Source organism: Choristoneura fumiferana, chromosome 6, assembly GCF_025370935.1.
Source record: "Choristoneura fumiferana chromosome 6, NRCan_CFum_1, whole genome shotgun sequence".
Taxonomy (NCBI): Eukaryota; Metazoa; Arthropoda; class Insecta; order Lepidoptera; family Tortricidae; genus Choristoneura; species Choristoneura fumiferana.
Window position 1 is genome coordinate 7,601,586 of NC_133477.1, and position 72,089 is coordinate 7,673,674.

The 72,089-nt window shown below is 35.2% G+C and overlaps 2 protein-coding genes and 1 non-coding gene across 3 annotated transcripts; all 3 read right to left on the bottom strand.

Annotated features, from left to right (window-relative positions):
- Positions 1–16,357: 16,357 nt before the first annotated feature.
- On the bottom strand, positions 16,358–16,460 carry LOC141429320 (U6 spliceosomal RNA). The gene has a single exon (XR_012451517.1). It is a non-coding gene; the product is annotated as a U6 spliceosomal RNA (small nuclear RNA).
- A 3,689-nt stretch (positions 16,461–20,149) lies between these two features.
- Positions 20,150–23,642, bottom strand: LOC141428631 (uncharacterized). The gene is made up of 2 exons (XM_074088635.1): positions 20,458–23,642; positions 20,150–20,195 (listed from the first exon to the last, which is right to left on the bottom strand). The coding sequence occupies exons 1-2, from the start codon at positions 23,640–23,642 to the stop codon at positions 20,150–20,152; spliced, it is 3,231 nt and encodes a 1,076-aa protein (XP_073944736.1).
- Positions 23,643–29,095: 5,453 nt separating this feature from the next.
- LOC141428941 (uncharacterized) lies at positions 29,096–33,007 on the bottom strand. Its single transcript, XM_074089018.1, has one exon. The coding sequence runs from the start codon at positions 32,994–32,996 to the stop codon at positions 31,536–31,538; it is 1,461 nt and encodes a 486-aa protein (XP_073945119.1). The 5' UTR covers positions 32,997–33,007; the 3' UTR covers positions 29,096–31,535.
- Between the last annotated feature and the right edge of the window lie 39,082 nt (positions 33,008–72,089).

Genomic DNA, 72,089 nt, shown 5'->3' on the forward strand with positions numbered 1-72,089 from the left:
CAGTCGGTGACGTCGCTTGCCCGTAGACTTATTCAGCCACCAAAGGAAGTTCCACTGATACAATGCTAGAATCATATGAAATACTTAAATGAATAAGCTCTTGCTGATTTAAATTGAAATGGTAATGGATGGGCAAAATGTGTTATGAGTCATTTTGTTACATAGTGCTTTGCAATTTGAAACTGACCATTATGTTATTATTCTAATCACTCTGTATCTGTACCATTTTAATTTGAATACATAGAAGACTATCATTACTATTAATTTCAGTTGCATCATGTTTGCCTGCGTCTTTTGGGTTATTTTCGTTGTGGTAATTGTGCTCGTGATTTTCTTAATCCAGTGGTTTTATGGTGTATTCTAAGGTGAGTTTAACGTGATTTTGTATCAGAATCTATGCTTATTTCGAAACGTTTCCGTTTGTCTGTTTGTTTCTCTGTTTGTTTGCTTGGAACTTGAAAGTAATTCAACTGACATTGACAACTTTTGCCAGACTGCATATATTTTTCTCAATGTCAAATTCCTCCTATATGACCCTTATCATAGCTCTAGCTGTTATCTATAACTTCGTTTGCATTATTCGGGATGAATTTTCTTATCCTTAAGAGATAATGTAGATAATTTTACTATTTTTTTTTTCTTAAGCCGATATTTTAATTCCCATGTTTACCCCTACAAACACACAAACAAGCAAACAAATTATTGCTATATATTACATTTATTAGTATTACATGTATTCACAAGTTATTAACGGCATTTCTTAAAATATTTTTTGCCGCATTTGAAAGTCCTATTCCATAATTCATCAACTGCTCTCAAAAAATACTATTAAAATTGGCATAAACATGCGAGTAAAAAGGTTTGTGTCATACAGGCTGACGGGCGAATAGACCAATGTAGAATTGAAAGACAAGACGAGAGTATTAGGGTTCACGTTCACAAACGAACCCTAAAAACGACTTGTGATTTACTAGACTGAAAAAGATTTTTCATTTAGAAAAGTAATGGTTTAGACTATTTATATTATAATATATATTTATCATCTTTCATATCAGCTTTCGTATTTTTTTATCGAGTATTCTACACAAAAGACAAGAGTAATGAATGACATTAGCATCTAGTGGACAAAAATATTGTTTACTAGCTGTTGCCCGCGGCTTCGCCTGCGTTGTATTTTCTCTGTATTTTCTTCCATAAAAACCTTCTCCTGACAATAACGAACGCAACAAAAAAAGAATTAGCGAAATCGAACCAGTCGTTCCCGAGTTTTGTGCTTAGCAACATATTGTATGATTCATTTTTAGATATATAGATAATCATAGTAATCTTAAAAGACATACTGTTTGTAAATGTTTACGGTACAAAAAAAGGTATGCTTATAAAAAAAATCGCTCATTGCTTATTAAAAGAATACTCGTCATGTTTTTGATAGACAAATTATAAACTTTTTGACGCACTTCAAAAAACGTGGTTATTTTAATTTATTTTTACCACCTGACCTTGAAGCAGACATTATCCTTAAGTATTAATAATCAAATTAAATAAAAGTTTTAACAAAACTGAAAGATTTAACTTCTCTACGAAACAATTCATCTGCGAGCTAATCACGCTGTGAAACATTGTATGGACAATATTATGGCCTTATTAGGCTTATTTGCAATCACCATTACTGTGTCAGATGGCGATAGAAAGAGATGGTTGAGATTATTGTGATTGTAAGTGTATTAGAAAATTACGGCCGCCACATATATAAGATGATTATCGTAACCCAATAACAATACAAGTTTGTTTTAGTGGCATCGGAAAGATATCGCAAAGGGCAAATTTAATCATGTCTACAATAGGTTGCATTCACAACCAAAAAAACTGTTTAGTAAAAATTGAAATAAAGGATCTTTATTATATATTAATTAAAGTAATTATTATTTATTTCAGTTGCCTCATACCTTTTATTATATTTGTTATGGTAATAGTTTTCATTGTTTGGCTGGTTTCATACTTTGCTGGACCTAATATTAAAACAGAACCCGATATTTGAGGTGAGTCAAATGAATTATGTAGAGTTCTCGTTTGTCTTTCTGTTTGTTGGTATGTTTCAAAGACACAACGTTTCTATGAATTTCTAACTTAAAAATTGTATTAATATGTATTATGCTATGCACGGAATAAATTTGCAACTCTTTCAACAACATTGTCTAGAACATAAAGAGCTTTCCTTACTTTAGGACCAAGTCAATTTTTGTCAATTGCCCCGTGATATTTATTTACACAGATGCAACTTTGAAAAAAAAACCGGCCAAGAGCGTGTCGGATACGCCCGAAATAGGGTTCCGTAGCCATTACGAAAAAAGTAAGTAATATTTTTCTAAGGATTTCGTATTTTGTATGGAATATTCCAAGTTTAGGTATAATACCTTAGGCTGCTATTTACTCTTAAACTACTAATAATTCTCAAGAAAACTTAACCGTTATAGTTTTTCTTGTAAGTTTGATATACTTACTGCCATCCTGATTTTTTTCAAATTTTTCAGGGGGGGGGGACGCTCGATTTTAATGATAATTTGCAATTTAAGTTGAATATTTTGCAAACAGACCACTGAATCGACAAATCGTTTGAACAACCCCCTAATAGTTTTAAAAGACCTATCCAACGATACCCCTCTCTACAAGGTTGCATGAGAAAAAAAAATCACCCCCACTTTACGTCTATGAAAGGTACACAAAAAAAAATATTTTTGATTTTTTTACTGTACCATTTTGTCGGCATAGTTTACATATATTCGTGCAAAATTACAGCTTTCTAGCATTGACAGTCCCTGAGCAAAACCGCGGACGGACAGACCGACAGACAGACATGGCGAAACTATAAGGGTTCCGTTTTTGCCATTTTGGCTACGGAAGCCTAAAAAGGTGTATAATCATAGAATCATAGGCATTTTACAATTTTCAGCACCGTTTCCTTTTTAAACTGGGATGCAAAGTTAGATATATATATCAATATCATAATTATACCAACCTTTCGTGAACAATTATGTAACTGATAATGAAAACTACATTAAAATCCGCCGCGAATTTTAAAAGATCTAAGCGTACATACATACAGACAGACGGTGGAAAATGTTTTTTTATTATGTAAAGATTTCACCGTACTAATTTCATTCAAATCCATTAATTTGTGTTATTCTCGATGCTGCGGCAATAAAAAAAACCTTCATAATCAACGTATATGACTTCTAAGAAATATGAATTTCATATTTCAAGGCTCTGGCTTTAGTAGTTTCAGCTGGGCGATGATGAATCAGTCAGGACCTGGTACCAGGTTAGCACATCTTGAGAAGCTGCAAACATATTTAAAAATCAGAACTAGCCGATAGTTTGTGATTTTAATATGACCAGCTTAGATACTTTCTCATTTAAATGGGCCATCCAGTATACGAGTATTGAAAGACTCGTGTCGATCCCCTCTTCCCGTATCGCAATCCACACCAAAGGCCATGTACTCGTACTGTACAAAAGAAGTACTTGGGAAATATTATTAATTCAGTATCATTTATTTCAGTTGCATTGTAAATTTCGCCATTGCATTCATAATAATAGTACTCTTTATAGTAGTGCTTGACTGCATCTATAGTTGGCACCTAAAATAAAAAAGAAAAGAATAAAAGTTACAGTGAGTCAATTTTTCGTTTATATCTGTTTGTTAGTCGGTTTATTTTAAAAGTGAAGTCTTTTGTTCACTTTGGTGTATAAATCTTAAGTTTAATTTTAATAATAGTGCACTAAAATTTTTGGTGTAAAAAAAAACTTTTTTTTGCAGAAATAATCCAACACACAGGACAGTTGCGAAATAGAACGTATAAAAATGATGGGAAAAGAAGATATTATGAAGGCCAGTAGTATTATTATCAATATTTATAAGTTTATTTGTTTTGGAATTGTAGCATTTGATGTATGTAACACCAAACTAAAATTTATTACAAAATATGTTAAAAATAATAAATATGCTCAGTACCGTTTTTTGTCCTTTCCATTGAAATACACAAATAAGTCCGTGATAGTTCTCTATTTTTTTTTTCTTTGTGTTTAGCGAGCTTTACAGGTAACTACGTTATAAATAGTTATTCAAAAGCACAAAGACTCAATAATCTAGCTGACAAAAGGAAATAACAAACGTGGACAGGTTTATTAACCCTTTGAATGCCAAGAACACCTAAAACCGGCCAAGTGCGAGTCAAACTCGCGCACGAAGGGTTCCGTACCAACATTAGACAGCAAAAAATCACGTTTGCTGTATGTGAGCCCCGCTTTAATATTTATTTTATTTTAGTTATTTATTTTTAAAGTGAATATACAACTAAATATTCTGTGAATATTTCAAGCGTCTACCTGTTGCCGTTTTAATATCGAGGAAAAAAACAGCAAAAAAAATCACTGTTGCTGTATAGGAGCCCCCTTAAATATTTAATTTATGCTGTTTTTAGTATTTATTGTTATAGGGGCAACAGAAATACATCATCTGTGAAAATTTTAATTGTCTAGCTATCACGGTTCACGAGATACAGCCTGGTGAAAGACAGACAGAGAGACAGACAGTGAAGTCTTAGTAATAGGGTCCCGTTTTACCCTTTGGATACGGAACCCTAAAAAGGTGTCGCAAGCGATCGTGCCTACCACGCGAGCAAGTGTTAGCGTTAAGTCGTATTAGGATCATGAATAAAACCTATTTCAAATCGTTTTTTTTTTTAATTTTATTAGCTTATTTGTTATTAATATAATTTTATTAATATTGCTATCGGTTTTTAATTAAAAAGTAAAAGTTGTACGAAACTTCGTCTGCGCAGGATTCGGTAATTGTAAGGACTATGTCATTGTACGTACATTCGCGGGTTAGAATATCTATACAGCTATCGAGTGGAAATTTATCTAAACACGAACTTGATGTATAGTGGCATAAAGGTGTACTTATAAATATTTTCACGCCTTGGTAACATACTTAAATATATTTACGACCTTTACCCTCCTTTACCACTACCATGAGTTTACAGTGACGGCGTACTCGATAGCGACGGCGTAAAATATTTGTAGACGCGCTGTACCATTCTCCATACAAATAAATTACGCCGTCGCTATCGAGTACGGTCACTTTAAACTCATGGTAGTGGTACTTGACTATACTCTTACACAGTATATTTGTACGTGGGCGAATACTCAGCGTTTTCGCAACGTTTTTTTGTCATTAGTGTCTTCGCAGGTGTTATTAAAAGAGGTAATGCCTAGGGTTGTTTTTTTATGAAAAATTAAGACAATACCGCTGCTGAATTTAGAGTGATTAAAATTCTTGTGACTTGTCTTTCCGTTGTGCTATATAAACGTGGGACCGCGCGGTCAAAACGCTCGAATATTCGCCCACGTGCAGGTGATGCGCGCTAGAGCCTTTACACACCGCATTTCTTAAAACGCGCGTTGACAGCGCGGTTTTCTGATCATAGAGCAGCCATACTACTAGCGCGGGTAGGTATAGCATGTTTCGATACAAACGCTCGTCGAGGGTGCGTTGTAATGTTAACATGTAGATTTTGTGTCGCAGTGACGTAGATACGCTAAGTTGCGAAGGAGCAAATAAAATAGTGAACTTAATGTGGATCTCCGTAAAGTAATATATCATGCATGCATGTACGGTTGTGTTGCTCTGAAGATGAGCTCTGGTTGAGTTCGAAACGCTTCAGTGTAGTGCGGTGGTGGTGATAGATGAGTTTTTGTGATTTGTGTGTGTACCTACTTACAGTGTGGAGGTGGAGGAACTGCACGAATTTATTTGATTTACGTAGGCACATTTTTCTTGACATGGTAGAAGATTCTGTTACGGCTTTCAGGTTATATAGTAGAAGTACAGGACGCCGAAAAGATAATCGAAAATTTCATTAAATTTTACACCTCAATCATAAAAAAATGTGACCACGAAAATTGAGACGGTAATGTCATAGATTGATCAAGTAATATTATCTATGACACCGCAAACATGTTTCGCGAAACGCTTCGTCTCTTACGAGACACAAAATATTCAAACACCTTAATCGATATTTGTAGGGTAGATATCTAAAATGTACGTAATTATAATTTATTTCAGTATCTTTTACGTCATCGCCGCGCCAATTATTTGTTTATATGTAGCTGTAACAGTGCTAATAGTGTTGGGGATCTTGTGGCTTTTTAATGTTTTTTAAGGTACGTATAAATAACTATACATAAATAGCAAATTTGTTGTCATATCTCTAAAGGTATTCCGATTTAGGCTTCTGTGTCCTACAACCCATTCCTTACTATGAATTAAGAGGCACTGTCGAATACAAGCCATCGCATCTATGTACAGTTGAGGTCATAAATATATATACGGGTCTATTACACCTTCCTTACATACGAGTACTTACACCTGTATACCTGAATGGTTAGTGGCATAAAGGTGTATGTCGCAATTGTCGCAGGGAAATGACCTAATCAGATTTTTGAACAAATCAATGTTCAATCTTAAATTATCTAAGATGTTCAACGTAGATTTTTTTTAATCAGTTGAAAATTTACTTAACAGGGTTTTTGGAAATCATATTATATGTCGCTTTCTAAAAGGCTTTTCTCTATGCAGTAGGTAAGTATGGCGCTACTTGCGTGTGACGTCACGCAATTTTTTTCTCTGGCTAATGTTCAATATTGAATTTCTTTCTTATATCAATTTCTTTGTTACATCTATGTATAAAAGAAGCTTGAATTTTTTTCCAATAATCAAATACCGTTTTAAGAGAAACACTGTGGGTCATTTTAAGGGCGACACCCCTTGACTGTTGAACTATCATTGCAATAAAATAAGATAAACAAACCTTAACATCTACGTTTACTTTTACTTTTACCGCACAATTGTTGACTTGAAATGTTAAAAAAATATTGAGTCTGTCTGCACAGGATTCGGTATTTGCTCTTCTTTGTTTCTTTTCCATTTAGAAAACTACAGCCCGCGGCACGTTAGTGTAGCGCTGATCGTTAATGTGGTAAAAATAAGTTATTGTAGGAAACTGAGTGATGCACGTGGCAAAACGCGCATAAATTAACGGTCAGCGCTAAACTTTCTTGCGGCAGGTTCTAACGAGTATAGTATCGCTTGTTTCTAAGTAATGTAATGGCAAAGTCACGCATATTACCTACTGTCACACACGAGTAGGTAGGTATAGGTTTAACACATTAATGCGAGCAGGCAGCAGACTTTAAGCTGAAATAAAATCTCCACTGAGTGACAGTACGAGTCTACAGTACTGGTGTGATATAGCGGACTGACGTAACTAGTACTTTATTTTACGAGGCACAGACATCCAGTTACGTTGTGCCAAATAGATAAAAAAATCAGGGCGTGATTGCACGCTGTGTCATGTCATAACATGATTCCCGTCAATTGACGTAGATATTAATATCACTATATCTTCAACGTGTAAGTGTGAAAGATACCACAATTAGAGTCTGGCTAATGAAAAATTAACCTGAAAAAACGCGGCAAATTCAAAAAAAATGCAGATGGTATCACCACAGAATTAGTCATATTACAAGTACGTACAGAAGCTTCTCTGCCGGCTGCCGTACAAAAGTGACGTTTAGGCATAAGAATCGTGCTTACTTTATGCTGCTCTGTCTATCGCATGCCTATTGGAAAATAAGTAATTATTTAAAACGATATGTTCAATAAAAAAAGGTTAATACGAATATTTTTGAGAAAAAGTGAATCTTAAGAACCACAACTGTATTGACCAGTTCTGAAAGGGATATATTATTATCAACTTATTTTGCCATGCCTACTAACCTTCAAATTCATTCACCGCATCTAAACACACTCACTGCTTGTTTTTGTTTGAATTTGCATGTCATGGTAAAAATAATCTGTCGCACACCATTTTTGATTGCTTCACCCACGTTTTAGCAGTAAAGTTCCAAAAAACTCTATTTTAACACACGAAGGTACTAAACTAAACAAGTCACAGAATAGATTATAGTACCTACAATCTCAAGTGTCTGTTTTCTTATACTCTTTGGTCGGTTTGCCCTTGACGTTTGAATAATGTTGCCACTCAAATAATAGCTGGGTTCATCTTTTATTAGCCAAAATCTGTCAAAAATCTTTTCGTTTTTAAAGGTAAACCAAAAATATATGACTATTGTCAAGAGGGCGCTATTGTTTTTATTTATATGGTAATAGTTCAGTATAGTCGGAACAATGACATCTTGACTTGTCTACAACGTTTACCTGATAGCTCGAATGTTAATTTGGAAAGGTTTTGTAGTGAAATAGGTTCATTCCCCAAGGGTTATTTTTTCAGTAGTTTATTATAAACATTATTTACAATGATCCATTGTTGACTACTAATCGTTTGGGAACTTTTTGTTGTTGTTCAAAGAAACCGCCACAGGTGACACTGACAAATCTGACAATCATTAAAATTATTGCCAGTGTAACTAATTTCTTAATTAGTTCCAATGAAATTCCGCTAAATGGCGAATAGTCATAATATTTCTGGTCAGGCTTCAAAACATCTGCTAAGAAAAAAACTATTTAATGATTCACTGTTATTTCCACTTTATATATTTGGTAAACATCTTCCGTGATCATGATGATGCATGCAACCGAGTCGAATTATCAGGAGGGTCATTGTAGTCTACATCCCGTAACAAAAATACTACTGGGTGATTCGGGAGACGTGAACAGAACCAACCCTACAGCCTCAGCAATTGATAATGGATCATTCACAATCATATTTAATTAAAACCCCCATAGTTTTATTTCAAAGTGACCATGCACTTAGTAGTTAATTATTAGTTATTATACTTTTTGTTTGCAACATGTACAAAAAAAATAAGCGCACTAACACTGGTAGGGTGTTATTAGCCTTAGCTAACGAAATCCGGTAGGGTTGGGCCACGTCTTCAGAATAACCCTCATGTAGTATAAAAGGAAGTATGTTAGGTATAATACGAAAAATGCGTTTTCGCACATTTATTCATACCTTCCTGTTTTCCTACCGTTAAGTGAAATAATAAACGTGTTGAGTTAAAAAATCTTCACATTTACTAGTATACTTACCTAATATTATTGACGTTCAATCCTTTATTGGTATCTTTTTCAGTCTTCTGAATAAGATCAACACGCAATGTATCTGTGCTTGTATTTGCTGTGTAATCATCGTAGTAGCAGTAATAATATTGTTGCTGACCCTATGGCTTCATAATATTATTTAAGGTAACATGTAGTCTATATCGTTGTATAGTTGTAAGTATTTTTTGTTAATATAGTTTCGTTACTGAACAAAATACCTATGGTTCCGTCTTGTCTACCCATCTGTCTGTATGTCATAGCCTTAATTTTTACTAACTTTTCCTTTTAAAGAGATACCAATATGGCAATATTAATTCTGATGTATAAAAACGAAAAAGATACTTTTCTGCAAGTTGACGCTTAAAATTAGAAAAATACCTTTTTTCCACTCCAATACTATTTTGTAACTAATAAATAAATAAATAATAAAAAATAATAGTCTGTGATTTACTTAATCACGAACACTGATATAAGGACATAATATGTAACAAGATTTTGAAAAAGCCTATACTCTATACCCCATAACAGAAATGAAATGAAATAATTTAATTTGCTTTATACCGGGTGTGGCCTGTAATATGAACAAATAATTTAAACATAGATCATACTCGTCAAATTGAACAACATTAGTTCAGCGATTTTTAAAAATAATTAGTTTCTTAAATTTTATTACACTTTCAAGTTTATTCGAAGAAGCAATGTAAAGCAAAATGCTTGGTGTTTGTAGCGTGACAGGCGAAGTCAGTTGTGTTCTAGGATGGCGTACATTAATAGCAGTAGTTATTTAATTTGAATGAAAAAAAGAAAATTCAAAGACTCCATTATTTTTAAAAGTCGCTGAACTAATGTTGTTCAGATTGACGAGGACAATCTATGTTTTAATTTATTGCTCGTATTACAGGACACACCCGGTATAGAACTATTTGCTTTGTGTTTTTATTACCATCTTTTGTTCGGTAAACTGCGTCGATCTATCAATCCTTACATCATCTCACACAAACCTTATCACTAACTAGTTAGTGCTAATACTGAAAAGACTTCATAAAAAAATACCTTAATCGAAAAAGATGATAAAATTACAAAATATTCTATTTGAATTCTATTATTGTAATCATGTAACACTCATGCGCAGCAAAGCTTCACCGTAAGACTTCCACCAGAAATAAGAAAGAAAAATTAATCATTCTTTTGTTTGGATAATTTTCGTGTCAAATGGAAAAAAATATTTAATAGTAATTATAAATACATGCTAACGCAGCATTAACGGTGTGCAACTTTTTGGTCTTTTCCCATAAAATGTTTACATTTCATATTGCTCTTTGTCCTTTCTTTCTTTCTTTTTTAAATTTTACGTTGGATTTAAATTATGTATTTTTTTTTTCAGTTGTTTGGCACTCTTTTCCTTGCCATGCGTCATATGTGCTTTTATCACATTTGCAGTAGGGTTCGTGGTCCTTTGCTTGTTAAACGTTATATGCAAAGAATAACAAATGTGAGTAAATATTTTATAACACTTTAATTGACATATTTACAAGCCGTTAGGCAATTCTACGTATCTATTTACTTTTATTTACGTGGACATTTTGGTTATTTTAAATCTACTGACAATTCCTGACCTGCGTAAACCGCAGTGGTAGACGTACCTGATAAAACATTGAAGTATATTAAATATACTACATACATGTATCTCACACACACACACACCGCGCGCGCACACGCACGCACGCGCATTTAAATTCTGTGTCAGTATTTAAATTATTAATTATCATAGTTTATAAAACGAACTATTCCTTTCCAGAACAAAGTGAAATCAAAAATCTGCCCTTATGCTCCACTGAAAAAGCTGGTAGTAAAATCCAGTAAAAATACTGTATTACCATGGAGAAACTATTAATATTGCAAAATTATTGCACTTTGTATAGGATTGATTAAGATTAATAAGGTAATTATTGCATGCATATTCATTTTCTACTTATAATACAGTGTAGTTCAAAGTAAGAACCTAGATGAAGGAGTTTAATATTTCGTTCTAAATTATATATATTTTATTGATGATCCACTGTTTAAAATGTTATTTAATTTGGTACCTATACTGAAACTTCCGCTGCGATGGTATTTTTTTTATTTGAATGTTTTTCTTTTGGTGTCAAATAAAACGGATCACTAATGTACATGTCTTTAGAGTTGGAAGGTTGCCCGACATATATTCGACTTGTCTATGATCCCTAATTGAATGAAAAATAAGCCTCGAAGTCGTCTTGTTATTGTAAATATAGTTTTACGTTACATTATTTATAGCTTCAATTGGAGCATAACGGTAAAGGATAGAAATTAAACTAGTATCATCATCATCATCATCCCAGCCTAGGTATATATCGTCCCAATGCTGAGCACCAGGCCTCCTTTCAGAATTGCTTGCTATGGGCTTGGCCCGTAGTTCCCACGCAGGCCCAGTGCGGATTGGGAACTTCACACAGACCACTGAATTGCTTCGCAGATTTGTACAGGTTTCCTCGCGATATTTTCCTTTACCGTAAAGTTTGTGGTAAATTTCAAATGTAATTTCGCACATGAATTTCGAAAAACTCAGGTGCAAAGCTTAAGTATCGTAATGTATAAACAATATTTTCCATCACAATTTCCCAATATTTCTACACTTAGCTAGCTTAAAAGTAGGGCACGTCAACACCTTCGTCAATGAAAGCCCACATCTGCTATGACGCCAAAGAAAAATCGCTCAAATTAAACTTTCCATATAACTTGCTTGTTTTTGAAGGTTGTAAAATAACATTACGAAACCATATTATATTTATTTATGCAACTGTATCGTAATAGGGGCCCTTAAAACACGAGTGTGGTTTTATGAAACGAGGCGTAGCGGAGTTTCATGATAGGGTCACATGAGTGTTTTAAGACCTAATTACGTACAGTTACATACAATATTTTATCTACATCCATATATTAAATCCTCTATCATTGTATTCAAGAACCATTGAGAATGACCTGCATTAACGAGAACTAGGTAGGTACCTATGTCTGCCCCACGAGCTGCGCCCGCTGCGCGCGCGACGACGTGCTGCTGCTCGTGCGCGCGGCGTGCAAGCCCCGGTGCTGTAATGTATGAAATCTCATTACGATACAACCGTATTCCTAATAGAATCCAATGTCGTAATGCTGGTCATTATTTATGGTTGTTGAAAGCATAATGGAGGATTTACTATATGGGTGTAGATAAATATTATTACTTAATCTCTGCAACTACAGGCATACAATTTTTAAAGAATACATACATCAAGTTTATTTATTAGTAATCAGCTAAATACTAGAATATTTACACAAGTATACTAAACTCATATACCTAGTGCTATTTAAATAATATGGAAAATCACTCAATATTATACTTATTTTATATTACTTGGACGATTGATCACTAGTCTATCCTGAATGCCTGGCTGACTAACTCTCAAAACCCGGTCGAACCCATTGGCCCTAGAAAGTGTTGCATAGACGTAATCGTAGTTATTATGGTGTAAATAAAAAGAATAACCTGTTTTACGGATATTCTCACGGGGTTCTGAAATGGGAGAAAAGACCAACGGAAATAGATCAAGATCATTATTTCAGGAGAAGAGTTCATAAGTACAAATAGTTTAGATTTAGATCCTTTACATTCAGTATGAACTGATGACATTTGATCCCTTTTAATAGACATTTTCACGGGCGGTGTTTCGCACTCCGGCCGGGTCAGAAACGTGTCGGGAACGGTGAATACTGGACGCCCCGTGTCACGTTCCTAGACGACTATAAATGGAAACTATTCATATATCCAATACGTGGCCTGTAAGGCAACCCTCTTATCGCACCCGCCACGTCCTTATATAAATCAATCGGGACACTTCATTCCACGATTTGCAGCGGGCAACATTTTTTTCGGAAAACAAAAAACCAACGAGCGCCATTGGTTAATGCGCTGAGAATGAGAAGTAATCTAATAATTTTATTACAACGATAAAATAATAATTCAGGGCATGGCATGACCGGATATAATATCCGGGGGCATAAAACAAAAGGGAATGTAATGACGGCTCGTTCTTTTAGCAATATCGGGGAATTCGCGAGGTGTGGCCCGGGCAATAAGTCTCCACGAATTTTATTAGGGCTTCATTAAATTATCGGGCAGTTTTATTTTTAATCAACTGGAGTAGCTAACCGCGGACGTATCTGATCATGGCGGAAAAATTGCAGGTTCGGGTTTCCTTCTGCTTTTATGAAAATAAGGTTAGTTTTTTTTTTTCATTTTCCTCGTAGTTATTATCGAGTGCGCTTAGGAGGCGTTTTACTTGCTTTTAAAGCTTATATAAAGCTTTAGTTTAATTATTGATTTTGTTTGTATAAGGTTTCGAGATTAATTAATCCTATAATTTCCGATCCAATTTGCGATGATTGGAGGCATGTACGAAAAGGGGTAACCGCACGCTGGTGCCTAACTAATCTCACTCCTGTATACACAGCGTTCATGAGATACAGGCTAATTAATAAACATCACGTGCGGCACCATAAACTAACCAGTTTCTGTATGCGTAAACTAAACAGTATGCTTAATAACTAGTATTCGGAAGATGAATATAATTTTACTTCTGCTTAATTTCTTCGTTGATTTTTTGGTGCATTTTAATTGTGCTTTCCAGAAACCACCTTTCTGAGGATGTTGAAACGGGAAAGTCTACACAATTTTCATTTTATGTGCTGAATTTCTGTATTTAAGCAAACAATTGAATGTGAATACCGTCCGTCAAAGGCAAAATATAGCTGCAAACTATTTCGAAAACATTTGACCATGCTTTTATGACCTTGCAATTGAAACATAATTGTCATATCTTAGTTTCTTATTTTTTACCAATATTATAAATGCGAAAGTGAGTTGGTTTCTGCTTTCATGCACACACGACTGAACCGATTGGCATGAAAATTCATAAGTCGTGTTAGAATACCAGAATAAATAAAAGTATCCCGAAAAAATGCGTTGTTCCTTAGGGCGCGCCATAATTTTTTTTTTGCAGACGAAGTCTTTTGCAACAGCTTTTGTAACATTATAAATGAGAAAGTTTTTTAAAGAAATTTGTAACTTAATCATGCAATAATGAGAAAGCACGTAAGATAGCTTTTGGGCTGAAAAATTGCATAGTTTTCTCAGGATAGCGGTAAACAATTTTTTTGCAGACAAAGTCTCGGGCAACTGCTAGTCTTTAATGTTTGAGCATTGAATGATTTATAGTCACTATTTACCGTCGAATAAACCAATATACGCATTAAAATTAATAATTATGAGTTCTGTGTTTTTTACACTTTCGCTTGAAAGAGACAAGCATCAAACTAAGAACAACGTTGCTAGCTTTGTCGATAAATTGCCTCTCAATCAAATTGATTTAGTTTAGTAATTAAGGAGTTCCTTGTAATTCACGAGTGCCAATAACATTCGTGGAACATCTAACGCCCTGTTATTGGCCGGCCAGGTGTTACTAAGCATCGTTAGAGTGAAATGAGAGTTCCTACCTTTGTTTTATGATGTGATAATGCGACGATTTCAAATTAAAGGTAGTATTATATATTCAAAAGGGAAATTATAATGGGTTGCTTAATTGCCGTCGAAGCTTCATATAGGTATGACACCTGTAACATACCACTTTATTTTGTTTTTTAATTACTTTTAAAAACATTTTGATTCTGAAATATTTGTTTTTAGAAAGTTTAGTTCTTCATAAACACTTGGATAACTCGCAATAATTCTTTCAGTTCATTTCCTTTCAAACTAATTATTCTCAATGAACTAAAAGAATTTCCTTGCTCACCCGCGACCTTACGATAGCTAAGCTTATGCAAAATATGCGTGTTCATGCAGTTCCTCCACCTCCACACTGTAAGAACACACACAAATCACACAAACCCATCTATCACCACCACCACACTACACTGACGCGTTTCGAACTCAACCAGAGCTCATCTTCAGTGACACAACCGTACACCATGCTACCAGTTGTTAGACACAACTTTGACTTTTTTTGTGTTGGGTTTGTGGGATTTGTGTGTGTTCTTACAGTGTGGAGGTGGAGGACTGCATGAACACGCATATTTTGCATAAGCTTAGCTATCGTAAGGTCGCGGGTGAGCAAGGAAAATCTTTTAGTTCATTGATATGGACCTCCGCAAAGTAACGCCTGATTCAATAAATTAATTATTCTCATTTTTGTAGTGCTATAGGAACTATAGACCGGGAGATGGTGACACAAAATATTAGGTCATTTGTACCAGTATGGCGGTTCTTCAGGGATCTAATTACGGAATGACAAAAAAGAAAATGATGGTCATAGCGTTGGTACCGGTGGCCCAATGGCGGGCCAACGGGCGTTAATCGAACGTGTCGGATAAATAACGAGTGTCGAACGATTTGTTTAAAAAAAATGCTTGTATTTTCCGATAGTCGATAAAAAAAGATGTAGGCGGTAGCGTAATGCCATACTTCTCCGGTGTGACCTACAGCCCGCCATACCGACGAGAATACATTAATTAAAAAAAAAAAACAATTCAACCATTGGTCCAGGCTAATATTTGCACAGCTAATCATCGTCGAGTAGCCATTCACGAAATACACCATGCCATACTTTTACGACGGTTCCCAATGGCCGCCATACCGCAAAGGGGTAAATGCCGCTGGTACCAGCGCTATGACCATCATTTTAGTTTTTTTCATTCCGTAATTAGGTCTCTGAAGAACCGCCATACAGTTACAAATGACCTAATATTTTGTGGCACCATCTTCCGGTCTACTAAGTAAGTAGTTACTGCGAATGATACAAACACATTCAGTCAAGCAAATCTGTATTTAAATACATAATTATAATTTTTGCAGCTATCAAAACACATACATAACAGTCGGTTTGACCTACGCTTTACAAAACGTCAGTACAGTTTTACTGGCTAAAAAGGTTTTTTTTTTAGTAACATCTGCAATCGGTACATTAAACCATAAGCAAATCTGTTACGTGTAGTATGGCGTTTGGAATCAGAAGTCCATTGACTGCTCTCTTCCTCATTAACTAAGTTTCACAGTTGACGGGGTTCTGGAGTTCAATCCGTAGCTGCGTCCAATATTTTGCGTCTCTTAAGACGGCATTCGTTAGTGTCACCCAAGGCCAATGCTTGTGCAAGCTCATTTATGTGTGTTGTTAATCTAAAAATGTGAAACGCTTCACGATTTTGCGTGTCATCCTTGCGCAGGGGCCATGCTAATCTTCTCTGTATCGTTCCAATTTTAGTATATGTGCTGCCGAAGCAAGGCTAAAAATGTAAAACTCTTAGATTTGGTGATCGGTAAGATAATCACATCGAACTCCGATAATTATCAACCGAAAATAAATCTTCAAACAGACAACACAATTATCTAAAATTAAATACGAACTTTTAAAAGGCGGCGTTAATTATACACCAGAATGCACGACTAAAAAAGAGCGCGGAGGGTGAACTAAATTTATCACAAAATCTGATGCTTTACGTTTTTTTTTTCAGTGTACAAAATGGAAGAAATAATTAAGAGACGAGCCGAAGCGTCTCTGGCCGTAATAAAACACAGCGTTGACGGACGAGATTTGGTACGACAGCCATATATAATTTGGACAGTTTGGAATTTTTAAGATGTTCTTTAACGATCTAAAGCACCTGTGACGTGGATTTTATACCCGACCTGTCTTCATTTTGACGTAAAACTGCCCTTTTGCGACATGTTGTTTTACGCGTGGCCACATTAAATTAATATAGGAACAAAGTTACTTTATTTCGATGGATGATTAATGTTTATATTATAATGTAACTTATGAATAAGTTTCTTCAATAAAACTATTTTAGTATTTTTTGTGTGTAGATATTAAGAAGATTCTTTATTTTTTCATACATTTTAATACACTTCAAATCCTCACCCAGTTATTTTAATGATAACGGCTGTGTACTCGTATGCTGAGTATAAACGTTTAATTAAATACAATTTATTAAAAAAACACTACGACTCATTAATACAAACACCTAGACGACATTAGAAAAACAGACATTAACAAGCCCACCTACGCTTGCTTTGAAGTAGATTTGCGATTTCTCTTGGTATGATTTATATACAATTATAACCGAAATCTAGCAAGAATTATTTTAATTAATTATAGTGATAAAAGAGCATGCAATAGCGTCGCTAGAGGGCCTTAAGCAGTATAATTGAGTTAGAGAGTTTAAAAAGAGGTTTAGTTGCTTTTATAGTGCTCAAGGTCGTATAGAGGTAATTTGAAATGCCTTAGAGTCTCTTAACGAATTATTTTACGGCGATTGTATTTCTAATCTAGAATAGAGTTGTGTAGCTCTATATTAGCACCTTGAGCGCCATATGTGAGAATTATATGGTTCTTGTACGGTCTAGAGATCTACAACCGCAAACACTAAAGCTTTTGTACGACCCAAGGCAGTAGAATAGCTCTAACCAACTCTAAGAGCTGCTTGATCAAGACGCCATTACGGTTTTTGGTAAAATTATTTTTTAAGGTTATGACAACATTTGAAGATCGTATTTATGCATAAGTCGGGACTTTTGACGTACCTAATTAAAATAACTATTTCTTATCTGTGACCCTACAGCCATATGGCTACAATTTCATGTATCAGTCCAGTGCAGGATGAAGAGACTGTCAAGTTAGTAAAGCAAACACATGTACTTATGAATTTTCAGGGTTGATTTGGGCCAGTGATAATCTTAATTTAATATGCTAATAATTTTACACAGCCACTTTACGAAGGCTTTGACAGGGAACATTGAGTGATAGTTTCCAATACAAAAGTAGAGTTTGCCATGGCCAAGGGAGCCTAACCGCCGAACCTCAATTCCACTTCATACAGAGTTTAACGGGTGAACTTAAATGACTGTTAATGGACGCACTTTGCAACGAAATTTTCGCCTCCAGCACTTAGGCTAAAACACTTAGGTACGGCGAATATTAAGTTTTAACTCAAGCCATATATTACTGTGGCTCGAGCTCAAAAATGGGGGTCGGGAAATTTAAAGGGTTGCCTCACGCCTATTTTGCCCCACCGTTGACGCATACAATCTGCTATTAAAAACTTTCCCTTTTGCTGCTTTGCATTTCACGATGTATATTTCTGCTGCATGACAAAATGTGGATCAAATGTCTCCTGATTAAATATTCTGCCTTTTGCTGCCACCTTGTAATTTCACTTTTACTGCAAGCATGTATTAGCGAGCAAGATGGTGGTAGCAATGACCTTGACCTGACCTGTTTGGATATATATGTATAATATTTTACAAGTTTTTACTTTACTCCATGTCACTGATGATGATGTCGTGATGTGTGTTCTGTGTTCTGTGTCTGTGTCATGTGTTCTGTTGGCGTTGCCACCCAACATTTGAACAAACATTGAAAAAGGGAAACTGGGAAACTGCAACACCTACGACAGCAAATAGCCAATCAGAATTATTATATATTTTGTAACGCAAAACGTTTTATATTTAAATTAAAGTGGCTGGTTCGATTACTCTAATTACCGGCTTTGATGCCAGTTTGATGCAATCAAAAAAGATTTAAAAAAATCATAACTCAATTTTTGGTGCGAGCTTTTTTTACTAACTGTACAATTCTGCATTGTCATCTTATAAAAGTAACATGTATTTGATGCCAATCCGATTACCAAAATACTCGTAGTGAAATTCGACTTAAGATTTATCTCAAATATAAATGTGAATTAAGTGTTTCTAAAAAGAGGTCACAGATACACTTATCTGAAAACCAATATCCAGCTAGCGATAGCCGCATCGTCACGCAAAATTAATCCTAACACTAGAGCATCTTGACCTCAATCAATTGCATGGGGCGATTGATTAATCGCCACTCGAACATTAATCACGCGTTGATGCCCACGAATTGGAGTTGGGAGGTTAACGCCTCTTTTACTGTTGCTAAAAAACGCCGCCAAAAAAGACAACTAAAAAGTAATAGTAGATTATTGTCGTGGCCTGGAAGTAGGCAATTGCTGGCTGAGTATGAGTATTAAACGGACGAGCTTGCGAGTGAGACTAATATAAAGCTTTTCTCAAAAATGGTGAATAATTCTGAAATAGAATAAACGTTTTGTTTAATGTTTAAATAATCTAAATTTTGTTGACCGAGGAAATGACAGTACAAATTGCTTTTTTGATGTGTTTTATTCGTTTTAAATCTTTGACAGTATCGTACATAAGAAAATAACGTAAAAAGGCTAAACATACCGCCCACCAAAGTATATCTACTTTACTACATTAATTTCCCCTTTAAACATAACTCTAATCTTAATCTTTAGTAATCATGACATACATAACATTGTGTATAAATATACTCTTAAAATAAAATCAACCTGTATATTAATTTGCTTCATATTATGAACATGACATGAGTGTTTTTCGATCTAAATGGACTGTATCTTAAAAGTTAATTTTCAATTAAATTAATGTAAGTACGTGTCAAAACATAACAAACATTAAGCAAATTAATTTGTTTCTTTAAACATAAAATAATAAACCTATTTCTTTCATTACATTGTTAATCTTAAATAACATGCAGTATGTATAACTGCATCCTTAAAATCATTTCAGTAAATGCTTATATATTTTGTTAGTTGTTAGTACCCGTAAATTAACTAAAATCTTAAGAACTACAGAATAACGAGTAGTGAACCGCCCACCATAAACTAACCATTGGCTCAGTGATATTTACCTCATGCTCATTAGATAGATCTTTTCTGTACTTAGTAGTTTAAGATATACTGATTTCCATCTTTCCAGAAGTCTTGCATACTATTTGAATTAGGTAAGTAATAAACACTTGGAACATTTCAGGCTGACCTCAACTACAATGACTTTTCCATAATAATATTTAGCTTTGCAGTATAAAATCTGTTACTTATAGGTAAAGCTTTGTGAAAATCTCTTCATTCTGTGTTTTATTCACCCTTGCATGAAAAGTCCCTTTTGATGCCAAATTCCATCCTAATGACAAATTATCTTGTAAATTATATGCAGTTGTTCTTTAACCGTTGTAGTCCGGTACACTAATTATTATCCCTACGTACTTGCTTTGTTTCGCACTTTTATACATTTTGAGGTAAAGTTGGCAGGATTATCTGCTGACTGAACATGCCGTCTTCTATCATTGTCTATTTGAATAATCTCTGACACTCGTTTCCTAACGAAAACTTGCCAGTGACTGGGTTTTGTATGCAACCAATATAAAAATAATATTGAGTCTGACCTAGCGCAGATATTATTCATCGGAATGTTCAGCAGCTCAGATAGAACACGCAGAAGCTTTGCTCCTAGCTCCGCACCGCATAGTTCCATTCTTAGAATAGTCAGTTGTTTCAGCGGTGCAAGCTTTGTTTTAGCTGCTTTCTTTGTAACAGGAACTATGTCATTCTCATCTACAATCCTTAGATAGACTACAGTTGCATACACCACTGAAGAGGTATCTGTAATCCCATGTAGCTGAACATCTTTACACTCAGACCTCATCCTGATCCATCGTGAAATCTGTATGGTTGGAACTTCAAGAAGTTTTCTCCGGTTTGTCATCCATTCTTCTTCTAAGTGCATCGGAAATTCATCATCCCGCCCAAGACTGCAAATCCATAGTCTTTGTATCATCACCTTAGCAGTAATGATGATTGATGCAAACCAATGGAAAGGATCGAACAGACTGGCTACTTCTGGTGTAATCAACCCTTTCGTTACAGATGTCTTTGATCCTGGTAAGTTGCCTGTTATTTTGTACATATCTTCTTTTATATCCCACATGAATTCTAATATCTTCATAACCTTGTCTAATTTCATCTCTGTTTTGTTTTCAGGTTCCTGGAGTACTCTACCGCTTTGAAGAAACTCGACTAACGACTCTGAGTTTTGCATCACAAACCCCCCCGCCTTTAACATACTGTTAATCTCGTGACGGAGTGTTTTTGTTTCAGTTTTGACTTCATATCTTGCCATCAGATCGCCCGTATAGAAACAAGTCTTCACCACCGGCGTTTCGCGAAAATATGTTTTTGCTTTATTATTGTCTAGCTGATTACGTGCGGTTTGGTAAGGTGCTGCTAATCTAGTCCCAAATGTGACGGTAAGTAATTTATAAGTTTCCATTTTTTTCGAAGGTTCTTCTCTCCATACTAAACGCTGTAAATCAGTATGTTTTTCTGCCATCTTGACTTGACAATACACCTTGACTATATTGGGTGTTCTCCACTCTTGCTTTTCGTCTTCAACATTCTTTAAATAGTGCAACTCTAGATTCTCGTGTATAACTTTATTGTATTCATTTTTCAACTTCTCATTTTTGTTGAACTTCCTTTTTAGTTGTTTAAATCTTAATACAGCTTGTTGTTTAGTGTCTCTACATAACTTTACAGTGTCTTCGATATTTTGTTTTAAAGGTAAGTGTACAATATGTCTTCCAGTATCATCTCTTGTTGTTGTTTTCTTGTACACTTCTTCACACTTTTCTTCTTCCAAGGAAGAAGTGAACCAAGTTTTCTTGTTTGTAAATAAATCAGTTTCTATTTCCCAGAACTTCTTTAAAAGATTGTTATCCTGTTGCACATCCCTGGTAATATGAAAACTTGTGATATATTGCTGTGAATTAACAGAATTTGTGTTAGTATTTCCTGACAAAATCCAACCCAAGTGTGTATGCTGAGCGACTACGTCACCCGGCCCTCTCATGAAACCTGAGTCTATGATTTTGCAGAAAACATCAGCTCCGAGAAGGATATCAATCAATCCCGGTTTGTTAAAAGTGGGGTCCGCTAACTTCATATTATCAAGTTGAGGCCAGAGACAGCCTTTTATTTCCCTAGAAGGTAATCTACGTGTTAATGACTTTAATACATAAGCATTTACCTTTACAGAGAAATCAGTCTCATACCTTGACATGATTTGTAAACCCACCATTTGTTTAATGCACACGTTGTTACCATCACCTAATCCGGAAACCGTCCCGCTGATAGCCGTTATGTCCAAGTTCAACAACTCGGCCAACTGCGCCGTGACAAATGAGGCTTCGGATCCTTGGTCAAGTAAGGCACGGCAGACATGAATCTCTCCTGATCTTGACTTAATGCCCACCAGTGCTGTTGCCAACAAAATATTGTGGCTTTCTTCCTCTTCTTCACTTGACCTTACGTGTGCTACTACCTTCATTACTTCTTTGTTTGTTTGTACTGTCTTGTTTTCTTCCTTATCCACGGTTTGTTGTGAATATCTATGCAGAAGCGAATGATGCCGCCTCCCACATACTTGACATGAGGTTTTTTGCTTGCAATGAAATATCTTGTGATTTGGGATGAGGCAATTGAAACATAATCCATTGTTCTTCACGAAATTGTATCTGTCTTCCACTGATTGATTGCTGAATTGCTTACAATTGAAGATGTAGTGACTTTCCTTACAAAATGCACATTTTAATATTCTATTGATGTCATTAGTTGTTACGTGAAATGTTTTCGAGTTAAATTGTTTTTGACATTTGTATACTGGTTCCACCATTTCTAAAGTCTGGAATCTTGTCTCTAGAAATGATTGCAACTGTTTAAAACTCGGCAGTTGTTTCACTTCATCTTCACTGATCTGCTGTTCCCAATGTTTGTGACTATCGGTGTCTAATTTCGATACGATGACATAGTTGACAATTGCATCCCAATGTATTGTAGGCAATCCCAGAAGTTTAAGTGCATTCATGCATTCAACAGATGTATCCAGAAGCTGTTTTAAGCCCGCGGCTGATTCATGCACTAACGTTTTCTGGCCAAAGAATTTCTTAAAAATCGTATTTGCTATGTACCTTTTGTTGTCATACCGCCTCTTAAGTACCGACCAAGCTTCGTCATAGTTGTCCTCTGTGATCGAAAACTGCCGCAACAAAACTTCTGCATCTCCCTTTAAGCTGGCTTTAAGGTAATGCAGCTTTTGCACGTTTTGAAGTGACGTGTTTGTGTCTATGAGCGCCGTAAATAAGTCGTGGAATGCTTGCCATTCGGCGTAGTTACCGCTGAAAGATGGTATTTGAATTTGGGGCAATTTAAGCTCGTTACATGATGACGATGACTTATTCGGTTGTGGTTGTGGCTGATCGGTATGTTTTGTATTTAATATCTGAAGTACATTTTTGAGATCACCTTTGTATATATAGTACCTCTCTTCAAGTGACTCAAAGACATTCTCAGTAAAGTACACCGATGATTTTGTATCTTCCTCAGTGGCATTTAGTATCAACTTCTCGTGTGTACTTTTGAAGTCCGTCCAATACGCTTCCAACGCCTCCAAACGACCTTGGCAATAGCCTACAGTTAGTCTTTCTTTAGGCGACTTTTTAAAGTTGATATGACCCTTTTCTACTTTTTGTAATAAGTCCACTTGAATTTTTATATAATTTTGTATTGATGCCATTTTTAATAGTATACCAGAATAATCTCAGCAATAATCAGTTTGCGTAATTTTGTATCGGAACTTACGTGTTTTTTCAGGAATGCCAATTTCAGAATTTCGAAGAATGTTAGATGTCAAATGTCAACCCGTTTGTCTTGAATTTCAATATTTTGATTATATGTATTTCATTGCAAATATTACTCTCTCTTCTTTTCATAGGCCACTGTTGTTCACAATTCTTAAAATCCTGGTCGATTGACCATGTTTAATGTTTAAATAATCTAAATTTTGTTGACCGAGGAAATGACAGTACAAATTGCTTTTTTGATGTGTTTTATTCGTTTTAAATCTTTGACAGTATCGTACATAAGAAAATAACGTAAAAAGGCTAAACACGTTTTCTCAAATATATATATGAAATTTAATTTTATTCCAATATTTTTCTTATGCTTTCCCGCCTTTTTTTCATTAAAAATAAACTGCAGGTGTATTTTTCCACCGAAAACACCACAAGCTATTTCAGACCAATAGAAAAAGTCCGGAGTTCCAACAAAATATCTGATACCGGCCATTAGACTTGGCTGTATACGACTTGTGCCAACATTTCCATGGCCTTTTTAACTTCATTATTGTCGAGTTAGCGCGCCTGCAATCTTTTTAACTTTTTAATTTTTCGCTGACCATAAACTATGCACTTCACCTTTATAAAAATAATTATGCACTACCTAGCTGTTGCCCGCGACTTCATCTGCGAAGAATTTGTTTATCCCTATCCCGCGGGGACTATGCTGATTTCCCGCAAAATTAGTCTAAGTTAATTTAGTATAAGTACCTAGTAATATTTTTTTTTATCTAAGCGTCATCGGTGTCGGGGGACCGCTAAGGTTAACAGAAAACTAAAGTTACATACGTTGTATTTTTTAAAGTAGGTATTAACCTTAGCGGTCCCCCGACACTTGATGCTGTGTTCAAAATTATATCGACAAACCAGATTATAACCGTTTGCGCTGAGTACCTAGATAACATAGTAGACAACCAACAATTTAGTAAAGTAGATTGTACAACAAGAGCATAAAACGTGCCATTTTACCCATGACGTTCATATACACGACACGTCGAGGGGAAAATGGGTTTAATGCTCGAGTTTTACACTCTGCTTTTCACTTCGATGGCGAGGAGACGAAATAGCAACAGTGTAAACAATTGTTCACTTAAGTACTTACTATGTTCATTTTATTTTTCATGCATTACTATATAATTATAATTTATTAGTTTTATTGATTTATTTTGATTGATTTGATTGTTTTTTATTTTATATAAGTAAATTAAAAATTATGAAATATATATATATAAACTTCTTTGTTTGTGGCTGTTGACACCTGTGCCTCTAGTGTGGCGTTTTCACAAAACATTCGTTTACTATTCGAAGACGTAAATCGAGCGTTCGATCGTCGATACGTAGCCGCCACATGTCCACGGTGCGGCGTCGCCATCCGTTTTCGTTACGATACGCGGACGAAATAGTTCACAAAAGTTGTGCAAACTTTCCGCTAGAGGCGCTGTCGGTGTTTCCATACAAATTGAGATTTTAACGCGAACGCGATCGAGACGTATTTTGTGAACGGGAAAATACACTAAGCACACTGATTACCTTGGTCTTAGACGAAGATTTTATTTTATGCACTAGTGCATAAAAAGTCATTTTATGTCGCCTAGATCCAGCATAAACACGAACTTTACAAGCATGAGAAGTGAAAAAAATATTTATAATTTTAAGCGACCAACAAGGTTGGGTCAAGCATTTCTGTCGAATGCATCCACAAAGATGAACGCTCTCAAATATGTTTATTTGTCAAAAAAACAAACGCTGTAAAATTCAAATTATACACAAAAATATATATAACGCATTTTCACTGCCACCGACGCACATATGCATTTTAGAAACTTCGCCCAGTGCCGCTGTATTAATTATTCATACATTTTGAACGCACATGTGCGTCGGTGGCACCAGTCAGGTGGTAGTGAATGCGTTAAAAGACATTACATAAAATAAAACAAATGAGTGAATTTCGAAAGTCGACTTCGTCGCTTTTACAGCGACGGGACACCACACCCTCCGGCCAGAAGTCGGAGCGCAGGAACATCTGGTGCTCGCATATGGTCGGTATACCGTTCGACGTTCTCCTAAGGCAAGCCGACGCGGAGATGATGAAATGACCTGGAAGCGAAACTGATCGAGTGGCTGCATATCTCCGGATAAAGAGATGTGAAGGTCAAGAGGAGACGCCTTTGATCAACATTGGGATATAAATATAGGCTAAAAGAATTGCAAAAGTCTATTCCTCTACTCTACGCTGTCCCGCCTGGTATCGAATGGTATTGTTTGATGTATATTTATAAAAGTTGTTGTTATGTGGAACGATAGAGGACCTTAATATCAATATCAGATTCCGACATTGATGGGGGAAAAGAAAACAAGCTATATTAGTTACCTGTCAACATACCTGTAGGTACGGGGAACGGACAATAACTTACATATTAACTGAATGTTTCTTTGAGGCTACGTATGAAAACAATATCAACTAGTTGTAAACATAGAACTACCGCGAGACTCATAACATAGTGAAATAAGCGAATCATTCATGTATAGATAAATAATAAGTTTAATTTAAAAAAACTTGCAAAATGTAGGTAAGTCGAAAATATACATGAAGAGTACGAGACTGCTCCAGTATAATTTATTCTATTTTCTACTTTACTTTATTCTCCAGTAACACTCTCATGTCTTTTTAAAATAAGTTTCATTACGTAGTAAGTAGTTTTGAGTGGTGGTGTAGCGGTATAGCACGTGACACGGAATGCCGAGGACCTGGTTCGATTCCCAGCGCTGGTCTATTTTTCTGGTTTTTCTGTGCATCTGTTTCAGTTTGTATTTTCGATATGGGTTTTACGGGATGACCGTAAAAGTAACAAAATTTGGAGTTGAAATAAAAAATACAAAAAGACTCCAAAAACCAATCTTAATAAGTTTCATCATCCATTAAAATTCATCTATGGCGATTTTCAATTAAATAAATACTTAAGTTTTTAGCCTGAAGGCGTAGACCACGTTAATGAAGGGAAGTTGTGGCCTAGGAATCGAAGTATTTGACTGTACAAAAGTGAACCTATCCTCTAAGTTTGTGAATCGTAGTGATCTTTTACCCGACTGCAAGGAGTGGTATTGTTTTTCGCGCGTATCTTGTATGTAAGTATGTAATATGCTTTATTACCGCGTATCTCTCAAACCGCTGGCCAGATTTAGACAATTAAGATAACATTAGAATCGTCCCGATAACCCAAGTGTCCTTGGATAGGTGACGTTAAAAAAAAATTAAACATGGCGGCTGTGAGATGCAAATATTGGGGGTCAACATTTTTTAAATGAGTATCAAAATCAAGAGCTCATCTTAAAGATCTCAAAAAACTATTTCATATCTGTTATATAGTAAATAACATACGTTATAATGTTACTACAAAATATTAAAAACGGAAAAGAAGACTATTAGTGCTAGAAAGCTGTAATTTTGAATGGATATATTTAGCAATTATGCTAACAAAGTGGTAAAATTTTAGGGTCTCCCACAGCCGCAAATTGGGGCTGATACTTTTTTTTCGTCTAACATTATAAGTGTGGGGTATCGTTGGATAGGTTTTTTAAAATTATTACGGAATTGTGAAGGCGATTTTTCGATACAGTGATTAGTTTTCAAAATATAAAATTTTGAAGAACAAATTTTTGTTGAAATCTAGCGTCTGCCCCCCTCTAAAAGCTAATCTGTTTGTTTAAAAAATTTCAGAAAATTCCTATGACAGTGAAATTATTAAACTAACAAAGAAAAGTATTACGGCTAAGTTTGCTTGAAAATTCTTAGTAGTTTAACAGTATATAGCACCCTAACTTGTAAAATATACTTACTTTGAATATGCCGTACAAAATACAAAATGCTTAGAAAATATTACTTGTTTAATATGGATATGTTTGATTATGACGGCTATGGAACCCTATCCTGGGCGTGTCCGATACGCTCTTGGCCGGTTTTTGTATAATGTGTTACCTATTTAGTATAGGTATGCAAAACAGAACAATGTGGTTTACGAAACAATTAGATACTTAAATAAATAAATCAAAGTGGCGATTCAGTGGAAAGATCAGACAGATCAAGCAATTACAGCCCAACAAACCTAAAGACCACTACAACTAACGCTTCCGAGATAATACCGCGGACACGAATGACAAAAGACAACCACTCCCCAACGAACTTAGTTTACTACTAAGTAATAATAGAAAAAACGCTGCGACTAGAGCCTACTCCAAATACCAGACATAACTACGTGACAATACTTAGAACGTCACAAGTCACAAAACAAAACAAAGAAGCGCGTGTATGAGTCCAGGAACGAGTCCTACTGGGACAAGACTACGGGAAGATTCCTAAAATTCGACGCTTTCTCCACTAAACGGCAGAATGCTTAGCTAGCCCACTAAAGTCTTAATGTAGCGCAAGGAATCTATTATTTTATGAATAAAACCCACATCAAATACTTGGATGCTGAAGTATATACTAGGCTGCAAAACTTACCCCCCCATGGACCCACGTCTCGCTTTTGTTACCGCGGACGAGATTAGAGACCTGCTCAAAGGCATCCGCCCGAAAAAAAGCTTCTGGCACCGTTGGTGTCTCCGATTGGGTGCTTGAACTACCAGAGACCATCATCCTCCTCCTTGTCACAATTTTTAATGCAGCGTTATAAAACTTCCATTTTCCCTCTGGAAAACAGCGGAAGTGATCGGCAAACTCAAACTCGGTAAGCCTCGTGCCAACCTCTCCAGTTATATGTAGGCCTATCAGCCTCCTAATAAGCTTTCTGGGGTAGCTATATTAACGTGTATTACTCACTTTATTGAGGCTCGAAAAGAGCCAAAAATGAGCACTCGCCGACGAGACCAGACGACCCAGACCCTAAACTACAATAAACTCGAAACGATTGTACCGACTGTCGCCGATCACGCCCTCCACTATCAGGGCGACGCTGTTAAATATACAGTGGAAACAGTAATAGGTGGCCGATATTCAAGCGTTTCAACCGTCGCATTTTCTGGGCGTTTTTCTACGTATATAAAAAAATGGCGGAATATTCTGATATAGTTTTTTAGTTATCTGGTTGAACTGTAACAAGTAATCGAAAACGACATCAAAATCTACAGCCAATTCGTAAAACAGATTACGCACACGTGGACACGTGAGTGATATGTTTATTTGGAGTAAATTGATACCCAAGCTCATAACATAAGCCATAATAAAATCCACTGCCTGAGCACAGGTTTTCTCTCACAGCAAGTTCATTTAGGTTTAGTTAACCCTTTACCAGATTAAGGGATATAATCAGTTCAGTTCACTTCAGTTTCCTTATTTGCTTTCAACAGATACAAGTATCATGCAAAATTGTGTATAATTAAAATAAACTAAGCCTTATGCATACAATTCAAAATAAAATTCAGAATAACATTTCACAAAAGACTGATAAATATTCTAAGTAACTATTCTATGAAGATGCCACATTTTAAGATAAGGTAATACATAATTATTTTTAACAACACTGAGAGCCCGGCTTCTCTTCTCGGCTTCTTTTCTCTTCGCTAAACACTATCTGTATATCTATATTTTCATAATAATATTAAGATATGGCAAAATCAGGAGTTGTCAAATACCGTATTGCAACTATTAACCTAACCAAATAGGTAATACGTTTAAAAGGTTAAAAAAGGACGAGTCCCTCAAGATCTTCTGTAAATAACCCTATTTCGGGTAGTTGGGTAAAAAATGATGACTAATAATCATTAGTCATACATAAATCATTACATGGACATACTTATCAGTTGGATATTGTGACATACATGCTAAGAACCAAAAATACCTTTGTAAAATCTAAAATCTAGTTATAAATCGACAAGAAAGCTCGCTAAAAGAAGAGGAGATAAAACAATAATAATTGCAATTATTGTAACAACAAGAAACTTATGTCGAAAGTTATTTATGGTGCTGACTAATACTATCTAAGAGTCAGTTCGAATTATTTCCTTGATTTAGTTTGGCAAACCCATTTGTCTTCTAAAATTTTGCTCTGGGATTATTTTAGACTTAGCGAGTATTGAAATGTAAACGCAAGGTCATTCAGATCACTGAATAATGTACAATGAATTATTTTTCCTCGTACATTACTGGCCCATGACGTTGGTTTTGTACAAGGAAAAATAATTCATAGTAGGTACAATACCCGGTTCTGGAGTAGGAATTATTTGTCCTCTCAAAGTGCTGGTAATGGAAGTTGGTTATGTACGGGGAACAAGGGTTATTTGGTTAAAATTAAATGCAACGGAAAAAACAAAAACAATAACGAGTTTCCATTTCTCATACAAAACTTAAAATTAATGTAATTTTATTTTGTTACATTGAATATGAACGAAAACTAATTATAAGCATCAAAATAGCTGCTCCCATTGTATAAGTAGTGGCAAAGTTTTATTTTGTTTCAGTGTGTTGTTTGTAAATTAGAACGAAACTACTTTTGTATGAAAATGCGATCAGCGGCGAGAGTACTGGTGACTCTTAACAAAAAATACGTGATCATTAAAAATATCACAATAATTAAGGCGTAAACTAATAATAATATTGTTGGCATTAGGCTAAACGGCGTATAAGTACGAAGAAAATAAATTTAGTTTTTATTTAATATGTTTGAAATTAAAAACGTTGAAAAAAATTAAAAAATTAAACAATTTATAAGGATTACATAAATTATTTTAATAAATCTAAATGATTATCAAACTCAATTAATATTAATGCAGTAAAAATCAGTAACAAGCACGTTATTATTAATGATCTAAGTATACTGTATTTTTTCCACATGGTAAGTACAGAGCGATTAATAAGCAAATAGTTTAAAGGTGATTGTTTATGTGACATGTTAATATTAAATGCTAGGTCAACATCTTGCTATAAATGCGCTGTAAACTTGTGACTATATCAACGACAGATAAATCTTTGGCGGTTTTTGCTCGCTGTTCATATAATTCCTACCACTGTATCACCGATCTTGACTAATAAGTAGGTAAGAAGTACATACCTTCTACGTTGATGATGTTAACACAACGTAAGGTAAACGTACGATTGCTCGACACTGGTCCAATAGTTGGCATCTTCAATCTTATGTTGTGAGCAATAGAGATGACAGCAGGGTGTCGTCTATTGGGCATTAGCGTGTCGACCACTCGGACCTTTACCTTAGTCTCTTTTAGATTCAATTGTAGTGAATTTTGTACATAGGTAAGCTAAAAATATATAATGAACTATTAAAATCGCTCCAAATACAATAAGTGCTTATACAGCGTGTATTTTCGATACTACCTCAAACTTTAAGGGTAGTTAGTGAAGGCCCTAATAATCACGTTTTATTATGTTGTAGTAAAAAAATTAGGCTTATTGTTTTCCTTACAAAATTAATTAGCACGCAATGTTTTTTTATTCAAAACGTCGCACTTGTTAACGTCACAGCTGTCACAGAACGCTTCTCTCTCGTATCAAATTATTGTACGCATTACATTGCTGCTCGAAAATATTTCAAAAATTAATTACGCTCTGATAGTTAAGTCTAAATTAACAATTTGTTTTGGTATCGATTCACAGCACTTAAATCTTCGTCTGGTTACAGTTTGAGGTAGTATCAAAAATACACGCTGTATAACCATCGTTCATTAAGTCCAAGGACATGTGTAACAATTATTTTTGCCAATTAATTTTGCAATGCCATTCAGACAATTATTAATTGGCTGGACACGCTGTATCTATGGGACAAATTTAGTAACACAAATTATTAAACCAAAAGAACGGCGACAGTAGTCAAAATTATAACAAACGTTGACGTTACTGTGGTTGCTGAATTCATTGATTTATCGACAAAAGTTTGAAGCAGTCTGCACTCCACTTTTTCCCTTCTCGGAAACGTGTAACTAACAGTCCATATCATGTAACATTTCATATTAGGTGTGACATGAACATAGTGTCCATTGAACATTGGATCCAACGCATTTTTCACGCTTTTTGGTGCAATTTGTGTGTACGAGAGTACCAACGTGCCATTTGGAAGTACAATTGCATTTTCATTGGCAGTTGCTGGCTGGTTGAGTTTATTCTGAGTCCATATGAAATCAGTCATCAAACGGCAGTCGATTTCCATTTCGTCAAATCTATATTCGTCGTAATAGACACTAAAAAGACACATCTCGTCCGGCCGTGGCTGGTAGGAACTATGAAACGTCTGGATTTCACTTTTTCTAGTCACACGTCCAAGATTGTACAGGGCTAAGCCTGCCAGTAGCTTGCTGTAGCGACTTTTCGATGCTCTGTACTCGAAGACGTAATTAGGTAACCGTCCCGTGTAAGCTGAGTAATACACAACTCTGTTTCCATTATCTGTATAACGAATTCCATGCGGTGGATTGTAGGGGTAATGATAAATGTGAGTAGTTCGAGTATTTGAAATATAATAGGTTGTCGGCTGGTTTCTTACATATATATGGTTATTATAAACGCCGTGATCAGTATGCCCAGTATTCACATTTATCGTTGAAATAACTGTGTTAGTGCCAGAAGGACGGGGATATGATCCAGTCCGTGGGTCTAAATTCGGCTTGAATCCACTGCCTGATCCGCCGGGGGAAAGAGGATATGTATGAGTTCCAGACGTCGGTTTAGTCTGTGGGTAAGGTGTATTCCCCAGTATCGGTGCACTAGTCACTTGCCTGCTGCCACCTGATCCGCCGGGGGAAAGAGGATATGTATGACTTCCAGACGTCGGTTTAGTCTGTGGGTAAGGTGTATACCCCAGTATCGGTGCACTAGTCACTTGCCTGCCGCCACCTGATCCGCCGGGGGAAAGAGGATATGTATGACTTCCAGACGTCGGTTTAGTCTGTGGGTAAGGTGTATACCCCAGTGTCGGTGCACTAGTCACTTGCCTGCCGCCACCTGATCCGTTGAACGAAAGAGGATACGTGTGAGCTCCGGTCGTCGGTCTTGTCGGTGCACTTGTCGGCTTCCACACATCTGGTCTGACGACTCTGGTCGGACGGTCATAAATTCTGGGCGTTGTTGTTTTTATATAACGCGTGTGTTCCCGTTGCGGAGCACTTGTGGCATGCCTTCCACCGCCAGATCCGCCGTACGAATGTGGATAAGTGTGAGGTTTAGATGAGCTGCGTTTTTTTGTTTCCACATTGGCCAATATTATTACACTTATTAATAAAAAACTGAGTAGTCTCGCGGTATGCGCCATGGCGGGCAGCGCTTGCTCGTTTGAGCCAATAAGCTTGTAAAAAGCGAACGCTTCGGATAGATAAAGATGGCCTTCAATTATTTATAAATTCAATTCGGTTTGAGTTTAATTTGCATAGCTGTAGTATGCAGTGGCAAAATTTAAACAGACCTACATCGTTTTGCAATGAATTTTCCATATAAATCATGGCAAATCACAAACCATTTTGAGGTGAAATGTTTTGACTAAACGTTGTACTTATTTAATGTATTTAAATAATGATTTTGTTTCAGATTTCTCAGATCCATAGATTATTAGTTACAAAGCACTTATAAAATTATATTACTACATTAGTATGCAAAAATTAAAACAAAATGAAATAGGTACATTAAATTGCCTATTACAAAATTAAATTAAATTAACCTATAAATGCTGCCCGTAGAGTCCATAATGCACAGAGTTCCAGTTCATTGCACAAGCCGGGTCAACAGGGCTACTACGAAACTCGAAGTTCGTGTCGTGCGGTCTCTCTGACACTTATACTATTTAATACGAGAGCGAGAGGGCGGTACGATACGAACTTCGAGTTTCGAGTTTCGTAGTAGCCCAGCAGTCCAGACGAGCTGTAGAAGACTGTTAATACTATCGCGCACACGATATTATTATAAAATCGAGATAAGAATACCATTCGAAAGTACCGCTAGCGCAGCAGTACATAATGAATAAATATATCATAAAGTTAATCTATGATAAATTTATAATATTATGTTCATAGTTTGTGTGCTTAATCATAATCAGTTCTAGGTGGAAGGTGTGTCACTTCTTTTATAAAAAACATATTAAAGTATTTGACAAATTTGTCATTATTTTTCTAGTAACTTTCATGTTATACGAAGCTTGAGGTCCCGGGTTCGATTCCCGTGTCGGGGCAGATATTTGTATGAAAAATACGAATGTTTGTTCTCGGGTCTTGGGTGTTTACTCGTAATATGTATTTAATATATTTTATGTATCTATCTATATAATTATATTTATCCGTTGCTTAGTACCCATAACACAAGCTTTGCTAAGCTTACTTTGGGACTAGGTCAATTGGTGTGAATTGTCCCGTGTTTTTTTTTTTTTATTGATTCGCTGTAGGTACATACCTATCAAAAATATATTTATAAATAGCTTTTGCCCGCGGCTCCGCCTGCGTGGTATTCGGTTATCGCCCGCTGTTCCCTCAGGAACTGTGCATTTTTCCGGGATAAAAAGTAGCCCATGTCACTCTCGGGCCCATAAACTATCTCTATGCCAAAAATTACGTCAATCCGTCGCTCCGTTACGGCGTGAAAGACTGACAAACACAGAAACACACTTTCGCATTTAAAATATTAGTATGGATATATTCGTTGTAAAGCATTAAACAGTGTTCCTAAAGTCCCATCATTTATATTTTATTTAACTTCATAATATATAATTTAAATATTAGATAGGTAATAACATAATTCATATATACTAATGTAAAATGCATTGTATTCAATTACCCATAAATAAGTAGGTCTATTTGCATGGAGTGAATAATGGCATGCCACAGTATACAGTGTTTTTTCGACGATAATGATTCATTTTTGACTTTGAAGCTTCTATAATTAGCGTGAACAGCAAGCATTATCACTTGTTTCGCTTTCTCGGACTGTTAAAGTGTATAAAATCTACAAGTGCATCGTTCTGAAGTGAACGATAGGTACAATCGTATTTCTTTCCCTCTGGATATAGTTATCTTTGTACCTGTTGTCTGTTTTGCTGCGGTGATCAATAAAAAGTCATTAAAAATATTATATTGTGTTGTATTTTATTGTATTGTATTAAAGAATAATTAAAGACTAGCAGTGGTCGTACGGCCAGCAGTATGATGATTTCGGACCAATGCATGTAAATGCGTAATTTCTTCAATGTTTTCTTTGCAAAATACACTGGGCGTGTTGTACCACGATGGACAACCTTTGCACCAGAAAGGATTCACAGCAGGGTCAAGCCATCTCTCACGAAGACTTAGAAAAAATTGTCTCAGAGCCTTAACAACCGGTCGTCTCCATGGGACAAACAAATACCTAGTCTGCGAGCGCCGGGTACTATTCGCGCTTTTTAAATGGCAGCCATTTCAGCAGCCGCTCCCCCATCCTCTCTCTAAATTAGTATTGTTTGCATCTCATTGAAGTTTGTAGAATCTGTTTGTCTGTTGTGTTTCGGCGTGGATAGTAAGACAGCCGGTGAAATTACTGAGGTATCCCATCTTGGGCCTCTAGGTTGGCAACGCATCTGCAATACCCCTGGCGTTGCAGATTTTTATGAGCGGTGGTGATCTCTTACCATCAGGAGACCCACTTGCTCGTTTTCCATCCAGTCGAATAAAAAAAAAAACGTTTTTCTGTTACGTTGTACTTCTTTCATTCTAAAACCGTGCTGTTACATATCTGTGTTATATGACATTAACAGCTCTGCTGCAATGGACAGTGCAATTACTTCCAGCACACCTATGCCTTGTTAATTAGTTGTAAGTGTTGAAACATTTATGATGATCATCCACGGTAAATCTTACTCTGGATTGAACATTACATACCTAATTAGAAATTAAGTAGATTTATTACATTTCATAGGTTTTCGGGAAGTTGATTGGGCCAGATGTCTAGTTATTTTGTTTTGTCATAACTTGTACTTACTATAAAACTGTTTTTACGAATAGCGAATAACTTATTCGTTCTTATTCTTAAATCTTTCTTGTTTAGATTTCATTGATCCAAACGTACCTACTGTAGGTACTGGTAATACGAGCAAAAACAGAATATGTTAGAAATCCCAACTAATATTATAAATGAAAAACCGGCCAAGAGCATGTCGTACACGCCCAGGATAGGGTTCCGTAGTCTTACTCTCCACGCCGAAACACAACAGTGCGTGCACTGCTGCTTCACGGGAGGATTAGCGAGCAAGATGGTGGTAGCAATCCGGACGGACCTTGCACCAGGACCTACCACCTGCAAAATTACTTCTTTAAATTATAGAATCGAAATTACTAATAAAAAGAATATTCTATCGTGTGTTTAAAAAAAAGGAATATACTATTGTACACACATTTTATTTCAGTGGCAACATTGTCGTAGATTCTTTGGTCTTGAATTCCAGTTTTAAGTATAGTGACATACCTACCTACCGACCTACCTTTTCCTGGGGGCCAATCAATGGCCGCCATGTGGTCGACACGTTTGGATGTGTATTCCCTTGAATTAATTGAGCATAATACTGGCGACAACGGTTCGACAGACCGAACATAGTTGATTGTGTGTGTTTTATTTCTTAACATTTTTAATATAATTAAAAAATATTTTTTTTTATTTTTTACTACAACATGCTTCCTAGTAACACAGTCACAAAAGGTGGTTACAGTGATTGAATGCAAGAGACTAATTTGTCTCGAATGTTCTAAAAAATTATATCGATTGCCGACAAAAATGTTTGTTTTGAGGGTTTGCAATTTTATAAAAATAAAATGTTCAAATGTAAAATTAAACCAGTTTAATAACTTGGTTGATCATTCAATTTGATGAAACTTTAGTAATAATTTATTGTTGTGTTCCTATATTTTGAGATCTGATATCCCCTTAGGGTAAGAAATATTACAGTAAGGATAGGAGAAGTACTGAAATGTGTTAAGTAAGTTTATAAAAAAATCTATTAATTTACTTTGTAATTTTTATTGCAAATAAAAAGCATAGACTGTTAAAATTGTATTTATTACTGTTTTAATAAATTTAAACTAAATTTATATAATTATTGCATATCCTTTAAAACTAGTGGTCTTCTAGACCGCTCATAGGTGGTTGTTTCTGAAGCAGGGCGTAGGTAGTTAAGGGTTTAACCTATCAGTGTTAAGGTGTCGACCTTTTTGAACTCTACATTTCCTCGCTCCACACAAAACAAATTAATGTAATAAATGCAAAAGTAATGTATGTAAGTCTGTCGATTTCGATAAAGTTTGGCATGGAGATTGTATGCCACCCCTGAAAGAACTTAGGTAGGATAGTTTATGCCAGAAAATTATAAATATAAAGCCTGCGGGATAGCGACAAACGAATTCTGTGCAGACGGAGTCACGGCCAACGGCTAGTACTTGTACTATTACTTATTCCGTGCGGCTTGTTAAACAGGGCATGACAAGTGATTTTCAAGTTACGATATTCTAACTATGGCATTAAATTATGTAATATCTTTAAAAGACCAACTCTTGTATAGGTACTTATTTATTTTGGGGGATCTCGGAAACAACTCTAAAAATGTCAGTGAAGTATTCTTAACACGTGTTTTTGAGATATAACAAAAAAATATCCTCGAGCAAAGCTCAGTGGCATAGGTATGGTAGGTTCAGCGTAATTATTTTTTATATTTTATAGGCAGGCACACACTTTCATTAAAAATCATTGATTTTATTTCGAATTTCGTTAGACATTGCATTCATTATCACATTTGCAAAAAAACAAGCCAAATTATTTTCACATTTTCAAATAATGTTAAATATTTAGTATACTGGCCAACATAAAGTATTGATACCTCAGCTATACTACTAATTCATTTGGTTATACTGATAATTTCCTAGTTCGGTATACATTATTATTAGATAAATATACTCTAAACTTTTAATAGGATTGAAACTTAGGCAGCGTTGATAAGTATTGGAGATAATATCTTTCGAAATTCGCCTTCCGTTATCCTTTCTTATTATATAACGGACGTTAAAAGTTTTCTAATACCGCCCCGGTTTAAATTTCAGGTAAAGACGAAAATCTCAATCAAACTTTGAAGCTTTTGAGGCGTAAATTTTTAGCTCGCTGCTCCAAAGTTTGACGAAAACGTGACCACAAGTGGTCGAAATAACGAACGTAGGAAATGTTGGTATTGATTTTGATCACCGGGAGATAGCAAAAGACATTACGTTTTTAATTTTATACGCGGATAAAATATCTGGGCACGGTAACTCCTAAGTCGTGAACAGAAAATATTTTGTAGGTATGCGATGTAACTTATTGTTAGTTAAACTATGTTACAATTAGGTTATTATGTTATAGTAATTTGGATTCAAATTGAATTGCAAGTTATTCATAAATCATGGTTACTCCACATTTCATGTTGAATTGCAATTACAATGTTGTATAGAATAATTAATTAAAACTCTGCAAATGGTTGCCTGGAAACTGTTAAATAATGAGCTGTGAAAAATTAACACAAATTCAGGTCAATACCAATTAAGACTTAGGATAACCGCAGGTCGATTTTAAATAAAAAATACAAGTATTGCTGCAGTAATTTAGTAAAACCCAGTATTTCAATTTTACTGCCGGATCTAATAGTTTACATAGATAAACATAGATGTCGCTAGTCAGTCAAGTTAAATATGTAAACTAAGGGGCTGTTTCATCATCCATTGATTAGTGTTAACTGTCGGTTAAATGTGATACCGTCTCTATTTGTTTTGTTCGAATAGACGGAGACGGCATCACATTTAACCGTCGGTTAACGCTAATCAATGGATGGTGAAACAGCTCCTAAACATTTTATTCAAATCTCATTCTCAATCCGTATAGTGTTCGTCTGCATTTTCTAGTTTAATGCATCCAGATCTTAAATGCATCCAGTCCAAAGTAATCAAATTTTATAATACTACATATAGAATCGGGCTTCCACTGTAGAATATAACCCGGATATAACCTGGACCGTGTGTCAGTCTGTTATGGCTCGGAGAGGTCACGTTTTGCTGACATAATAAGGCCTTGCAGTGCAATGTGCATGTATTTCTTTGTGAAATTTTCATTCAGACATTTTGTAGAACTTCAAAGGTTAGACTTTATCACATTTCGGAAAACGTGAATCTCGACCTGAAAATTAAATCAAAGGTTAGAAAACAAAAAAATATCGCGCGAGCAAGCAAATGGAACTGTTAGATAGCAAGCATGTACAGTCAAACCATTTGATTCCTGACCCACCGTAGAACGTTTTCACAGTAAGTGTCATAATAAATTCCCTTGTCAAGCAATGCGATAATGTCACTATGACTTTTTCTACGAAAAGGTTCCACAGTGCGTCACAATTCAGTTGGTTCGAGTGTACGGAGTGTACACTCGGACTTGAAACAAAAGATCGGTTTTCTTTTTCTTTCCATTTGAATTTTCAGGAAAACGAAGAAAACCGACGACTCCCGAGCAACATTCATATTCCGGTTGAACTGCATAAAAATTCAAAGGAATAATGTATTTTTCATCATCATCATCTCGGTTTTTGTAGGTATGTCCTAATGCTGGGCACAGGCGTCCTCTCAGAATGAAAGGGCTTGGACTGCGCTGTTTCCTCGCGCGCCCAGTGCGAATGGTTTTTTCACCGCAAAGTTCATATGTATTCTGAAAAACTCATAGATGCGAGCCCAGACTCGAACCCACGACTCTCTGCTTTGTTTAACTAGGCACCACAGCTTTTCAAAAAAAGGTTGCTAGAATGCAATCAAGTAGGCCATTTCAACGTCTATAAAAAAATAGAAGATTATAATAATCCTGTTTTTTAATTCAGCCAAAAATAAGTGCATATACCTAATTGTAAAATTTAATTAAGGTCGGTTAGAAAGATACAGTGAAATACGTAATAAACAAATAAACGAACAATCTTAGTTTCACGTTATATAGGTACCGAACTAAAAGCTAGAAATGTGAATAATTCCACTTTAAATGCGAGAAACGGTAAACTACGAAAATATAAAAAATTCATGAGCACTTGCAAATATGAGAATTTTACTTCAACTAAGTATCTGAGAGTTTCAAGCTTGTTATATGTACATAGTGATCATAAAGATACTTGCGCTCGCTTGTGTTTACATACAATTTTTTCAACACCATAGTGCAACATACTCGTATAGTTACTCTTTAAAGCCGTACACTTCGAACGCCGATAAAATTAAAGCAACATTTACAGAAGTGTTCAGTCAATCACTTTCTGAAATATTCGGGATTAATTTTTAAACACTTTGTTAATACCTATCAGCGTACCGCGTCCTGTTTTAGAATATGACGGACCCATTTATCTTCCCGTGGGTGTTGTAAAAGGCGACTAAGTGACCCGCCTTATGTAAGAAGAGAGCAGCGCTCTCAGTGAGGGCTAAAAGACAGGCGTTAGTATCGTGAGGCTTTTTAGGGTTCCATAGCCAAAATAGCAAAAACAGAATCCTTATAGTTCCGCCATGTCTGTCTGTCTGTCTGTCCGTCCGCGGCTTTGCTCAGGGACTATCAATGCTATAAAGCTGTAATTTTGCACGAATATATATTATATTATGTAAGCTATGCCGATAAAAAGGAACAAAAAAATTCAAAAATAAATTTTAGACTACCTTCCATAGACGTAAAGTGGGGGTGGTTTTTGTTTCCTCATCCAACCTTGTAGTGTGGGGTATCGTTGGATAGGTCTTTTAGAACCATTAGTTAGGGGGATGCTTAAACGATTTTTCGATTCAGTGATTTGTTTGCAAAATATTCAACTTGAAAGTGCAAATTTTCATTAAAATCGAGCGTCCACCCCCCTCTCTAAAATCTAAACCGGTGGGTGGAAAAAATTTGAAAAGTATATCAAACTTACAAGAAAAATTATAACCGTTAAGTTTTATTGAGAATTATTAGTAGTTTAAGAGTAAATAGCAGCCTAAGCTATAAAATATACCTAAACTTGGAATATTCCGTACAAAATACGAAATCCTTAGAAAAATATTACTTAATTTTTTCGTAATGGCTACGGGACCATATTTCATTCGTGTCCGGCACGCTCTTGGCCGGTTTTTTGACGTTACAGTCTTGCTTGCAACTGGCCCATTTAGTTATTAGCCAATTGCAAGCAAGACCGTAACCAGAAAAACCTCACGATTCTAACACCATCTAGCGATATTTCGCCTGTATTTTAGCCCTCATTGATTGATCGATTATATTAAATAATAATAAAAAAACACTAATGGACTCGGGACTCCAGCACTGCGGCGTGGAAGGCAAAGGGAATTCACCACACTATTTTCTCAAGAAAGTCGTCAATCGTCAGGAGAGTTCGTTACTGATCCTCAACCAATGACCACGGCTACTTTGTTACGACAAGAGTCTACCGAATTTAAAGAAGTGGTTGTTTCATTCATTATCATCATGTCAGCCGAAAGACGTCCTCTGCCTCCCCAAGACTCTCCACTCAGACCGGTCTTGTGCTTTCCGCATCCAGTTCCCGCGACCTTAACCAGGTCGTCGCTACATCTTGTTGGAGGCCTGCCGAGAGCTCGTCTCCCGGTCCGCGGACGCCATTCGAAAACCTTCTGACCCCATCGGCCATCAGTCCTGCGAGCAATGTGCCCCGCCCACTGCCACTTCAGTTTCGCAGTTCTTTTGGGTTATTTCATTAAGTATGTTCAAATTAGATTCGAAGGATTAACGAAGCTTACGTTCGAAATATTTCGTAACAGGTCGACCTAACTAACAACACGGGCCTGCAATAAAATACATGAATAATTTGCCAAATTTGCGTTCAAAAGGATCCACGGCCACAATTAATTTGGATCCCGCCCTTCCATTTGTAGTGGTCATCTTAACTCGAGAGAAATTGAGCAATACATTACAGGGTTCTTGACAGAAATACTTGGCGTGGATTGATATACCGCATGGCCTCAATTGAAATATCGGTGTACCATTGGATTTATGGATCTAGGATCAAACTGAGGTAATAATGGTGTCCGTAGACGGTTCTAAATTGAAATAGGTGATTTCCACTAAATTGGTAAGATTTGGTATAGTACGTGTAGTGTGAAGAAATACGAGTAAAGGAAAAATAGTACGTACAAACATTTTGCTGTTGCACACGTTTTATTGAAACAAATCCAGGAATAGGCTATATTCCTAACAATACCTATATAATAATTAGACACGTATTTTTGGTTTTGTCAGTTAAAAAAACTACGGACTTTTAAATTACTCAATTAAAGTTCCGTGTACGCGTCACACCTACGTACACTTTTTACTAAGAAGTGACGTCACGGTCAGGGCCCCCAATTGGCATTGTTCACTTTTTTTATAACTCTTTTTTATCTTATTTCCTTAAAATATAGATAATTTCAAGATTCTTATTCGAATATCTTTGCTTAAAAAGGTATAGTTAATTATTTTTTAAATGTCAGATACGACGTCTCGTAAATTACGCATGGCGGATGAAACCAAGTGAAAGGCCAAGTAAAATAATATTAAAAAAAACGAGCTAGTTGTCAATGTCAATAGATGCTAACTGTCCGTGTCACATTTAATCGGATATTGTTTTGAGAAAGAGTAGAGATAAACAGATAGGTTAGTCTGAAAAGAATCATAATTATGCCTATTGATTAACTACCTCTCTGGGTATTGTATGCAAACTATGATACATTTTATTTTAACGCATGTAGGGGGTATTTCAATAATAAAAATAAAATCATTGATTGCCACAGAAAATAAGAGAGGACTAAATTGAAAATACAAACTGAAATATAGATGCAAAGAAAAAATAGAAAAATAAAACCATAACTGGGAATCGAACCCAGGTCCTCGGTATTCCGTACCGCGTGCTATACTCGGTATAGCACGTATATTTCAATTTGTATTTTCAATTTAGGTTTTACGGGATGACCGTAAAAGTAAAAATTTGGAATTGAAATAAAAAAAATACAAAAAGATTCCAAAAAACCAATCTTTATGAGAGGACTACAAAAATAAAAACTAAAAACTTTAGCTTTACTACCAAGCCTCATGACATAATAATAAAAAATAACATTAAAAATTACCTGCAGTCAATTTAGCAGTTAACGCGATTTTCAGAATAAACTATTAATATTTTTTGTATATTTGGAACAGTTAAGCTACAGCCTTTTTCTGTGAACATCCATTTTAATGATCTGAACGATCTTTCTACGTCGGTAGTTGTAACAGGCGCGAGAAGGGACTTAATCTCTTCAGGTTCTGATCAAATAAAATGAAATGAAATGAATTTATTTATTTGCTTTAAACGTAGTACATTAGATGTTCAATGATTTATGAGTCTCATACATTCAAACTTTGTAAGTCATGCAAATATTGAGATTTACTATATTAATCTGTCATCTCCCAGGATAACGGGATCAAAGGAATTTGAGCACAAATTTGTGCATTTGGAGAGGACAGGTTAATAACAAAATACTACTAGTACTCTAATATATATCCATTTGTTTAGTTCCATCTATTATAAGGACATTTTCCAACAAAAATGTCCGTTTGATAAAAAATATTATTTTTAAATGAAGTATATAATATTAAATTTTCAATTATTAAATTACTAATTATTCAATTATCAATTATATAATTATTTATTTTTTACATAATTATCCAAGAATTCCCTCAGAGAGTAATAACACTTCTTGTGAAGCCAACGAAATAGTTGAGTTTTGAAGGAATTCAATGGGAGTAGTTTTATTTTATTTTATACTCCGGTAAATTATTGTAAAGTCTTATGCACTGTATGAAACTATTTCTCTTTTTCATTATTGTATTTATCTTAGGTAAATCTAATTTGTCAGGATATCTTGTGTTGTATAAAACTATTGTTCAATACACGAACATAAAATAAATATTAAAATAAATTAAAATGTACACAAAGAAAAATATTTATCAATGGCAACATTAAATCTAATCTTATCTATGTCTAAAATCTGTTGTCTATGTTTCTCTCTCTTCTATCTAGACTTCTATCAGTCAGTGGCCTTCTAATTTGCTGGCCCAAAAAATACATTTTTAAGTATAAATTACAGTGTTTGTAATAAAAAACTTTAATAAAGTTAATTATAAATATTCTCGCGTGTTTTTATACAACTATGTCGCTTTTCTTTAAACATTTCAGAATGCAATTTAACAAATACGCAAACCTCATAAATGTAAACAGAATAGACTTATCTCTTTCATTTATATAATATTATGTTTTAATGTGTTTTTATTAAATTAATTCCTCATTAGGCAGAAACTTGCTAGAGTACATTCTGTTTTTTATGTCAATACCTACTCTGTGGCTAATGTCAAACATGTATGTGACAATTGACTGATATCAATTGCCTGCGACCTGCACGAAATTCCGTCCCTCTCACTCTCGTATTAAATAATATAAAAGCGTCAGCGGGACGGCAGATACGAAATTCGAATTTTGCACTTCGTAATACGGGCCCTGCGTGACAGATATCATACATAAACCTAGATACTTATAGATTTACTTTTCAGGTAAAGGGATTCATTCCTTAAAGAAAAACATGAAGGTCAAACTAAGGTCAAACATATTTTTGCTAATATTTCGTAACCCTTGAATATTTTGGAATCAGAATAGGAGAAAATTGTTCAAAAACCCTATCGCTTGAAATAGTTTTCGAATCAGGGTACATTGGTAAAATAATAATAATATGAACAATGCCAATTCTTGAACTTTGTTGCGCTTCATCTTTGTGATATTTAGTTCGATTAACAAAAGTAAAACTACGTATCAAATATTTTTTTAATAAACCAACTGACGGACTGCCTTTATTAACCCAAGAATCTACCCAATTCTTAAAGAGCCATAAAAAGTATGATTAAATAAAACACTGTCACTGGCGTTATATTTTAAGTATTGTAAGGAATTACAAATAATTAAATGGATACAAACTGATAATCAAAAGATGCATATATTTAGGCTACTGAACCAAATTGAGATAAACGCGTACGTGATTGTGGGTGACCCCAGCACCCAAGCAATTAAAGCACCCAACGGGCACTCGAAATAAATCGCGGACTTTTAAAAACGGATAGCATCAAACGACCCCTTAAATAACATATTAAAAACATAACGTCGAAAATCGTAAATGATCCAAATGTCCCATTTAAAGATACGTACCTTAATAAAATAAAAAGCTTCGGAATAACATGTTGTCAAAACAGCGATTCTCTTTTATTAAACCCATTATTTCGGTTTCAAGGAAATCGTAAATCCTTAATGGATTTTCCTTGTTTCGCCTGATCATGTGTTGAGAGAAAAAATATGCGTTTGACGAGTAATACGTATTTTCCTGCTCAAAATGTCAATATGATGTCGGTCCACCAAATAAAGGTTTGATGGAAGCAACAGAGCCAAACTACCCAGATTTTAGATATTGTAAGTATTAATTAGGGAATAGAAGACTATACAATTACTTATTTTTCCGATCGAACCATGTTAGGTACTAAATAATAAACTAGAACCCATTGAAGAATTTCTCTTTCTGTTACGACAACACCGATTAGAAACCATACGAGGGGGCATTTTCTTTCTTTCAATTTAATATATTAATTACATACAAATTATAAAAAAACTAAGTACACTTTATTTATGAACTATTTTATCCGTGGCTGATAGCGTCTGGTTGCCTTAGCCTTTATACATATTACTTTATGCTCTAGTAGAACATTAAAACTAATTTTAATATAGGTACATTGCCTAGATCAGGCCCATCATGTACAAATTTTACGAGCATGACAATTTTTTTTAATCGCTTTCATCGGTGTTCTTTATCTACCTACCTAAAAATACATAATTAATGCTAGTTACAAAATTGTTCTGCTGTTGGCGGTGCTGAGAACTTTGACAAACGACACCTAAAAAATGCCACTTTAATAACGGAGTAACATAAAATTTGAATAATGGCTAAGGTAACATAAAGGCATTGTACAATTTCAGATGACGTTAAAAAAAATGAGAGGCTTAATGCGGCTATGTCCAATAAAGGAGCGGAACTTTTGTAGGATTATCCCTCTTTACCTCCTGCGTCACGCATAATTTAATGTGCCACTTTACTGTCTACCCTCATCTGCATCCTATAAAAAAAGGGAGTAGATTATTGTCGAAAGTATGATTCTGCATCGTTAATTTACCGTTTTAGAAGCACTTGTCTTTCTTGGAACATACATGTTGTTCAGTGGTCACCTAATTAGGGGTAAATATTAGTTTATCTGAGCCACTATAGCACTGAGAACAGATGGCCCTTGGGGCCGAAAAGTTCTCAAATGGAGACCGCGGATCAATCGCAGTGTAGGACGTCCGCAAACGAGATGGATAAATGATAAAGCCGCGGTTTCACGGTACATGCAGGCCGGCTCTAACTGAAGCAACTGGAATTCTATGGAGGAGGCCTATGTGTATATGTCCAATATTGGATGTCTGATTTTGATAATCGCATTAAATCGGCTTTACCTCGCAGCTTCACCCCCACGGAAGAAGAAAAAAATCCAGTTCTCTTCCCCGTGGGAAGTTCAAAATATCTTTTTTTAGCGTAGGTACATCTATCCTCAAGGAAAGGTTCATTTAATATCCTCAAAGACTGGTTAATTAAATAAGTAATAATCCTCCTTCGGGCAGTCGAGTAAAAACAGATGTGTTCAGTCAAACTAAGCAAACCATCTGCTGAGTTATTCCGTATTAATTTTCATACATCATCTTGTTAAATAAATAGATTGATTTGGCTCATATCTGTACCCAAAAACGACGATAGTTTTCTTTCCACACGTACCTACCTACAGCACGTGCTACCATTACCACACATATTTTCGTGTAAGTGCTTGTAACGTTTCAGTTCCTCTTTTCCAAACAAAATGTTGAAGATGTGGCATTCAGTAAACCGCCACGTAATTAAAGTAGTAAACGATACCAGCTTGCGAAAAACTACATTTTTGTTAAACTAAAAACTGCAAATAAGCAACATAAGACGTGGACTAGCAAGCACTTTTTAAATTACCATACTTTGTAATAGTATACATACTTACAATTAATACCATCTACGAGTAGTGGGTGATTGTGTAAAAATGTTAACTTTTGTTACTTTAATTAACGGCTTGTTACTTTTTCTCAAATGGCCTAGCATAGAGTATTGATAACCCACCATGACCATTAGTTATCTGCCATAACGTATGCTATAATACACATACCACATGGCGATCCTGACTACTCGGGGAGACCTATACCAATGGGAAACAAGGACGGCACGATTAGAAGTTCAATGGGACGGTTTTTGTTATAATTTAGTCATCTGATATCATAGATATCTAGTCATCTGGATATCTTTTTGAGCAATAGTCTCCACGTAGCATCTACTAGAGTGAAGTGGAGAGCTGACATTAAAAGAATTGGTCAGCGGTGTCACCATAAGTACTTAACAGCGAGAGAAACGAATTTCGAATTAAATATTTAAGTAAATTGGATAATAATCCATGTATTTAGTTACACATATTAATAGGTAAACCAAAGGAGTCTATTGTTAATATTGTCCATCAAATTGATGCTAAATACCTGAAATGAACCAACTATTTAAAAATCTATAACAGAATTAAAATTGATGTTGATCAACCAGTAATACAACAAGGTAACATATTAGCTACCTATATTGCAATCTTGATCTCAATCAAAGAATCAATGTGTAAATTACAAAGTAACTAACTAAAAAGTAATAAGTAGATAGTTACTATTTTTTGTATCTAAATACAAATATTTCTGATAGAAAAGACAGATTATAATTCACCTCCCAATATTTTTTTTTGTTATTCCTTTATCACCAGAATGCGGTCCTATTGAACGTTAGACTTTTAGGAAATTGAAAATTGATGGAAGAAAATGTATCGGCAAATTTAATAAACTCGAGTTCCCTATACGTGCTTCAAACAGCAAACTGTCGGTAAGCTCCGCTTCACAGAATACGAGGATGTAGAAATGTACATCGGATAAAGGATGTGATTTATTCCCATTTCTTTTTTCCGCATGTTTACTTGCTGCATTTCTTGGAGTTTTTGCGATCCCATTATGTTTTCATTCCGTACTTTATTTATGAATGCCGAGCTCACACGCGCGAAATTTAAATTTGCTTTTTGAATCGTGAAATGAATTTTACATACTCCATAACGTTATTTAAATATAGGCGGTACATGAAGAGCAAGTTTTTTCTTGTCGTTTGTGTAAATGTTTAATTATTCATTATTTTGCAAACTTTTTTAACTGTTTGTATGTGAAGTTTTCCTTTCCTGTTTAGGTTAGCTTGAAAATATCCCTGTTAGGGATAAGTTCGCCTTTGTACTCTTTTTGTTTTGTTGTTTTCTTTTTGTATTATTTTTGTGTTTTATGTACAATAAAGTATTTACATACATACATACATACATACATGTTTCTATAGTTTTCTGTGTAACAAAAATTTCGTAGATATTGTTTCGAGCCATACAAAAATTTTAATGGATTCTAGATTAGCTAATTTCGAAACAGCAGCCGAGAAATAGAGCAGTCAAAAATAGAGTAGTCGGTTCAATTTTTTGTTATAACTTTTTTACGCTTTTTAGTGTAAATAATCTAAGATACAATAGTTTAATATCAACTGCTCGTTACCTTTTACGAAAGATTGCTTTTTCCGATGCAGAGATGTTCATTATTGAGGAGGCCTGATCCTTCAGCACTCGTTTTACCATATGCATTACGACGAGCATAAATTGCTTAGCAACTGTATTAAAATAATTAAAACTCAACCCGTGAAATACTTGTTATTGCGTAGTAACTCTAATGGTCAACTGTGGTCTTCATCATCAGTTCCACTTCACCAAATGACGATTTTCAAGAGCAAATGCACGAGTTACTACTAAATATATCCAATTTACTATAGGTGCCCCTACAACATTTGAAAAGTTCCCTCGATTTCCTTAAGATCCAATCATCAGATCCTGATTTGGTGCTTATGGGACCTAATTGAAGACATTCCTAGACGAACGCAAAAAAAAAACAAATCGGTTCAAAAATGAGTGTGTTCTGAGGTAACAAACATAAAAAAAATACAACCGAATTGATAACCTCCTCCTTTTTTGAAGTCGGTTAAAAATTAACAATAGACTTTAGCTCCGTGCTTTAACTTTATTTAGCACTGGGACCACGTACTTGACAACTTCGTCTCGTGATCATGGCGCATCTGCAATGCAACTGTGCCGAAATATTGAGCTTCTCTAAAACCAAGGTACGCAGAACAAAACCCGAATTTAAATAATAAAATTAGTAATGACCGTGTTAGTCCAAAACATTCTGTACGAAGGAGCTTATTTGAATATCTTTAAAATTGGCTACTTACGAGTGTACAAACTCCGGTTACCAATGTTCATTACTGGCCTCCGAAACTTTAATACATGTATGTTTACCTACCTACTCCCTACAACTTTCACGACACATAAGTTAATTAGCATAATTTGATTCACAAGTTATGGTGGTCAATTCAATACAAAAGCTGTTTTTAAATGTCTCACACTAGAAGTAGAGTTGCCTGATACAAAATAGATAACAGAACACAAATACAAACGTAGGCACGTAGCTAAACCAAAAAAGCTAATACACCATAAACTAAGCAAACAAATCTCGCAGAGATTACGAATAAGTTGGAAGAACAGATACGAGTATAGACTTCAGGATCTTAATTTTAATCTTAGTAACCAAGTATCAATCTTACCTAAGCCAAGATAAGGAATTTATACATTAAATGTTCACTAATTGCATCTTTCTTTCCTTGCCTTACGTAATTAGCTGCTAGACAAATCACTCGGACATCTTAGACAAATGTTTGCGATGGGGGATAATGAACCTCTTTCTTATCTGTTCAAGACGATCAGTCACTCAGTGGAAGCGAGCGGTAATATTTGGGTAAGAATTCTACTCTACTTAAATTATCTTGCACAACGAGCACTTAAACTGAGTTTTCGACGAAACTTTGTACATTAATAACTGTGAAATCAAAATGACTGTCTCGTTTAATGCCGTAATCATACTTCTTAATTCTAACCAGTAGCGACATGTACAGCCTAATTTCGGTTCGTGCAACAGTAATCCATTTGTCCTTAAGATAGGCATCTATTAAGTAACTCCTAAATCCGCTCAACTTAAGGCAGCATTAAATGGATCCCTTTATTCACACAGTCACGTCTCCGAATTTGTTAGCGAAAACAGATTTTACTCCAAACGCATCGCGGGGTAGAACACGCGACTATTCTAATCTGAACCCTTGTAGCACAAATATGTTCTCCTTTCTAGTCGAAATCTTGTTTACTTGATAAAGGAAGGGCAGGTCAGGATAGTCTGGTCAGTACACTCAAGTACACTAATCCTTAGTAAATTGAAATGTAACGCCGAAGATTGACGTCGCAAAGTCCGCCGTTTTGCGTTAAATAATTTTCTACGCGCTAAGTGAACCCACTAATTATAACATAAGATACTTAGCCATTCAAATATTGTAGTTGTTGATGAAGAGAAGTATTTTCTTTCATTATCACAAACATTTATGTAAAGACCCCGTTTTTTTGGCTCAAAATAGCATTTCAACAGACACTATTGGCCTCACCAAAATTTAACACGTCTTAGTCGTGCCTAAAGGACAGTACAGTTTTCTTTTTACTGGCTAACTTAAAATACATTTTTATTGGTTGTTTAAGCTTTTATCGTAACGTGGTAGGAGTATAGTCTACTAGTTACTTCATTGCAATGTGCGACCTAAAACGAGTTCTTGCGACCTAGTGTTACTTGACGGTAATGTTATTTATTAAAAAACCGGCCAAGAGAGTGTCGGACACGCCCGAAATAGGATTCCGTAGCCATTACGAAAAAATTAAGAAATATTTTTCTAAGGATTTCGCATTTTGTACGGAATATTCCAAGTTTAGGTATATTTTATACCTTAGCTGCTATTTACTCTTAAACTACTAATATTCTCAAGCAAACTTAGCTGTTATAGTTTTCCTTGAAAGTTTAATATACTTACTATCATCCTGATTTTTTTTAATGTGTCCAGTCCAGTTTAAGACAAGAATAAAGTTAAAAGTTGGTTGCTAAAATTGACGTACAGTGATACTGAGAATCTTCTTGTATCTGTAATATAGGTCATCCCTGATTGTTTACCTTTTTATAGAGCATATTCCACTTGGTGTATGTCTAATCTAGTTTTTTTTTTTTCTTTTCTGATAATCCCTGAGTGTTCATCGTTTTGCTATTGGTTAAACCAATTATTACCTTGTTACTTTAATTGCTTTTCATTGTACTAAAGAAAGTTATTGTACTGCCATTTTGTCCTAACATTGTATTTAAGATGTTCGAAATCGGAGAAATCATTTGCCCCTAAGATACAGGTATTTTATACCTAGTTTAGGGACAGAATTGCTGAATACTCTATAACAAACCTATGTAAAAAAGTAAACCTAATTATTGTATAGTGAACTGTAACATGTTTATGTACAAACAAATTTATTATTATTATTATAGTTTAGATTTTAGAGGGGCGGGGGGATGCTCGATTTTCATGAAAATTTTCACTTTAAAGTTTAATATTTCGCAAACAAATAACTGTATCGAAAAATCGTCTTGGCAAACCCCTAATGGTTTTAAAAGACCTATCTAACGATATCCCACACTGTAGGGTTGGATGAAAAAAAAATCACCCCCACATTACGTCTCATGGGAGGTAACCTAAAAAAATTTTTTTAATTTTTTATTGTACCATTTTGTTGGCATACTTTACATATAAATCCGTGCAAAATTATAGCTTTCTAGCATTGATAGTCCCTGAGTAAAGCCGCGGACGGACAGACAGACAGACATGGGGAAACTAAGGGTTCCGTTTTTGCCATTCTGGGTCCGGAACCCTAAAAAGTGGCTGTGACATGCGGACGGACATACAGACAGACATGACGAATTCATAAGGGTTCCGTTGTTTGCCATTTGGCTACGGAACCCTAAAAATGAAGCCTTTGATACTCGAGATGAAATGGAATTTGCAAGTTTTTTTCACAAGATTGAAGATAATAAAAAGTTCAAGCAAGAGGAAAATGATGGAGAAATTAATTATATTAGAGATGTTGCCGGCAATTTTTCCTGAATTTACTTTCATTTTTGAGAGATCATACTTATGGTTCTTACTACTTCATTTAAATGTCAATTTGCTTTTGGTGACTTAACTTACTTATCCAGAATTTAAACAGGACGAATTATAGTTTAAGCAACTTTAAGAATAAAACACTTTTTTTACCTACAACGGACTCAGTGGTTAAAAGGGCATAAACTACTATATTGTGCTGGTATTTAAAGAAAAATTACAATATTTTTGAAAATAATCTAACGTAGAATGTCATCAAAGCTTTGGAGTCAAGTTGAGCATTTTGTAAATTACATTTTGTAGCTTTGGCTTCACGAATTGGTAAACGAGATGCGTGTTACGATGGAGGTAGCAAAATTTTCAGCGGTGTCTTGTTAGCAAAGTTTGAAAATTCACATTACCGGCCAACGTTCTTTACTGAACTTTGTAAAAATGTGCATTTTTTTATTTTTTTTATCATGAGTGGGAGAAAAACGAGCATACGGATCAACTGATGGGAAAATATCACCACTGCCTATGAGCTCCAACAACAACTCAAGGAGAAGTCACTGGTCTGTTGCCAGGCTTTAAAGAAAGTATTAACACATTTTCTTGAATGCCCCGATCGATGTCTGGAAACACGGCTGACGAAAGTTGATTCTGCAATTTCATTGTATTAAATAATGTATTGTAAACTCTTTATTGTATATAAAAACACATGAAATTAACAAATAAAATAATAATAAGAAGTGCAAAGGCGAACTTAAAAAAATAATAATTATTAATGTTATTGTTTTCAATCGGTTACTTCATTTAAACCGTCTCTTTAAACCATTTTCATGCTGAATCACACTCATCTTTAGGGGATTCAGATCGAATTTCTTAGTTTCAATGTTTTTTTGTAGTTTATTATTATTAACAACAACGGCTTTAAGCAATATAGTAGCCCATATTAATTTAAGTTCATTGTCTTCGAGATATTGGCATCGAAGTTGAACATTTTAGGAAGAAAACTGGTTTTCTAGCCATAACTTTTGTGTTAATTAGTTTCAAATAAAAACACTTGACCAGTTTTTAGAGACGTCAAAGACAAACCCAAATATGTAGATTTCGTACCTATGTTAGATCTTCACGTCAATAGAGATACGAAATAAGTGTTTTTGCAGACATGTTTAAAAAAATCATACAAATTAAGTGTTATTTTTTTTCAAAATCTGGTAGATAAAAATGGAGATAAAGATTGGAGAACGGATAACCGTTTGACTTATAATCTATCTGTAGTGCAAAAGTAGGAGATACGATTCAAAACTGGTCAAAAATCGATGAAAACCTCGGTAGCTCCTTAAGCGAGGATGAGAAGATCTTAGCAAACAGCTCGCGTTTTTTTCCACAAGAACTAGATATTGGGAACTGGAAAATTGCAAGAAAAGTAAGAATACCTAGTAATTTGAAGAAGTGCAGATTGACGCATACAATATTGTAAAAAAGCATAGGTAGGTAAAGGAAGCCGAGTTTATTCTCACAACATCTCAAAAGGACTCAAAAAACCGCCAAAACTATCTCACGTAAGTGGACACCCCGTATGTAACGGGAAAAATTGCGCATAGCAAAATATTAGCACAGTTGTTTCTATGCACGTTGCATATATTTAGTACCCATAAACGCTATATGTATCAAATATCCCACATATTTTATAAATGCGAAATTTTTTGTCTTTTAATCTGTTTGTTTGTTACCTCTTCAAATCTAAACTATGAACCGATTTAAATGAAATTTGGTAAACAGATAGTTTGAGTCCTAGGAAAGGACTGACTAGTTTTTATCACGGAAAATTGCATGGTTCTTGCGGGATAGCGATAAAGGAATTCTTCGCGGACGGAGTCGCGGGCAACAGCTAGATTTTTACTAAATCTAAACGTACCATAACATAAATAATCACCGATTCAACTCCAGGCATCCGCATAAAACGTGCACCGATTTCCATCGAGCAACCTTTTGGTTTGCCCCCGCTGCAATAAGATGAACGTTTATTAAATAAACTTTGTATTCACCGGCGAATTTTCACTGTAAACACAAACAATAGCTTTTATTAGGGAACCGGCTTCCTTTATAAATCATGTTCTCCTTTCAGCGTTTGTCGTAATTTAATAAAAAGTGCCAGTTGATCAAATGAATAAACGTCAAATTGTCAGCGAAGATGCGGAGACGATTTGACGCGGACGATTGAGCTCTTCATTTGTAGGTAAACGCACTGTGTACAAAAAGCTTATTACAACTAAATTTTTCGGAGTAGGTACAGTCACCAACAGCAACTAACACAACGAAGCGTGCATAAATATCTGTTACGACTCTTTTTCTAGCGCCGGTTGACGTGTCTGATATTTTTGCATGCTCCGCTGTGGCATATATTGATGTAGGGGACTGTACCAATGAATAAGCCGTTATAGCCTATCGGTTTCATCTTTGGCCTCTCAAGCAGAGGACAAGAGGAAGATATTCTTGGGAGTCTAATCAACCATTAAGACCGAAATTTACTTTTTTCATTGATTTTTTATAATAGAAGTTTTATTGCTGCCTTTAAATATACACCACATTTCAAGTCAATCCGACCATTGCAAGTAGTTCAAAATTTGACCAAACAAAAACAAAAAATAGGGCAAGTTAAATAAAAGCTTGTGAAAATTAATGGTAGCCAAAAATCACTGTCATTTATTTCGCAGAAGAATTGTTTTTAAAACGATTCGTAAGCTTATGTTAGGAAAGTCTGCATGTTATCACCACATTTTGACACGTTATATACAGATAATGGTTGTTTGTTTTCATACTTCTTTTACTCCAAGAACTAAAATAACTCCTCAATAGAATCTATTCCAGATTTGATGTTTATCAAAACATTAAACAAATTATTCGGATTTTCATACACGCGTATTGAAATCGATTTTTCACCTCTAAAAATACATGTAAATGATTAAAAAGGAGAAAGAAATAGAGAAAAAGAATTGTGGTAAAAGTAGCCCTTACATTTTCATCCAAATCTTACCGCAGACGCTAACCCAACTCTAATTAAATTACCCAAAATTACAAAAAAAGCGGTCCAATTTATTAAATTACATTTTATTCAAACCCTTCGCTGGGGAGTTTCGGAGCGAGTGCGATTATTTCGAAGCCGAGATGGTCCCGTGGCCGCTTATTATGTACCTAACCTACCGCTCTAACATTTGCAATTCTACAACGAAAATATTATTGTTCATGGAATAATAAAACAAAGATTCAAGTTTCTGTGTTGAACAATTGAAACTCTGGTCCATGTAACAGAATCTTTGCGGGCAAAAATAATATTTTTACCTCTCAACTAATCCTTACCAATACATGTCTGCAATTCAAATTTAAAGTAATCAATGACTGTACTATTTTAGTCATTTTAAAAAGGCGTTTCCAAATACAATGATATTGTCGTAATCGAAAAACCTATAGATTTGTGATTGTTGCAGAAGCTTGAAATTATGTAGGTTATAAGGTATAAATGAAGGTAGATCTTGCAGCACAACCAATAAGAAAATTCTGGAAATCTTATTATTTTATTATCCCACACTACATAAATTTTGCTTAGGAGATTGGGCTCTACCACTGAATATTGAGAAGTACCTACAATCTTCTACGAAACCCTCGGTGCGCGAGTTTAACTCGCACTTAGCTGATTTTTTACTACATTAGCGAGTGAAAACAGTGTATTATAAGTACGTTATACCATACGAATCGCGAACTGCCACTATGTGGATTCCGTCGGCAATGATTGATGCTGTTACTTTAATTAATCTTGCTCAGGCTTCGACCCGCCCGGGTTGATTACCGTCTCGAGGCATTTGTCGCGGGTGATAGTGGAAGGTAATTTGGGGTGTATTGAGGGTGCCACCTGCCGTGCTGAAATACCTTGTCGTCAAAAAGCTGAGTTGATTAAGGAACGCTTTAAAGTCACTTCCTGTCGTGTTATTTAAGGGTGAAGCCAGATGAGCGTAATTTTTTGAGTTGTGATTCGCGTATTTTCAGTCGCAATTCGTATAAAAGAATATTTATTCACAAAGCCAAAAAAATATCATAACAAAATACAATGAAATAAACAGATAAAACATAACTTGTGAAGAGGTGAAGGACTCAGCAGAGCTGCTGGCTTTCGGTTCTCAGTTTGAAGAAGGAAATAGTAGTGTGGCTGACAATAAGCAAAACACTACCTAAAACATAATATTAAAAGTAAAAAAAAACTGCTGCTTTCAGTTTTATACGAAAGCCCAGTTTATACGAAGTGACTCAAAATGAGTTGTACACAAATAGTTTTATACTTTTGCATTGGACACACAGCTAAACAAAATACTCTCGTCTCGTCTCTCAGGTACCTACATAAAAAATACTCACCTACCTAAATATAAATGAATACGTTACAGTAGACAAACAAAGAATATGCTTTAAAGTCGGTTAAAAAGATGTACTTGAGTAAATAACTAACGGTAAGGTCCCGTCAAAAGATCAGAATCTATAATCAAAGCAATTATAAAACCGCAGAAAACATAAACAAATGGTAATTCATGTATAGACATGAATATATAATATTCAGTTGAAATAGGGAAGTATTTGTGCAACTTTCTTACATTTTATAACCAAAATACACGTACAGGCAAACTGTTTAAAATAAGTTTACCTACCTTTGTATACGGAGTTCGACAACAGCTTGTTTTGTTAACAAACAGAATAAATTTTGAAGCAAAGGTCAACACCCTGAACATTTTGCCGAGATATTGTTACTGGCCTTACACTGCGATATTGGGATCGTCCCTGAATACATTATACTTGAGGGTCCGCAGAGGCGTTAAAAGGACTCCGTCAATAGTTATTGCAGACAAACGACAAATCTTGCTGTGAAAGTTTGCATTTGTCATCACACCAGTAATATTAATAGAGTCGCAGCTAGCACGAAATCGAAATCCAGACCTATTTGGTTTACAGAGTGAAATGAGTGAGTGGAAAAACGATGGTTTATGAGTAAGCCAGTGTAGATTTTATACTTATGTTGCTAGAAGTGGGAAAAATGTTTCTGATCGCAATTTTATATTTGATGTTCCTTTATTAAGTTAAGTTATTGTAAGATTAATTTATTAATATAGGTACAGAAATTTGATATTGTAAAATAAATGATTTTAAACTAGTAAATAGATAATAACAATTATAACAACAAATGCTATACCCTACCAGGGTTCATGTTAACTTTAAGAGCTTATGTATGCAGTAAATAATTTAAAAAAAATTGCGTTAAACTGAATGGACGGATACGAATGTGGAATTTGACACATATTTAGTTAACTTAATAACCAGGATTGAGATGTAGTATAACAATATTCAGAGTTCGCTTGTGGTAGCGACAAGCGAATTCTTCACTGATGTAGCTACATGCAACAGCTATTAATAATAAATAAATTTAAAAAAAACTTTGTTCTGGCTACATTTTTAATAAAATCCTTATGAAGTCAAAGATCATCGCAATATTTAGACGAGACAACATGCAAATGCAAAGATTTTTAAAGCTCAGTATAAGTCTTTAAAAATTGTATCAGAAACTAAGGCACGTATTTGAACAGTTAGTCTTTAGTACGAGTATTTCTCCTGGTAAATATAATTGGAAAACAGGAAATCTTCACTCAGAAATAAAATGGTCTTACAGATTGAAAAAATAAAGTAAAACAAAATCATGCTTCTTACCGAATCTAAGTATTCTTAGCGGTACAAAATTTGGGCCACCCTTCATACAAAGTTAACGATTCTGCATACATTTAACTAAGGGCCAGATTTTAAGCCTCTCAGTATATTTACAGTACCTATATAGCTGATCTATCCGAGATCCTCATTCATGGTGCGCGTCATAGATAACATTGAATGTTATCATGTATTCAAACAAAAGAAAAATCATTATTTCAATTGTATAATTTAATAAAATCTAGTATAGAGATGATAGCTTCTTAGTAAGAGCGGTATCTCGTTTAGTAGCTATAGACTTTGGTCTAGGCCAGGAGTTGTATAATAATACCACTAACCCAATTTAGCGGGTTTAGATTTAAATATGGAATAACTAACCTTCACAAAACACACAAGAACTCTAAATATATCTCTTCACAGAAGAGATATATTTGCTTCTTAGTCAAAGATTTCGAATGACTATCTATTCACTAGAATTCAATTCTTTTTTTTCCATAATAGTTACAAATCAGAATAAGTTACAAATTATATTAGTTACTAATCAGAATAAGAATATCAGTTATGTATGAGTGTCGGACTATACATATGTATAAAGTTTTGCATGTAGTTGAAAATAAATAAATAAATAAAATAAATAATAAATTAATTAATATCACGGGACAATTCACACCAATTCAAATACATTTAATTATTCACTATTTACAACACTCAGGAGTCAGGAGCCGCTGACATTTAGTGAACTTTCGTAAAAAGAAACCATCGTTTATGTAGACAGTTTTTTTTATGTTGATAATACCTCCAATATACAGTCCAATATTTTATAGGTGCAAATAAAACAACGTTTTTATTCACAATCTCATTAAATTACTCGTTACATAAATAATGACTATTGCTTAATTTATTCATTACACGATTAACTAAGAACATAAAAACCTATAGGTACTGCCTTCTTAAGGCAAAAAGTCGGTAGGTATATTTATCAAAAAAAAAACACATAAGTTATTTATACCAACTGATGTAGAATGTCTTAAGCTACACCATGACATAAATAACTAGAAAGGTTTTTTTTTGAGATACCGCCTTTTGCTTTAACAGGGCAGTACCTATAGGTTTTTCATATAATAGGTTTCAAGCTTCTATTCATACAAATACTGAGTACGGGTACGTCCAAACTCTGTTAATTCTGGAGCTTAAAACTTACAAACTAAAATTTAATAAACAAACTTCATGTTCCTACCATAGTTTGAGTGCACTTAGAATTCGTGGATATTTTCCATCCAGCAGAACCTTACAAATATGTAAACTACATAGCACAAATGAGGTAGGGGCAAAACGCCCGGCCGTAGTCGTTTGGAAAATATAAGAGGTCGATTTTATGGCAACCGTAAGTGTTTTCTGACCGTAGTTTTCTTTTCCAATCCTGTTGAACTGCCCCCAAAGGTCGAGGAGCCACCTGCGACCGGCGATCCAGTCAAAAGTTACATGTAGATGGGTAATGTTGGACCCCTTATTATCTGAATACGGACGCGATAAGGAACGTTCTGCTAAATCGTGGTCATTACAGGAAAAAACTTTTATTAATATTGAAATAACTCTAGTATTCTGTTGAAGTGATGTGAGAGAAGGTGAGATGAGAGAATAGTCATTATTGTCAGTTTTGTCACACATGACATATTTATCAATAACAGGTTCGACATTGTTTGAATTAAAATGGTTGTTCAGGTTTGCTTTCCATTTAAGTTCTTCTTGACAAGGAACCACGGATCGGTTCGAAACATATTTTATGTTGCCTGATATATGTCAGGCATACTTTGGGTATTAATATGAGTGTCCTGAATGTCGGCTTACGGACTACGGACTTAGGTAGTGATTTGAAAACCTAGAACCTATTGCAAAACAAGTAATCTGTTCAGTAAATCGTTTAATTTATTAATTAAATAAATATTAGTATTTTTGTCTATTTTATTATTTACAATACTTGATTTAATTCCAAAGACTGTTTTTTTCCATTATAAAAGCAGTAATTATTTTTTGATTTAAGGTAAGTAAAGTAAATAAAAATCGCTTATTCAATCGAGCTTTAATCGATTTTTAAAATGTCGAATTTTCCACTATCTCTACGCTAGTCTATGCTACTACAGATTACACATATGTTTCATTCAAAAAATAACGTCAGATTTTGACTATGATTTTTCAAATTAAAATTAAATATTGAAATCAAGTTTAGTGAATTTTGGTGAAAAAGTGATTAGACGTCTAGTTAAGCACGAATTATAGATAAAAATTAAATAATATAATATAAATTCGATCCAGTGCGTTTTATACAAGAATATTTATGAAATCGGTTTGCTTCACTTGCTTACACTTTTTATAAATTCTATTGATATAAAGTACGGTAGAGCAAATCATGAAAAAAAAACTAAAGAGTCAATAATTTGAAATTTTGTTCTTTTCTAAGCGGCCAGTTGTGCACCACAGAGGTTTACTACGTTAGAGGTGTTAGTACTTTTTCAGTCTAATGCACGAGTCTTATGGTCTGTTTTTTAATCCGGGATACTAAAATGACGTTTCATGTGTTACCTGTTTTTGCGTCTCATAAATAGTGATGTGCCTAAAAATACTAAAATATGAACGGATCCGTGACGTAATAACATGTAGGGCACTTAGGACATAGTAGAAAAGGTAAAATGGGTCTAATAAAAATGCGACCGTTTTGGACATTTCTACTTTTTATAGATGTTAATATTTAAGTTTCAATTTCATTCTAAGTACAATCCCCCTCAATGCTTACCATAAAAACACACATACCATAACACGAGAACGCACTGAACACATCCGATCACAATACGAGTAAAGTAACAAATGTCGAATACGAAAAACATGAATGACGTCGTGTGATATCTGGCCCTACACTATTTTTCAGTATTCTTTCATATTGTAACTGATGAGAGAAAATGATTTTAAAATTGCACGCAGGTAGAATATAAGAACATTTTATAGCACTAAGACCTTTTGTATTGACTATGTTCTGGCAATAAATATATTTGAATATGAATTTGAAATGCAAAACTCGAACTTCGTATGTTGCCATCCCGCTGACGCTTAGCTCATTTAATACGCGAGTGAAAGGGACGGTGCGATACGAACGTCGTTTTTCCAGTTTTATAGTTGCCCCTCTATGTCATGATTTTTTACGTTGGCACTAAGTGATGAACACAGATTTTATCACTTTATCGTAAGTGCATTTATATTTTCAAAATAGAAAGTAGAATATTGAATGCTTTAATGTTATTCTTGCTATCATAAAATATACGTTTTACCGATTATTTACAATTATATCGGAAACCGAAATCATAGAGCAGCACTGTTCGTTTTATGCTGGCAACATTATTTTTACATTTGACATTTCAGACTGTCATTTTAGTATCAAGGTTTCACTTGTGTCACAAATTGACCATAGGTAAGAGTATGTTTTCAAGTGACAACTGTCAAATAAGAACATAATCGCTGGCTCATGAATGGAGTGTAGTAAGTACACTGGTTCCGAGTTATTAAATTAAATTTTGTTATAAAATGTTGTGATAAACATACGAATTTTTCCAATTAGATTCACCTCTACACGTAAGAATTTGAACTTAGTTTCATGTATTTACTTAGTTTCTTAGGAAGACCAAATATACAAAAAAATACCATCTTTTGGAAAGAAAAGCTGCCCAGGGAGTACCTACACGTGCGGACCGCCTCTCATGACAAGGAGTTAAAGCTGAATAATTTATTTTGAAAACGACTAAACTGATAGAGAACCTAAGTACGAAGCATGATATTTCGGGTTCAATCCACGGTCGGGGCAAATATCCCACTAATATTATTATTAGTTTGTCTGTTTGTTTGTTACCTCTTCACGTCTAAATCGCTGAACCGATTAAGATGAAATTCGGCATACAGATAGTTTGAGTCCTTCAAAATTGCATAGTTCCTGCGGGATAGCGATAAACGAATTCTACGCAGACGGAGTCGCGGGCAAATCAAATCTTGGATATTTAATATCTATTTAATTGTGTATCTATTAATATATATTAAAATATTTATATTTCTATTTCTATCTATCAATCTATTTATTGAAGTATGTTTATCCGTGGCCTATAGGTAGGTAGTACCCATTATACAAGTTTTGTTTACTTTTTGGCTAGGGCAATAAAATTGTCCCGCAATATTTATTATTATTTACAAACAAAACTAAATCTTCCTTCGCCATACCAGGAAAACATATTCTGTAATCGAATACGATGATTCGCCCGTTTTGGTGATATCCATACTTCACGCACGCCATGGCTGTTTACTTAAGCCAAAACAGATTCGATAAGTGGCCATCGTTTTTGGCAGCCCCGTCCTGTGCACACAGACCCTAATACCTGCATAACGGTACGGCTGTGTCAAGAACATGCTGCGATCATCAGATTTAACCATGGTTGTAAGACGTCGTGTACTTACCAAGGACAGATGGCGCTAGATGCGACAGTAATATTTTTAGATTATGTCAACATTTTTAGATTAGGCGCTGCTTTGGACTGCTTGCAGTAGATACTTCCATGTGCAATAGACATATTGCGTTTGAAATATAATTATTGTACGTCGAAGTAGGTACTCCGAATAAATCAGATTGACACATAAAGACACGGAATGAATGTTGGAACGAGAGAAAACTATAATGTAGATTGTTTTAAAGTAGTACATTAATTGTAAGATTGTATAATACTAGTTGGCAAAGGTTGGGAGCAATACGCTTAATGAAAAGCATCCACAACTGTGCCACCCACGGTGTATAGTTTTTAAGCTAGTTTTCTAGGGTTTTATATGGTAGTAATGACAAAAATACAGAATGATTCGGGGGACGTGAGCCGAACAAACCCTACCGGATTCAGTTAGTGAAGGCTACTGTATGTAACCTTATTTTTTAGGGTGCGCCAAAACTTGCAGAATTTTTTAAGTCCGAAATATTTTTCATACAATTTTACATCATAAATATTATAAGTCATAATTAGTATTTGTTACTAACGGTCGCAATCCCGGATCGTTGAAGTTCATAAAAAGTATCAATAATTATAGAACTTATTTGTACTAGTATTAATTGTCATAATTTACTAAGTAATAAATATGATTTACCTGCATTATTCAAATTCATAATGTTAATTAAATAATTCATAATCATATACCTAGTGCCACCCACGAAGACGCGTGATTTTGTCAAAATTAGCCATTAATGACATTGTAATAAGAACCACGGCACGCGTCATCGTGAACCTATACCTACTTATTTTTTATAGTACCTACTTAGTATTTATATTCATATCTTTTTAATAACAAGTGTGTAAGGTATATAGTTATTTGACAAAAAGGATAGGTTAGGTTAGGTTAGGATTGCGTCAAGGCGCAAAGCACCTCAACTACGCGGTATAGGAGCTCCGCGAAGCGAAGCTCCGTCGACCTTGTCCTATAGTTCCATTAGTTAGATGAATCGTTAGTGAGAAAACATCAGCCAAAATGTATTACTAGATTGCTTATTTACATGCTTGTTTAAATTGCATAAATATTTGCGTTTAAAACAACATGAGTTCAAATATCTTCTTATTATAGAGATTATTATTTAAAAAAGTTTTCATCACACTTGCTCGTAAACAGTGTCGTAACATGCAGGCTACCTTGGTTGCAACCCCTAAATAAAACCCTCGACCTTAATGTGCTTGTCATGAAACCCGTGGTCGGTAAATGAGTCATTGCGCGTACTAATTTTGTTGTCATGAAGCCCAAGGTCGGTAAATGAGTGTGATACTGCATGGCGTGCAGGAGCGCGGCGCGCGCACGTCGGGCACATGCTGCGTGGGGTGGGGTGGCGCGGAGGCTGGCGCTGCCAAGAGCTGCCAAGAGCGTAGTCCGCGGTATCGGCAATTTTTGATAAAATATTAGTTTTTCTTTTACAAATATACAATTTTACTCGCAAATGTGATGAAAAACATTGTATGTCGCACGGGCGGTACTAGAATTACGAACATCGACTCATTAAAATTCTAATAGACTCTCGTTCGTAATTCCTTGTTTACCGTCCTTAAGACACAATGTACTAATAATAACTGTCTGTTATGAGTAAGAATGTTCTCACAAATAATATTATGAATTCAAATATGTCCTCAGTGTAACGAAACTGTTAATAAAAAAATATGGTACCTATCTGTTATTAGTTGCGATGGTAGTCATAAAATATTTTGAACCAAAAATTGTGATTTAAAAAATTATGACAAGTGACCAGTATGAACACAAATTGGTAGTAGAATAAAAAATCGGAGGATCGGTTTTATGCGAATCAATATGGACCCATTTTTTTATAAATTGAAAACCAAAACTTTTAAATTATTTACTACTAGCCGTTACCTGACTCTGTCCGCGCAGAATTCGTTTATCGCTATGTTCTTCTCCAGGACTCAAACTATCTGTACACCGAATTTCATCTAAATCAGTTCAGTGGTTTAGACGTGATGAAGTAACAAACAAACAGACTTACAAACTTTCGCATTTATAATATTAGTGGGAAGTACGATTAAAATGTGCGGGGATTTCACTTTAAAATATGATCCGTTATCAATTAGGTACGTCTCCTGAATCACCTAGTACTGACAATTTGCCGTTACTAGACAACTTGTCATTGTAAACATTAGGTTGTCGTGCAATCAGAACCTTCCAGCATCCTCATCCCGTGTTCTAGTTTGATTGATGACGCGGTGTGTCGCGTGTGATGCGGGATCATCGTGCTAGTGATTGATTGCGCATCCGTCCAGCACTTCTTGACGTCGCCTTGCTAAACTACCATGTACCTGTATAATACAGCTGGCTGGTTGTATAGGCGTGGGAGATTAATAACGAGGTTTGGGAACGTTAACAGATAATGCGTAATATAGATCTTACTGTCTAACTTGCCGCCCGTCACAGTAACATTTGCATTATTTTTCCACCATGATTACCTACACCTTTTAATGAACTATAAATAATTCAATTACCAGCGACCTTACGATAACTACGTCTATGTAATAAATGTATGTTCATGCAGCTCCTCCACTTCCTCACTGTAAGAACGCACACAAATTACACAAACCCAACTATCGCCACCACCACACTACAGTGACGCGTTTCGAACTAAACAGAGATCATCCTCAGAGCAACGTTTGTAAAAAAACAGCCAGAGAATAGAATACAATTAATTAGCTTGCTCTTGCCTAATGACCAATACTAATGATGCGCATTAGACAAATACGTGTTAAACAGTATTGTGTTTCATTGGGGAATAGAATTATGAAAGAGAACTACGTATCCCGGATCTGGTACAATACACAACGAGAACCTTATTATTTTTTCAAGAAAAATGCTTTTTTTTAAATCTTATACCTATTTTAACGAGACTTTTGTAGGTACACCTAATGTGACTATGTCAAGATCCTCATTAAAATAAATATGCGTTTACTAAAAGTCTTAGGGTATGCTTCCATTGAAGCGGAGTACAAACGTGCTGAACTGACCAATCACATTAGTTGAATGAAATAATTGTCACATTGCCCTCTTACAAGGAGAGCAAGAGATAAGGATTTCAACAAATTGTTTGTTTGGATTCTATACTCAGCTCCGTCTTAATAGAAACAGACCCTTATAATTGGTCTAAGTGCGCTACAGTGCTCCAGAATATAATAAGGTAACCTCTTTCTTTTCATAATTAAACAAATCTGCATAATAATCAGAAACTTTCATGTTGTAACAGCTCTTTGTTAATCAACAAACCATGTCTGAGGCAAAAAAAAATACATCCCAGAAAATACTTTTATGTCGAAATATCTTCTTCAGTCTTTTAGCGTCTCATTATTTGCAACGATGTTCTTAAAAACTTTTTAACAACGGATGGGAAATACTAAAAGAGAAAAATTTACACAGGACATTTAGGTCTTAAAGGTGTCAATCATTTTAGATTTCTAAGGAAAATGATAGTGTCATTTAATGCGAAAGTTATTGTAGCCTGCTATTTTTAGGGTTCCATGGCCAAAAAGGTACCATGGGAAACCCTCCATTAGGAAGTACCGTGCGGCGCGCCTGTCTATCTGATCATTACGCCCAAGCATTTGACTCTAAAACTATTAGGTTTCAAAGGATGAAATATCGATAGTTGGTGTCTTCTAAATTTCTTAACTACTTCAAATTTTTTTTAAAAGGTCACTTTTTAGATTGTTCTTTTTCAAAAGTCGCCATCGTATCCCTATGCCGTGCCTGATTTTAGAACAGGACAGACACATCGCTCTCCGTGATTGTTGCTAAAGCCTACTGAAGACCTGATGTGAGAGTAAGCAGCAACGTTCTCCATTGCCAACTACGAATTTTGGACTCCAGCACTAAACTGTGGAAGTCATACTCGTAGAAAAACCTGCACACTATTTTTCCATGAATGTAGTCATGAAGGTACGCAATCAATGCTCAATTGACGACGACTGTTCTGTCAACATTAACACCAAATTTCCGCTTAACAATAGTAGTACATTTTGTCTTAAGGGCGGTAAATAAGGAATTACGAACGAGAGTCTATTAGAAGCCCGAAGTCGAAGACTGAGGGCTTTAATGAGTCGATGTTCGTAATTCTAGTACCACCCGTGCGACATACAATGTTTTTCATCACATTTGCGAGTAAAATTTAATACCTATTTCTAAAAGAAAAAATATAATTCTTCCAAATATTGGCGATACCATAGGCTGCGCTCTTGGCAGCGCCGCCTTCCCCTTACCTCAGCATTGTGCCTGAGCCGCGTGTGCATGTGGTCCTGCAGCTACGCCATGCGCATCACCATCAGTACGGGCATTGACTCATTTACCGACCTTGGGCTTCATGACAAGAAAATGTGTACGCGCAATGACTCATTTACCGACCACGGGTTTCATGACAAGCACAAGGTCGAGGGTTTTATTTGGGGGGTTGCAACCAAGGTAGCCTGCATGTTTCGACACTGTTTACGAGCAAGTGTGATGAAAAAATAAATAAGATTATAAAATTACGGGTTGTCCCATCTAACTTGTAGACATTGCTTGATATTTTGCTTAGAAGTCCTGCGGCTCTATTAAAGCTGGATTTTTATTGATATAATAACGAGTGCGTTTTGACATCTCTACTTTGTACGGACCCGTGCACAAATCCAACTCGCACTCATACCACGAAGAAACAAAGAAACTCAAATAGTCAGATACTATCTTCCAATTCTACAGGGAACAAATTATTACAGATAAAGATGTCTGCTATAGGAGTATGCACAAAGTATTTTCATTTTAAAATTCCGGAGCTATCTAGACGTCCAGTTTGAGAGCTACGGCTGTTTATAAAAGTTAATTAATTTTAATGAGCTAAGTATTTTTCCAAAATTCCTCGTTGCCTTAAGATGGTAGCTTCAACAATTGCATGTTGCCAGTGATGATATAATAATAGATCCGAGACGTGGTGTTTCAGTATAGGCCATATTATGCTTAGAATTGCTCAGGGAGCTATGGAGAGAGCTAAGCTCAGGGTTATTCTACTGGATCGAATCAGAAATGAGGAGATACGTAGAAGAACGAGGGTCACCGACATAGCGAAGCGTATTAACTCGTGGGCAGGCTATATAGCACGGAGACCAGATCGCTGTTGGAGCCGAAAAGTTCTTGAATGGAGATCGCGGATGAACAGATTAAAGTCATAGGCTAACATTGAATGCAGGTCCGCAACTTTTTTGGCTCTGATGCTCTGACGTTTTGAAATTTCCTCGCGACATTGTGACCAAAATCAAACCTATAACGTATTAATTTATAATACAAAATTACCGTGATTTAGGTGAACAAAAGGTCGTGAATTCATTTTTGGTCATTAAAATTAAATGAGCGTAAGTAAAATTTATTCAAAAAGTGTGTTTTATCTTATTGGTTTCTTTGAATAATATTAAAATTATGTAATTGTTCTTATATCGCTAGTAATAAATTAAATATCGTTTTCAGATCAAAATGAGTATCCTTTTCAAGACCGGTTTTGTGAGTATCATTCAATATAAAATTTCAACCACAAATTCGTTTCATAAGGAAATTGTTACTGGATTCATATGTCCGAGCCAGATGTAGAGGAATTAAGATCAATAGATGAATTTTTTTGCGCATCATAGCATAAAAAACAGCATGGGTGGTGCACGGTTTACAACGTAGAAACAATTTAAAATTAGTATAATTTTCTATTTATTTTGTTCCAATAAACAGTGATGACATTGTAAATATCAGGCACATAACAAGGAGTTGTAAAACAGACCCTAAGCGGGGCATTATCGATTTATGTATCACTTAAGTATATTCTCTAATACACCATAAGTCCTATAGACAATGGTATAATGTAGTACACTATTTACTGAGATGTTTTGGGAGAGTATTATTCTCAATAAATACAAGAATTCGAGAGGCCCAAGGCAATAGTGTGCCCCCACATAAATGTCAAATATGAAGCCTTAACGAAAATAAACAACGGATAGAGCAATCGGAACCAAAAGCTACCGTGGGCCTACTGGAATCGTCGCTCCGAATTGTATTGAAAACATTTCGGATACATAGCATATTTTTTTCGTCTATATCGGCTTTATTTTATACTAGCTTTTGCCCGCAACTTTATCGATCACACGTGAAATGTAAATTTTTCAGGAATAAAAAGTACCTAACATACGCTAACTATTTAAACGCTAACTATTTATTTTTTTAGAAGTGAGAGATATACTCACTTAAGCATAAAAAAATCAATAGTCTCTGACTGTCAGCATTATTGTTTTTTATCATAAAAAATTTTAAAACACCACCGACTACTAACTCTCGACTATACCTAAATCCTAAAACCCTTTTCGTTTTTAGGTTATTTGATGATTAATCTTTTACTAGACAAAAAACAGCCTAAAGAAAATACTAGCGTATCTAATTATTCGGGTGATGTCAGGTATTTAATTATAATTAGGTACTGCTCTGTCAGTAATTTAGAAATCAGAACCATTTTAGTTTGAAGCCCTATTGCTCATACAAACGTACAATCAATTCTGCATTTTAAACATAGGGAAGTTCCCTGTCCTAAAATGTAACTAAAACCTGCCAGCATCTTCGGGACCTTGCCTAAGGGGTACCCTTTATGTAATTTGTTTTAGTTTTAGGTTCTATTTTGATTTTATGTAAGTTTATTTTATTTTATGTAGGTATAAGTTTGTTATGTATAGGACTGTTTTTAATAGAATACCTACATTAAATAGATACTAAAACCTTCATATTTTACCTTCATGACACGCAAGCTATAATGTCAACCTCTAGCTCCCGTGTCATGCTCTGGCTCTGTGCTGACTATGACGAAACTTAGGAAAACAGATGCTAAAGATAAGTAGAATAAGATGCTTAATTTTAACATCCACTCAGTCAGTGTAATTCTTCTGAATTAATCTAAGTTGGCCACATTTATGTCGTATCAAATAATAAACTGGTCAATTGTAAATTAAACATACACTTTTCAAGCCACCCTTATACCCCTACCGAATACTAGCCGTGGAATGAAAACAATAACAATAAATAATGACACGGAAAGGAGCGGGCCGGATGGACACGACCGTTTACAGTGAAACGAACTGTGTGAACCGATTGTGTTCTATAAATGGGTGCGCTTTATCAAAAACCGATCGTGTGCGTATCCACCCCGTGACGGGGTTTTAACCAATGACTGACATTCTTTAGAAAAGATTGGGTGTGCTATCAAAATGTAAAGAGATAAAGTCGGTTAAAGAATGATTTAATGATACAATGTTACAGTGATACAGGTAGGCTGAAACCCGTAGTTGAGTCGACTACCTGTGTTTATGAACGCTATTGGTTTTAGGTAGTTCCCATTAATCCTTAGATTTGCTTAATACCCGGGATATGGCGATTGAAACGCTTCAGAGTAATATTTACCCTTGCATTCGACGTGAAGTAAATAGTAGATTGTTCAACAAGGGACTAAAACAAGCCATAATGACACGAGATGTTTAGCCACGCGAGCAGAGCGAGGGTTGCTATAGTTCGAGTGGCATTGTGGTTGTTTAGTCTCGCGTTAAACACTCTACTTTTCACTTTGAATGCGAGGGAAAAAACAATGTTCTGTTCAAAATTACAATATTACTTTTTTAAAAAGTACTCTCCACTAACGGACAGGCTATCTGTTCAAAATACAAATAGCAAAAAAAATTGGTTGCGCGGTTTTTCTTTTCTTTTATTGTTTATGAAGTGACGCTTTAAATGCTTGCATATAGCCAACAGTTTCAAATTAAAAACTATTTTAAAACTAATTGGACTATGCATAATAAAATGAATAAATCCTTAATATAATTGAATAGATTCATATTCGTAATCATTAATTGTGTTTCACGAAATTAAATCGTGTTTTTTTAATATTTTTGCAGTTGTCATTTTGAGGTTATTTCTACGCCCTAAAAATCCTCCATTCACAAAAACCGTGATAGCTATTTAGGGGTTTCCAACGTAAATTAAAAAAAAATACTGTAATCCCTAGAGAATAAAAAGGAGCTTTAGTCCCGATATGCACAGACTAAAGTAGCATTTTATGAGCATGAGAAGTGAAAAAGAATTGTTACTCACTTTTTAAGGCTTTGCCAGTTTTTTTTAATGTTACTGAATCACCTCTGCCAAGACACAAACAAAACATTATTTAGCTATAACAACTTTTTAACTTTTAATCGATAGAGGGCTAAAAGTTTGCTTAAATAGCGAAAATTTTACAGTACTTGTAAAAAAATCATCGTTTGTTTTAAAATACAAACTTTCACCAACAATAATGCTATCCCTCAATCGCGATAAATTACATTGCAAACACCTTGAAAATGCTCGTAAATTAGATTGTTTGCCAAATTAAAACCGTAAACAAGCAAAATTCAATTTTACCCGGTGTAATCAAGGAACTTACACTGGGAATTATAATGGACCTTTTCGCAGCTTACTCGGCTAAATCAAATATAAACTCCCGACTCGTTTTCAAAGTGTAATGAACTAGAATGGAACCCACTTACGATGTCCGGGCGGAGTTTTTAATTCAGTCCGGTAAATGGCTGTGTTAAGACTGGTTAAGAACGTTGTCAACTTGTAAAAGAACGTTATTAGTAAGGAGACATTTACTTTTTCACTTTATAAGATAAAACAAAATGAAGAAGTATGTACAGTCTCACCACTGTACATTTTTCTGTTGACGCTGCGACCTACATACGGCCGAGCAATAACCTTTTATAAAATACTTGTTTTTATTATAATAATTAGAGTGCTTAATATAGTCGTAGTATAACATACGATAAACATGGAAAGGAGAACTAACTAACTTACTGTATATCTTAAACGTGAATAAAGCAACATTAAAACATCGTTCTTTCTCTGCATTCCATCAACTAACTACTACAACTACGGTACAAGTGTACAAATCTAACTGGATTGTATACAAAGTAAATATTGTTTATGTATTTGATAACATAATAACCATCTAAAATCCCAACAATTAACAGCTGTGCTTGTTTTATTATACTCCAGTTTGATAGGTAACAGAGAATTGGGAATTACTTAAAAAGGTATTTTTAATGGAAACCTTCTTTTTTCATTTTCATCCTTTTTGCTACTAGCCGCTACTCGAAAACACACCTTAAATTATCAGTGTGTGCGGCGGGTGGGTTCGGGCGCCAACCGGCACGCACACATTTAAGCCGCGCGATGTACTTTTGTTTGTAGTGAGCATACTTCTCCTCTTTTACAATGCTATCACGGATTCTGGCGATCGCTATATAATATTATCACAGTTGAACTTTTATTATTCATAAATTTGCTCTCGAGACTTAATGCTGCGCACAAATCAAATAAACTACGACCTTGGTAAAAGGAGCTTTAATTCAACTTCTCTGGTACAAGGAGACCTTCAAAGTTCAGTGGTGATAAACCGTCAGACGATTCGTTTGCTGTTTTGACTCCTTTATTTCATAAGTAAAATACCTGTTGGAATTACAATAACCTGATGTCAAGGTTATTCCCAGAGAAGCAGCAGTTACCAAGCATTTGACGTACAAAAAACATAAATTCAACATATCGAGATCGTCCGACAAGGCGAATGGGGGTCGCGGGCTCGTCTCCGCGCTAAATTCATATAAAAAACGTGACAAGCCTACCAATGGACAATCCTGCGAATAAAAAGGAATTATATGGGATTATACATAAGTGAGGTAAATTTTTACTGGCCACGGGCGAAGGCGGAGCGGTTAGGATATGCAATGAGAAAGGGGCTTGACCCAAATAAAGGTAAAACCAAGGATAGGACGAATTTTTTTATGATTGCCCGG

What these genes read in the sequence shown, in the direction of transcription:
- LOC141428631 (XM_074088635.1), bottom strand. Translation starts at nt 23,642, where the DNA reads ATGGCATCAATACAAAATTATATAAAAATTCAAGTGGACTTATTACAA. An exon ending in ATGAATAATATCTGCGCTAG is followed by an intron (nt 20,196 to 20,457) that starts GTCAGACTCAAT and finishes ATTTGTCATTAG; the next exon opens with GATGGAATTTGGCATCAAAA.
- LOC141428941 (XM_074089018.1), bottom strand. Translation starts at nt 32,996, where the DNA reads ATGGCGCATACCGCGAGACTACTCAGTTTTTTATTAATAAGTGTAATA.